The sequence below is a fragment of the Cyanistes caeruleus genome, chromosome 3 (assembly GCF_971803275.1).
Source record: "Cyanistes caeruleus chromosome 3, bCyaCae1.hap1.1, whole genome shotgun sequence".
Classification (NCBI taxonomy): domain Eukaryota; kingdom Metazoa; phylum Chordata; class Aves; order Passeriformes; family Paridae; genus Cyanistes; species Cyanistes caeruleus.
Genome location: NC_141703.1, coordinates 55,028,572 through 55,100,660, shown reverse-complemented (window position 1 = coordinate 55,100,660; position 72,089 = coordinate 55,028,572).

Genomic DNA, 72,089 nt, shown 5'->3' with positions numbered 1-72,089 from the left:
CCAGCAGGATTAGGGCAGTACTAACTCCCTTGTAATCCACACTGGTGAGGCTGCACTTTGAATCCTGTGTTCGGGTTTGGGGCCCTCACTACAAGGAGAGCATTGAGGGGATAGAACTTGTCCAGAGAAGGGGAATACTGGTGAGGGGTCTGAACCACAAGTCTTATGAGCAACAGCTGAGGGGGCTGGGCTTGTTAACTCTGGAGGAAAGGAGACTCAGGGGAAAACTAATAATTCTCTACAAGTCCCTGAAAGGAAGGTGTAACCAGGTGGGGTTGGACTCGTCTCCCGTGTAACAACTGACAAGACAAGGAAACGACCTCAAGATGCTCCAAGGGAGGTTTAGATTGAATATTAGGACAAATTTATTTACAGAAAATTTTGTCTACCTTTGGAATAGGCTGTCCAGAGACACCGCATCCTCACTTCCTAGGTATGTTGATGTGGGACTTAGGCACATCATTCAGTTGTGGACTTGGCAGTGGTAGCAGTTAGCAATTGGACTTGTTCATCTTAAAGGTCTTTTCCAACCTTAAAAATTCTGTGATTCTGTACAGTTATATGGATGTTATGTAGCCTGGTAGGAATTTTACATGTCACCATTAAGACTAAAAAGAAATTCATGAACTACAAGATTTCCAAAATATGTTCAGATTCACTTAGAACTTGTATGTAAAGCCTCTTAGCAGACTTTACATTTGTGGTGAAGTAAAATTGTAAAAAAAAGATGAAAAACAAAATAGAAATTTTAAGTTTTAATTAAAATGGCTAACCCTTTTTTTTTTGTGAAAATATACACTTGTTCAGCTATAGCATATGCAAGATGTCCACATAAAAATATATTCATTCTCATATCCATATATGTATGCTGAAAGCCAGGCATGTGATAAATGGTTTAGTATAAATTAGAATATGAAAGTATCAGTGGTGTCTAATTTTCCCAGGGTATTGCTGGATGTCTTTTTAAGCATGTTGCATAGCACGATAATGTATGTTTCAGCTTTCCTGGATTATTTGCTGTGAGACATGGTTATAGTGAGAAACAACCAGGCATTCTACAGGAACAAATCCTAGCAAAACTGAAGTAGTCAGACCCTCCAGAGAAATAATTAGCAGGGATTATAGACCAATCTGGCAAGTTGCAGGTGGAAAGAGAAATTTAAACTTCTGGAACACTTGAGTAGAGAATGGACTGTTTCCAAAAAGCCTACAAATGAATCTCCTTTATGAAAATTCAATATGTCTTAAGTCTTTAGATATATTTAAAAATATTTTTAAAACAGAAAATTTAGTTATTGTTAAGCAATTCAGAAGCAAGGTAAATAAACACAGTACCCTTTTTACTCTTACATAGAAGGACATGTGTATACAATATTGATGTTATCATTCTTCACACTGAAAAAACAATTTACCAAAAATATACCATAGAACTTGTCATTTCCTTGAATGTATGATTTTTTAAATTATATTGAATTATAGAGTCCTGTGAAGGGATTTTTTTCCCCCATTTTTTGTTCAGCCTGAAAAAAAAGAAAAGCCAGTGTTAGATTCCAGGTAATTTTACCCATGTTGTAAATCATTAACATCTGAATGTTTATGAGTGTTAGAGGTTTTAGGTCATACTATATCCTAAACTAATCTAAATATTTTCTTTGAGTGTGAGAAAAATGAAAACTATCAAGAGAATCAGTCATATATATATATAGTGCTAATATAGAGTGCTAATTGCTCATAAAGTAGCACAAACATCATGAGCAATACAAATGGTCTTTAAGTGCCACAGGCTAGCTCCATTAGATTAATGAGCCAACAGCTCCAACTTTGATGCCTTTTCTAATTATGCATGATTCGCCATTTCTTTCAAAGGAAAGACATCTAATTAATTAGGTACAAAATGTCATCTATAGGTCATTGACAGCAAGGGAGATCACCACTCACTCGGTTTAGTCTTCAGGCAAAATTATTACTCCTCTGGGATTACCACCAAATGTCATTATTGAATCAAGGAGTTCCTGCAGTAGGAAGATTATAGAAAAGAAATGAAAAAAACCCCCCACAAATCCTTTCCTTTTCACCCTGACTCATACACAGAATTATCTATTCAACCTTAAGTAGGTAAATACAATACTCCTGAGAAGCCACAAATTAAAGACTCCCTTTTAATCACATAAAATAAAAGGATATTACAAAGTCAAAAGTGTTCCACAAAGCTCTTAAACAGTGATGCTCACTGCTGAATTACCCTGGTAAAATACTTAGCTGAAAGTTCCTAATTTTACTCAAACTTTCAGCTCCCAAACTGCCATCTTGAAGTTAGAGTTCCCACTAATTTTACAAAATGTGACACTGCAGCATCCCCTGAAATGTTTGTAAATTGTTGGCTTGATTTAGGGCATAAACCAATTCCCACTGATTTCAAGGCCACAGTTTGGAAAAAATGCGGGATTGTTTAATGATTCCATCATTATACAGCTGCAAGTCTGTTAGATTACCTTTAACTTGTGGAAAAATAACCTAATAAGAGATTTAAAGTTTATGACTCTTGATGCCAAAAACTAAAACTGGTTTGTTCCAGTGGTTCTGTTTACAAATGAGAAGAAATGCTATCACTTGTAACTTGCAAGGAGATAAAAAACATTGTCAGATGCTCTCTCAGTTTGATTTATTCTCCTTTTTCCAAATGTAAAAGCTTAGATTTTTGATAGAGCAGTCCTAGTTAGACAATCTATAGGCCTTTAAAAGAAATGCCATGGTCGAGCTGACTGGAATACAAAATTTACATTCAACACTAGAGTGTGAGGTATTAAGAAGCTCCTTCATTTTAGACTGGGATAGAAAGTTAAAAGTATTTATTTATTATTTTTCTGAAGGAAATAGTTTATCTTGCTGGGGATTTCATTTGGATTAAGTCTCAATTTTTTGGTTTGTGCTCATCACTCAATTATATGATATTTAATACATATTGGAACAATACAATTGTAATGAAACTTTGATACTATCCTCCTGGAAATTAAGATAAAATGTTACAGCAAAATGTTTTAATTTCCTGAGGTGATCATTTTATGACAGAGACAGGTTAATTAGAATGACAGGAAAGAATTCTATTTTTTCTTATCACCCCAAAGATATGATCTACAGTTACTAGGTCAATAAAGGAAAATCCACTGTTTTTTTGGGGTTTTTTTTCACCCTTGTTTTTTGTTCGGTTCACATTTTACCACATGGAGCACAAAGGGACAGAGGACAACCTTATGGATAGTCTTCTAGCTTCTAAACACAACGTGACAGGTTACTGTCAAGGAGATTTCCAGTAAATTTTACTCCTGAGTTTATGGCCCTTTGGGTTTCTGTTTACCCTGAAGTTCACTTCTGTTCTTCTTCATAGAAAGCTGATACAGAGACCCACATAAGAACAAGTGTCTTGCCAAAACAACCAAAATATGCAACCATGTATGGATATAGAAAAAACCTTTTTTGTGGGACTATGAACTGCTCCAGGCAAAGCAACAACAGCAAAGCAACCTCAGTGAAAGATGTGGAATTCAGGCCTTCCAATAGTTAGAAATTGAAAAGTAATGTGCTGGTTTCTCTTTGGTCTTGAGCAGTAAGACAGTTTCTCTTTGTAGTAGAAGGAAAACTGGGGGAAAATTCAGAATGACTGTCATCTAAAGCCCGCCTAGAAAAAATGTAATCTAGACATAAGAGACTGATTTCTTTATATGTAGATCAGAAATGTCACAATTCTCAGGTAGTTCCTGCTGTGTCCAGAGCAATTAATAGATACCATTTGTATTTTTCCATGAGTTGGGTGGCGAATCTATCCATCTCAGAGATACGTCCAAGATGTTATTTCTGAATAACAGAGCAAACTTAGAACATTAGTAACAACTCTGTAAAAGCGTGGCTGGAGATGCAGATATGGTCATGTAGGACAGTGCTTTGTACACAGAAAATTAGGAGACATTTTGTAAATTGTTTAATGTACTCAACAGCAATGGATTCATACTTGCTGCAGGGTACACAGGGCAGATGTGCATCAAGAATAGTCAGGATATTGGTTTTGGACTGTCACCCATTCTGTCTAATGAAACCTAATGAAAGTGAAGATGTTTGCAACAGACACTCCTGTCATTGTATGGACAAATAAGAGCTTTCTTTCCTCAAAAAGGAGTAACCCTGTGCAGAGATTCCTGTATGCTTTTAACGAGCACTTTGTTGGTGCTTTTACAACAAGACCAGTCCCTCATGATACTCTACTGTCTATAAGACTCTTTTCCTTGTTACCTATAGCCAGAAATTCTTTGAATGTGGTCCAGATTTCCTCTTTAATATTCAAACAGAGATATAAATGCAGTAAGTGACATATGAATATGAAGAAAATACTTCCTTACTTTGAAAGTGTCAGAGTACTGGAACAGGCTGTTCAGAAAGGTTGTGGCGTTTCCTTTCCTGGAGATATTCAAAACGTGCCTGGACGCAATCCTGTGGAACGTACTCTGGGTGAGGCTGCTTTAGCAGGGGGCTGGACTAGAAGATCTCCAGAGGTCACTTCCAATGCTAAACATTCTGTGATTCTGAGGATCTTTGATTCAGTGATTTTGTGATCATGGAGCCCTCTCCATATATTATCTGTGTGCCACGGAGTCACTTTCTAGTCCAGACACTGACCAGATTAATACATATATGTATGTAAATGTGAATATCTCTACATAAGAGTAAAATGGGTTTATGGGCATAAAAACTTTGTTATCTCAAAGTAGAATTTCAAAAACCCCTCCTTACTTAGTATCAGCTTGTAGAAAATATCAGTTCTGATGTTGATGTCTCAGATTTCTCAAATATTTGTAATGAAATCTTTCAAATTTGCGCCTCATTACTTGTTCAGATGGGAAAGTATATGTGAAAGTAGATAAGTAAACTGATATAAACAGGCAGCAACACCATTATTATTATAGTACTTTTATTAATGTATATAGTTGTAAATAATTTGCCTGTGTTTTCTTATACTGCACATTTTTTTATTGCAGATAATCAAGATGTTCAGAGCTCTCAGTTTCTCTTTAATAGGTACTTCATGCAGTTAATTTGTTTTCTTCATTCCTTTGTGGTGATTTGAGTGTTTTACACCTAGGAATATATATTTGAAGTTCTGTTCTTTAACTAGAACTTTATGATATTCAGAAATTACTTTTATCTGCAGAGAAAAAAGATGGAAGTGAGAGAAAAAAAGTTACATGACAAGCTGGGAACTACAGGCTGGAATTCTCTGCTGCATAAGGCAAAGATGATATGATCAGCTAGAGAGTTTCCGTGATCCTAATGAGGAACTAAAAATCCAGTCTGCCAACCTGTACACTGAGTTCAGCAGAATATCAAAGGCTTGCAAATCATTTTAGCATCTGGACTTTTAAAATTTAATCAGAGTATTGCAAGTGTTGGTAAATGCGGGCCTGATCTTTCAGACCTTTAGATCAATGAGAGTTTTGCTATTGAGTTAATTGGAAGCAGAACTGAGTCCTTTATATTCAAGGTGTCGTAGAAAACCACATGTTGAAAACAAAATCCTCCTTACCTGATCAATCACCAATTAATGCATTGTTTTGGAGTGGCAACCTTGTCTCAATGCAAATATTAAGATAGCCAAAACCTCCCGCATCCATTTGTCTCCATAAAGGAACAAAGAAATAAAGAGGAACATGCCTGTGCTGATATGGGGCTCGTTGGGATTTGTGCTGAAAAGAGCATTGATAATACAGAGATGTTTTCATTTTTGCTGAGCAGAGTTTGCTCAGTGTCAAGGCATCTCACCACACCCACCAGGGAGGAGACTTGGACTGCACAAGAAGCTGGGGGGCAACACAGCCAGGCCAGCTGGCCTTGACTGCCCAAATGGATATTCCATGCCCATGATATCATGCTCATCCTATAATGCTAGAGGAAAAAGGAGGGAGACATTGAGAATGATAGTGTTTGTCTTTCCAAGCCACAGTTACACGTGATGGAGCCCTGCATTCCTGGAGATAGCTGAACATCCGTCTCCCCATGGGAAGTGATGAATGTATTCCTTGTTTTTCTGTTTTATGTGCATGGCTTTTATTTTACCTATTAAGCTGTCTTTATCTCAACCCACCATTTTTCTCACTTTAACACTTCCCATTCTCCCCGCTATCCTACAAGGGGTGATTGAACGTGTTGTGTGGTGCTTAGTTATCCGCTGGGGTTAAACCACAACAATATCTGAAAGAGATTTAGGAATTACCACAGGTAGAGATCACAGAAGAAATAAGTAAATGGAAATTAAAATAAACTATGTATCTTGTCCATCTTTTCTTATAATCCTGTTTTTAGCATGTTCACATAATTTTCAGCATGATATAATATTTATGCTCTGGTGGGCCACGCACTATAATAGATTCCAGCAACATCCTTAGCTGAGGCTCCTAGTGAAACCTTGATTCTTCTACAGTCTTTATATAGGTAGGATTATGGGTGGAAAATGATGCAGTCTGTACCACTTTTTTGCAGTATTACACATCAATAAAGGAGATGTAGGTGTATGTTGATCCTCAAGAGACAACCCATCAGTTAAGAAAGCAGGTTCAGTAGGAGTTTCAGGGGACTTGCTTGCCATGGTGCACATTCATGAAACACATGCATTTACGAAACACATACATTTACACACACGTCTGCCTCTTTCTAAATTAAAAAAATAAAACAACCCAAAAAAACCCTACAAAAACAACAACATAAAAAACAAAAAAACACACAAAAAACCCAAAACAAAAAACTTGAATTTTAACTGCATTGAACCGTCTCTTCTGAGATACTCTCTGTATGTGTGATTTGAGATGATTAGGGAGCAGTTGTCTTCACTGTGCTCGAACTTAGGTGTGAGACTATTGCTCTGTTATTTCATAAATTGTCTGTAACCTGGGTCATCTGAGAAGATGTAGAATATAATTTCTTCATAGTAAAGGGAGCAGTTGCACTCAGAGATGTCATTTACAGGGCAGTTTGTGCATTCAGAAAATATAGTTAGAGCTTACATCACAAACCACCCTTTGACTGCCTCCATTAACTGTGACTCCACAGTAGGAAACAGGGACAATAAGAAGTAGGGTTGATTAGATCTTCATAAGATCTAATCAATAAGCCAAACTCAGGATACAACCACCTTAGCTCCCAAAATTTTGTTGCAGCTTTAAGGAGGGACAGTTTCTCTACTTCCTTGCAAGACAATTGCTGTTTTTCTGTAATCTAAAGTCCTGGTTGTGGACAGGAGCTGAGATACTGCTGACATTCCCTTCAAATGGAGGATTTTTATAGAAGCCAAATCAATTGAAACCCAAGTGAATCAGCTGTAAAAATTGCTTCATATTTTGTAATCTTTCAAACGAATGCACTGACAAATATCTGGGTTTAAAAGAAAGGAGTCAGAAATGATCTTGCATTTGTTTAGAATTGTACACAATGTGTTAGTGAAAGCAATCAATACCTAATTACGAGCCTATCTCTGAGACCGCAGTCCTCTCTATTCTAATGTTTTCCACAGAGATAAACCACTTGCTGCATGACCTGACACATTTGTTTTGACAGCTTTGCTTCAAACTCGACAGTGAATGTCATAGTCTAAGAATAGCCTCCATCCTCAAAAAGTCCCCACAATTCCCCAGGTTTTATTATGTCACCTGCAAAAGTTTTCACAATGAACTCTGTTTTGTTTGGTTCCTCTTTTGTCCTTGAACAGCAATTCCAAAGACACATTTACACTAAAAGTTGTTCATAACCAGTCAAGGGTTTCCAAGGCCTTTGCAGAATTGAATTCTACCTGAGAACAGCTAGTTGTGGGATGCAGATTAATTCCATCCAGCTTTTGTAAATAAATCAAGACTCAAGACAACAGTCTTGTTGAATTTTCTGTCCCAAATGCATCCAGAGACAGCAATCTCTAAACTCAGGACTGGATTTTAGTTTCCATTTCAGAAGTCAAATCACAGCAGCAGGAGCTGCTAAGGGCTGAACTGTAATTAGCTCAAGCAAGTCAGCAAAATGCAGTCAGAGATTAATCTGTGACAAGGAATCAAGGTATAAGCATAAATTAATCTGTGCATACAAAGCTGTCATATAGGTGGACAAAGAGCAGTCAGGCTATTACAGTTTTCAGTCCAGCTTGCATGTCTATTTTCCAAGAAGCAACCTGAACACAGGAAAAATTGTAATGAGAGACCTAGGCTAATAGTAAAACCCTCCCAAATTTCATGCATGCTTCACTACTTTTTTCACTTTTCATGTAAAAACAATATAAAATGAAGCATCAATGCTAGACTTCTCAAGATCAATAATTTTTATCATATTCAGAAGACTGCATGTAACAGAAAAATGTGCCATAACAACTCTCCCACAGTCCCTGGCCACCAGAGGGAACTAAAAATTATCCTTAGCTGAAACCATGAATAGCAGTGTTACAGTTGTGCAAACTAAGCATGTAATTATCTGATAAATTGCATGGGCAAATACCTAATTTGTAACCTATGAGTTAATATTTAAATATCAATCTTTCAACTCTTCTACTTTCCTTGCTTAAATCATCACTGTCTGTGAACTCTCTACCTTGAAGAAAAAAATTACATTAAGATTTTGGAGTCACAGTACTTAGAAGGATACTGATGTCTAAATGTGTAGGTAACTAGATTTACATCCAACTTTAAACATTATCAGTATTTTATAAAAATAAAAAAACTTATGTAAGTGCAGCACTGCAATTGGCTCTATGTGTTCCATGTCCATAGCTGAATGACTGAGTTGCTAAAAGTGCAAGTCTAAAAGCCCTGAATGACTAAATGGCGAGTGAGAAACTGTAAAAATATGTTTGATAAAGGACTTGATAGTCCCTAGAAAACATGGACATATGTAATTGCCAGTATATTGGGTAAAAAACAAAGCAAAAGAGAGGAAAATAACTAAGCATGAGACATAAACAGCAGATAATAAGACATTTTCATTAATCAGAAGACCCTGAAATAATAATAATAATAATAATAATAATAATAATAATAATAATAATAATAATAATAATAATAATTAGAAAATAATAATAATTAGAAAATAATAGTACATGAAAACAAGGTGTTGACACGGACCTTGGATGTAGTTAAGATCTGATCTTGAGTTCAAGAGACTTGAGGATATGAATGTGACTGTGGATCAAAACAGAAAGGGTATGCATTCGCCTGCTAGTTAACTTCAGCCTGTATCAGCTGGAGAGGACAAACATATTTGTGCTGTGCAGCCCAAGTTTTTGTAGGTTTTATTACTGCTGTTGGTGCTTATGTGGGTACCAGTAAGGATAATGTTCACTGCTTTTTTTGATTTTTTCCATATATTGGTTGTGTGTGTGTGTGTGTCTGCATGTGTGTTTCTACCTCCTGCTGTAGAATGTATGTTCAACCTTGCTACTGTCTGGACCTACAAAAAGGAACATAAGCAAAGACTGGAGAGTACAAAACTCTTAAGTATTGAAGTCTGCTAGATTCAGGTTCCCTCAACAGATACATATAAAAAGTATACGATGACAGTAAGAAGGTGATCTTACCCATGGTAAACTTATTGCTCCCCAAATATTGAACACGAAATGGATGCTGGTTATTGCTGATTTACTGTCCTTCAACAGCCTCCTGCAGGAGCGTCTGGACAAGGAGGAAGTCTCTACTGTTCTTGGAGTCACTACTTTCTCAGGGCAACGATTTTGCTTTAATTTTTACAAGTTTTCCTTTCATTTATTTACTAAAAGAAGTAACATAAACCACATTATTCTGGATGTTCTTACTGGAAAGGCTGGATTTACTTATTCAGCCATTAATATATGCATTCAATATTCTTGCTTTCCTATCTTGCACACATCCCCACCGAAAAAAGACAAAACACATGCCTTTGACACATTTTAGTTAAAGACAAACTTTCTCGAAGTAACTTTTCTCCTTCACAGACTAACTCAAAAGATTGTAAACGAGTGATTTATTTTATCAATAATTGCAGCCCATGTTTACATGAATCATGGGAGAGATCCAATTGTTAAAGCCCTTCAGCATCATTCCAGACTTTGATCTTTACTCCCTTATTTACATGCACTCATTAGTAATTATTGTGCAATTTGTTATATACAAAAAACCCCCACCCACTGTCTTGTGGGATGCTTTACGTTTTTCTAGCCCTCCTGAAAGGCTGTACCATTGAAAGTGAAGCTCCTTGACCCTCCCACTGGAATGTCTTTGAGGCACTAAATATCTTGTAAGATACATTTATAACTGAGCAATCTTATCTACACAGAAGAAAAAATGAAATTTAAGTATTCTGTTTTTCATGTCTAATATACTTTTTTTTTCACTTTATTCTGGTACACAATTTATTTGTTACTATATTTACTTCACTTAATCATTTCTAACAGCAATTATAAAACCACTCTCTTCCTAGCATCTTATCATCTGATCTTTTTCTTCCGTAAAAGATTTTTTATTCTTTATTCTTAAATTCTTTCAGTATTGGCAGATCAAATGAGAGGTTTTTCCTCTTACAGATACCTAGAGTATTTACCTCTTCATTTTAACACAATATTCTATAAACACTCTTATGAAATCTCTTTAACTTTTGTTTGCTGGAAACAAAATACTTCAGGATAGCTTGCTATGTAATTGAATAGAAATCTCCTGCCACTGGCCTCTTGAATGTGAAGTTTCTGCTATTGTTCATTTTCCATTGAATCTCTTTGTCACCAAGTCTTTACATTATCATTTTTAGAATGAACTTTCCTTCAAAAGTTGGATGAGGAAAACATGCGAATTTTTTTATGCATTAATTATTTTTTCTGCTAACTCTAACATGCAAGAGTTGCATGTCATTCTACGTGATTAATTCTACAAGATTTTTAACAGGAAAAGCTATCACTGTGCATTTTCACAGTTGTTATGAGTTAACCCTGGCCAAAAGGCAATGTGGAATATCCTTTATCCAGTTTACATCAAATTCCCAAGTACTGTCCCTCCCAACTACCTCAGCCCTGGCCTACTCACTATGGGGGAAAGAGCAGGAAAAAAGAGAAAGCCTTGATGCTGTACAAGCATTGTTGAACCATATTCAAAATGCTGGTGTGTTGGCAGCACTGTTAGCACAACAAATCTAAAACACAGGACCATATAGGCTGCAATGGAGAAAGTTAACCCCACCTTGGCCAGACTCAGCGCAGTGATCTGCAGAAGACTACACAGTTGCAAAATTCTCAGAATCTGCATGAGCTGTGTGGCAAATAATTATGCTTGTGAGACACAAACTGGTAGACACCCTATGTGTTCAGAAGGCCTCTAAATAATCTCTGCAGTATATGAGAAGGAAATGTACTTGAAGAATCTTCTAAATGCTAAAAGAACTATGTTTTTGAAAAAGTTCCAATGGTAGCCCTTAGCATTTCTTCTCTGTTTATGTTCTACCCTTGCAAATGAGGGTGGGAATGAGAAATCTGTGTCGTTCTCCATCACTGGGAAAGACCCCAAACTCTGAAATGTATTGGCAGGGACTGATAAACTCTCCTGTGACCACTTCACAAGGTTTAGGGGATGGAAATGCCTGTCTTTGGTGGACTGGATGAGTTCACTGTGCCCCTTAGGTGTGTAACCAAGATTTTATTCTTGCTCTCAACCTAGAAACTAAGTTTATGCTTGACTGAGCAAAGCAAACAAAATTAAAAAGAACAGTTGAGTACTTTCTATTACCCCCTTGCCTCTCATGCAGAATAAAGAAGCAAACTATTACTCGCAGGATTAACATTGCTGAAACCACTATAAATTAAACACAAGTTGCTGTAACTTGTTTGATGAAAGGGGTATGGTTTTTCTTTAGACAATATTACATAGGTACATCAAAACACCTGTACATTGGGTAACCTACCCTGAGAAGAAGGATCAGCTGCATTAGAAGCATAGATTAACAGTCTCACTTGCAGTATCTTGCTGATATAATATTGTTTGTGATCCCAAAATTTACAATAAACATGTGAAAGGCAATTCTGGTCACCAATTTAAAATATGCATTTACTGTGTTTTTTAAACAAACAACTCAAGGAAAAAAACAAAAAAAAGAAAAAAGATAAAAATTGATAGATGCTGGGTTTTAAGAGAAGTTTGGAATCAAGAGATAAAAAGGGTGACCACCCTGTCCTGGCACTAGATTTTGTTCTCACAGTTAGCTTTCAGACTGATATTATTTCAATGACTTTTTGATGCATCGGTCTCTGTAGAGATGTCTTTCAGTGACAAGAGGGAAGGCAACTTCTTTTAGGATGCTGTCTGTGATGTGTAGCTCTGTGTGCCCATGCCATGCTGGCCTCAGTAGCCTTCTGTTGCTTACTACATCACATTGCTTGTAGACCTCTCACTCCTTTGTGTGGTGGCGCGGCAGGAGTTGCCAATACCACTGCCTTCCTAAGAGTGTTGTCTCCACGAGAAGGGATAGCTCTGCACACCAAGCACTCACGCACCGCGACAGTATCTAAGGGTTGGCAAATAAATACAAGAGGGGTTCTTTGTACAGTATTCCTGTGGAGTTTATTGACCTCACACAGAAGGAAGTCGGAGACAAAGAACCAAGAACAAAAGAAGATCCAGGATTACATACTGAACAGTGGAAGGTGGAGCATCAGATCTGTGGGCCAATGAGTTGAGGGAATAGGGGCAGTATGGAGGCAGGGCTAAGGGATAACAGCCAACCGGGATCTAGGGGGGACCAATAGAGAAGTCAGGAGCAGGAAACATCCTAGAACTGGGGTGGAGAAAAGGGATGACATAAACAGAGTGCATTAACATTTAACCACAAAGAACTGTGGGAAAACATTCTTCTAATCCTTTAAAGAGGCATCACTTCCCGAGGCATCTGGGCTACAGCATCCCCTACCAACTCTTGGGATGCAACACCTTTGGGACATTTTTCCTTCTAATCCTGAATTATGCCACTTGGTCATTTCCGTACAGTCTAAGTTGTTCCTTGAGCAGGAGTAATTTCCCTCTCTTAGAAAATGTTTCATACTTTGCTTTGATAAATATGGTACAGTATAAATTGTAGGCATGAGTCTGAGAAAATCAGTACTATCCCCATGCTGAACCTTCATAAACCTGCACCACAGCCAGAGGAACATATATTATTGCTGCTCCTAGTTGAGTTCATATTGAAGCACACAAGGTGTTCTCACTTAATTTGATCTCATGAGAGGGCCATAACCTCTAGTAGAGACATGGCAGTGAGTATCTGAAGAATGTAATTTCTTTAAACTCATCAGATTCAAAAGAGGGAGATTAAGATGTCTTGGGTAATGACAGTGTTTAGCATGTTGCACCAAAGACCCTTCTCAATATCTTTGAAATAAATGATGTAATAAATAGCTGAACTTCGACTCCATGAATAGACTCTGCTTTAAGCAGGGAGTGAAGTGTTAAGCCACCATGTTCCCTGATTTTTTTCAGTATTTTCTTGAATGCATTCTTTCACTCTTTTTTTCTTCAGCTGCTCTGGTAGAAACTCTATTACAGCAAGGTCAACAAACAGTTGCATTTATATCTATCTGTGAGTGGAGTGCAGGTGTAGAGATGAGCTCAGGAGGGCATTGCAGGAGCAGTAGTGCCTCTGCCCTAAGATGAAGCCTGCCATTGCTGTAACTTTGTGCTAGCTGATTCATGGAGCAGTAATAAAGGTTATGGCAGTCAGTAAATAACCTGTCAAATTCCTACTGCTTCCCTTACCCAATTCAAAGGATTCATCAATCTCTGTACACACTTGTGCTGCACATCTGGGTTGCTTATTGATGATCTGGATCATGTTCATCAGTTCCTTGCTCATTTAATGCTTCTATAATCACCTCAAGCCTGTGTAAACCCTTTCAGAACTACTGAGGTGTGAAATATCTTCCCTTTTGGTGTTCAAGGTGCCACTCTGTATTCTGACTATGCACTTAACAGCAGTATAGACTGGTATAAACCCATCTTCCTTTTCCTCAGGAAGCATCTTTATTAAAAAGCAGTAAGTATCCCCACCTTAAAAGACACACCGAGACACAGACCCACACACAAAGTAAAAGTATCCTGTCCCCACATACACACTTCATAATTAGACTTTTTAAATGCTATTTTTATGGAAAATATAGATTTTTTTTTTATAACACAATAGATGTTTTAAATATTTTTAATTTTTTTTAAGAATAGGGATAAAATTATTACCTTTCATATGTTCAATTTTTTTATGGATTGCAAGCAAGGACACAGCAGCAGTGCTGATTGAGTTTTTAGGCCTGCTCACAGAATATTTCCTTCAAAAGACTAACGTCCAGGAGAATTAAAACATTTTTTTGTGACAATTTAGTATAATGGCATATGGGTTATAAAATAAAAAACACACAATTTTTTCCTTTTTTTTTTATTTTTGTAAAAGGAAAAGCTATACCACACTAAGAAATGTCATAAAACAGCCAAGAGAAAAACATGAGAATGTACTTCCTGGAGAGCACCCTCACAAGAACAGCATTCATGCCATCAGCTGTTTCTCTCTGGCTTCCCTGGGATATAGTCAACCTCCAGCAGAGACTCCTATAAATCTGGGAAGGCAGAAGAGCCAGGCATTCCATGAAGTCCATTAAAAACTTCAGTGTGATCAATCTGTTTTGTGTGGAATGTAGCTGGTACAAACCCCGTAAGATCTATATCTAAGTAAACTGACAGTCTGTACTTCATGTGTTTTTCTCCTCTATGTTCATTGCAGGAAAATTAGCTTCCTGTAAGGAAGCTGTTGGTGAAAAAGACTTAGTAATCTTCCTTTGAGTGTTGCTTTCTAGTTAACAAGAAAAAAAGTAATTGCAACTGCTTTGACATTAGATGCCTGTGGTTTTTTCATTCTGCTTACAAAGCAAATACCAGAGCTTTGTGATCTAGACTTAGATATTTTTAAAAAAATTAATTTTTAAAAATAGGATATGACTTCTCAATATTCTGTTGAAACTCAGTCAGATATTGAATGCAGTAGCTATGTCTTTATTATTAAATCTGAACTTGGAATAAAAATCTATATAAATGCAGCCTTCAGCTTTTGCAGAGATTTTTGTGGCTTTTGGTGTTTTTTAAAATTCAGAATCTTACTGAAATATGAACACTCTTCATGAAGCTATGAATGATACATATTTATCCACTGGAATTACATCAGAACTACATTTTTGGCCTGTGTTTAATTTGAAGAATACATTTTCAGAACTGAATCTGGATATTAGCATACAGATGGAATTGAACAGTATGTCAATACAGTCTGACAAAGCAGATAGATTGCTGGTTGCTTTATTTTAGATTAGTTCTAAATTTTCTCATGGAGAATATAAAAATGTAAAAGAGCATTTCAATTTCCCATTTCATTTAAACTGAGAAGAAAGCAATAATTCGAGGAAAACTAATAAAAGACTGATGTCAGAGTATGATTGACATGTGGCTAAAATGTGTTTCAGTTGTAAAGACAGTCCAGTGCTAATAAAACAACATTGACTGACTTGTAACCTTCAGGCCTCCCTTGCTCACATATAATTGATTTTAAAGCAGCATCCAAATAAGAAAAGATGCTGTTCTGTGTCTGCATGGATTTTTCCTGAGTTCTTCTGTCTTTGTTAGGAAACATTTGGAATTAAATTACAACATATCCTGGGGTGAATATAACCAGTTATTTATTTCTTTGCTGTTTTATGAAGGAAAAAAAAAAAAAGAAAATTTTTGAGCTCCACTGTGAAGGCAAAATGCTTTGTTTGTGTACACTTTCTAATAGGTGAAAATGCATGAAAGAGAGTGAGATAATCTGATGATCTAATTGAAATGCCTTCCAAAATTTTTCAGTGCTGGAGATAGAAGGATCGTTGTTATTAGGTTAAGGTATACTAATTATTCTATTTGCTTATATGCATTAACATCATTAACATAATTTTCTGAGTCAGAGAATGTGGGAACAAATCCCATAAAATTTACACTTTTAAATTTGTTTTGATGGCTAGGAGCTGTCTCATAACAACTTCAGCCTTATATCATCAATAAAGAGAAGCATTCTTCTTATTCTAAACTAAACATCACACAGACACTCACTCACTCTCCTCTGGTGGGATGAGATAGAGAATCAGAAGAGTAAAGGGTAGAAAACTTGTGGGTGGAGATAAAGGCAGTTTGGTAGGGAAAGCAAAAGCTGTGTACACAAGAAAAGCAAAAGAAGGATTTCATTCACCACCTCACATGGGCAGGCAGGTGTTCAGCCATCTCCAGGAGAGCAAGGCTCCATTGCATGTAGTGGTGATTTGGGGAGAAAACACCAACACTTTGAATGTCCATCCCTTTCTCTTTGTTCCCCCACTTTGACACCCTGAGCATGATGTCATATGGTCTGGGATATCCCTTTGGTCAGCTACTCCATCTGTGTCCCCTCCCAACTTGTTCTGCACTCCCAGCTTCCTTGATGGTGGGGTGGACTGAGATGTTTCAGAAAATCCTTCACACTGTTAAGGAGCAAGCTTCAGGAAAAACAAAAACATCCCTGTGTTATCAATATTGTGTCCAGCATAAAGGCAAAACATGGCCACATACTAGCTATTATGAAGAAAATTATGTTTAACCCAGCCAAAACCAGTACAAAAGACCAAAGGAATGACTCTATAGAATTGTGTTTTCTGTTTAATGCAAACCAGGTGATTAGTTCAGAGGCAAATGATTGTACCACAGATGTCTGAAGAAGCTATCATAAATGAAGCAAATCTGTCACTATAAACCAGTATCTCAGCCTGTACATGGCACTGCAGTATCTCAAAAAGGAAATTTTTTGCTTGTTGGAATCTTTAAAACCTAACATTACTGAAACAAATAGTAAAACTCTCATTTCTTCCTTTGTACTTCAATTTAAACCTCAGTGTGTGACATAACTAGTTTAATTACAGAAATGGCAACCAAAAGATGTATCGGCTTTGTTTCTATTCTACGTCTTTCCCACCATTATGGATGTATCTGCACTATAGAGCAACGTAGCTCTTCAGAAGACTCAAACTCCCAGTCTGATGCACAAATTTTACCTCAACCTTGGGATTCAAACTCAATAGAAACAATGTTTTCTCAAAGCAAATCCTGATACCAGGTCTGCATCTGCTTAATCACATTTCCTCAGTTCTGCATCAAAAGACATTATGAATGGGCTTTCTCTCTCTCAATTCTTTTTTTCCAGGCTACATAAGCTGCATTTCCTCAGCCTTTCCTCACAGGCCCCATGCTCCACCTCAGACCATTGTGGTGAATTTCTTCAGCTCAAACATCTTCCTGATTTTAAGGAGAAAAGCAGACACAAAAGCAGACAAAATATTCTATACACAATCTCAAAAGGTGTAAGTAAAGAAGAAAAAGAAAAAAAAATTCAGGTGGCTATGCTCTCCTTCAAACAGCTCAGGAGGCTTTTGGCCTTGCCCAATATCAGGTTGCAGGCCTCCATGCCCTTTCTGCAGAGCCTCTTCCCAGCCACTCAGTCTCCAGCTCACTGCTGCAAGGGATTCCTCTTTTCTAGGTGGAGGACTTTTTATTTGTCCTTGATGAAGTTCATGAAGTGCCTGACAACCCACTCCTGCTGCCTATCAAATTTCTGAATGATGCCTGTGATACTTTGACTGCATTGAATGTGCTTTCTAGGGCAGTATCATTTGCAAACTTCACACAGGTACATATCTGTAATGTGATTTTGCATTTCTGTTCAAATGAATTTCATATTTTTCCATTATTTGTACTCAATTTTCTGCCTACAAGTCTTGTGCTAACCTGATAACCAGTGGTATTGCAGCAGCCATTGGAAGGCACTGAGTTTCCTTACCTGCCTGGAGTCAGTCAGCTGGGATAAAGAGACTCTGAGAGGAACTATGATTTTCCTTTGCAGTCTACTGCTGTGAGCAGGTAATATGATAGGAAGACCTAGCAACACTTATAGCAGATATTTATAGACCCAGTCTACAGCTGAATAAGTTCTGAATTATTAGAAACTATTTAATAAATTCATTAAGAAGTTTGGAGGATAAGCAGGTAGAGGCACAGATATACCCCTTTTTATTTAATATCTTTCTCTCTATAACATTATTATAATTGAATGCATCCTCAGGTCTCTAAAAATTCTGGTTTTAATCTCTCTTTCACAGCCGTGATGGAGGATTAAGGGAAAATTAATTGTTTGGAGAGGTAAATGTGGTAGATGAAACAAAATTATTAGTGGGCACTTGCTGACTACTATGCAGTTAAGGTAATACTTATCAGGGACTCATTGGCAGGAGAGAAACTGATATTTGAAATGTGAGAATATTGAGAAAGTGATGATATTTTTTCAAGAAAATTTCAGTATCCCAAATTCTAAAATCACAGATTTCTCAATGATGGTTCATGCTCTATAGTCTAACTTCAGAAAAGATTAGAAAATATCAAGGATAGAATCAAGACAATCATAATTTTACTCCTTTATAAAAAACTCACCTGGAAATAGGTAGCTCCTATCCCTTTCCTCTTAATCATGAAAAGATATGATAGTACCTTTCATAATATTGTATACATAATTGTGTTGTTTCATGATTAGAATTATGCTGTATCCAGCCCCTGTGCAAGTACAGAAAGCTAGGGCTGGCTAATTGCACCCAGCTTGCAGTGTATGTTTAGAGATAATCTTGCCTGTAGGGTTGTCATAGCATTTCTTTCCCCTTCCCCTTCCCTTTCCCCTTCCCCTTCCCCTTCCCCTTCCCCTTCCCCTTCCCCTTCCCCTTCCCCTTCCCCTTCCCCTTCCCCTTCCCCTTCCCCTTCCCCTTCCCCTTCCCCTTCCCCTTCCCCTTCCCCTTCCCTCCGCTGCCCTCCCTTTCCCTTTAATTTTTTTTCATTTCTCTTTTTCTCTCTTTCTCCCTCTCTTTCTTTTTTTCTTTTTTTTTTTTTAAAGCCTCCCTGTGGTTGTTGCTTCCTCAGCATTTAGAGACACAAAAGCCTCCTTCTCCCTTTCCACTTCCTGCCACCAGAGGGGCTGCTACATGTTGTTAAGTCACAGAAATACCAAACACTTCAGAGACATGATTAATGGCAATAGCTACTTTGCTTGATGGATTTTGATCCCCCAGCAGAAATCTGGCATCAATCATAGGGCTGAATTCCTCTCTGCTGCTAGATGATTTAGTATGCCATGTCCTGTGTTCTACAACTTCCATTTGGAGCTGAACAATTTCTCTGTCACTTTGGAAGTGTGGCAATAATTTCCACTCTGCTTTAGATTCCAAAGTGTTGGCAAGTGACTGCTTTTAGGACACACTACAAAGGGGTTCATTAGAACTATGAGAATAGAGAAGACACTACATTAATTATCCTTCAGCCAGTAATACATACTCTTCCCCCCAGCCCCATTATAGACAAAAACAGAATTGCTGTAAAATTTCAGGTATATGTGTGTTCTGTTTAGCATTTACTTGCAATTTGTGAACAAAATCTTGTGTCATGGTGCAGAATTTTTGAACTTTACTGCTGAACTTCTACAGACAATATTTCCACATTAAAATCAAGGTGTAAAAACTGCACATGTACTAAAACACTTAAATACTTGAAATCTCAAGAATAGAGAGATCCAAAAATTTTACCATTATATTAATACAAATTCTGAGGATGCTAAGTAGGTTTCCATCTCATATTGATATTAAACTAGTAAATTTAATTAACCACTTAATAGAATGTTGTAATAAACTGTAAGAAAGTTAATAAATAGAACTCAAACCAAGTGGAAAAAAGTTGTGACAAAAAACAGAAGCTAGGATTTGCCACAGGCTCCAGATAAGTATCTTGCAAACTTAAGTTTTCACAGAATTAATTGTTAAAATGCCTCTGTGAAACAATGATGCAAAATCTTCAAATGGCTTTGATCAGTCTCAAAGAGCACATCTATGAGAAGTCATGTCAGGAACTATGGGACTGACTTCAACAATTTACAGAAACACTTTCCTGTCTGTAATTCTCAGAATGCACAAAAAATAAGCTATCCTGACCATGTAACAGTTCCAAATCCAAATCAATTTCAAAATTGTGACTCTTGCAAAAAATATGTTAGTATCCCTTTCTGTCAGGAGAAATGTCTTACACTTCAGACCCTGAACCAAGCTAGGATTACTGAGGTAGCTAGTGTATTCTTGTTCATGTAATCTATTAAGTTAGTACCAGTCTAAATCAAGATCCCACGTATAACCATTTATATAAGAGAAGTTATTAAACATTTAGAAAAAAACCCAAAATCAAGAAAATTCTCTACATTACATGTTTTACTTACATCCCCCTTCTCTCTGCCCAATACACACACACATTACCTGATTTCCCAAGCATGAGCATGCCTATCTACATCTCCTAGCATGTGTAACTACGCAGCTCTCTGACTCACCAACACCTGTGAATCCACAGATCACTGCACTGTAGTTTGCTATCATTATAAAAAGACTCATACTCTCTACTCTATGGAAGCCTGGTGGAAGCTTTCAGGCCAGTGCAAAGTTCCCTGTGAGAGCTACAGCACTAGTTAATAAAATCTTGTGCTGTGAAGGTGATTAGGAGCTCTCTTCACCCTCCACTTGATGCCAGTCCTTTGTGTCAAACCTATCCACTGTCTCATTGTCTCTGTTAGCACTGTGACTGTAGGAGAGACCTGTCTCACACTGATTGCTTGTAAGGTAAAGTTGGTAGTAGTTGCCACAGGACAAACTTTCAGTGTGTAAACTCCTCTTTGGGCCAGAGTCAGTAGTCTTTTACTGTTGTATCTTCAGGGAGTAATTTTGAGTAATTATCAAATATGATAATTTTTAAAAAATAAAACCTTTTCCCCAACTTAACCACCAAACATTTCCTCTTTGGTAGGCATTATTAGTCTATTAGACATATTATTCTATTTCTTCTATCTTATCAATATGAAATGACTTTTGGTGTGATTCTGTGTCATGCTTTGAACAGATGCACCTATGACATCATCCCCACTAGGTACTGAAACACCTTCAGCAGTAGGGAACTCAGATTGCCAAAGCAAGGCCTTTAGGTCCCCCATATGATCTCCAAGAAAGTGCTGGGTGCCTCTGAGAAAGAGTTAAGGAAACTTTTGGGATGTAAACAATCTCCTGCCTTACAGCAGATATGCTTGAACTGTGGGAAAGCTTATCGAAGCTCATGGATTTAAGGTTGTTCCACGCTTATTGGATCTAGTGTTTGCAGTTCCTCAGATGGATTTTCTCCAGACAGAAAATCACTCCTGTAAAGAAGTTCTTGAGTGACAGTGCACAATAATTTAATTCTGGGATCATAATTTGTGGTCCATAAACTGCTGCAGGCATGTGATGATTCCTAAATAGTCCAAAACAAAATTATTAAGAAAAGCAATATTATTGTCGGTGGCTAAAACTCCTAGTGCAAAAGTCTGCACTTGCATGGAAATGTTTTCAGGATCTGTAAACTGCAAAAGTTAGAACAAATATTTCTTCATTGATTGGGACATTAACTCAGGAAATGGAAGACTTGGGTTCTGCACTAACTTCAGAACATTGCACCTACAATTCTTATATCCTGGGCATCAGCTGTGGTTAATTACTTATGGAATAAAGCAGGAAAGCTGATTCTCTTCTATTCCTATTCAAAATGTGCCATTCTGTAGTCAGGAATGAAAATGTCAAGAAACCAGAAGAATAACTAGAACAAATGACGTGACTCTGTCATACAGAGTTTGGGATGAAGAAATCTCAAAATTGTAGAGTGGTTTTACATCAGTAAGACACTGAATAAAAGATGGGAACAATTGATATAGCACAAAATAAGTTGCATCAAGGCCTTTAAACAGCATTATGCATTTCAAAATATCACAGAATTTCTAAAGCATTTCCAGCTGTATAAAAAGAAGGAAACAAAGCATTACATGTTATATAATAAATTATTTTGGATTAATAAATATGGTATAATGCTTCAATATCCTATAATCCTTCCAAGCTTGCAAGAATCAGTTAGAAAATGTGAACTTCTGTTAGCACCATTTTATACAACTTTGTAAGGAATCTTGAGACAAGACACTCAAGAGAAATGAATAAAAAATTGTATTTATGGGCTTGTGGAATGATCCTCCACAACTGGCAGATTGCTTTTTTACTATAGAAAGAATCTCTATATCTCTGTTGCAGTGATTTATCTAGTGGTTGTGTGTTTGCTGGCTCACTAAAGTACCACCTATAATACAATACCTTCTACTAAAACAGTGTTATTTCCCAGAACATATTTTCGTAACATAGTGTTTGCAAATATGTCATTTAAAACAAAAAACAAGTTTCCAGATTATTAATAATTTCAATTCATTGACTTTTTAAAAGTAATATATAGGAATGAAAAGGAATAAATCTGATGATCCTTCACTGAATTTTTACTATTTTGCTAGTATATCCTCCCAGACAAATGCTTTCTTTTTGGAGAGGTTCCTTTGTACACTTTATTACCAGAATTTTAGTAACTGTCACTTCAAGCAGGAGCACTCTCCTTCCAAAATCACTGCATGAAAATTTGTTAAAGAAGCATCTGCTTTCTGAAATCAGTGCCTAAACTATTTATTTGCTTTCTGGCAACAAAGGGAAAATAAAGATGAAAGGAGTTAAGGTAAGATGTGGGTAAAGAGCAAATTGAATAGCAGGTATTGTACAAAAACACAGACTCACAAGCAACAAAATCAGAACAGTCATCATTAGAGCAAAGTCTTCTGTCTGCATGGAGCATCAGCAGCCTGTGCAATCTGTTTCACACTGTTCTACCAGCAGGGCTCAATCCTGTCTCAGAAGAACCATCATCAACTCAGATGGAATAAAGCTATTTCTGTACAGTCCCTGGTCTGTCCAATGAGATTAGTAAGGAGGGTGTCAGTGAGTACTTGTTGGAATGGTAGCAATAGGGACACCTGCTTGGAGCTGAATTGATGCCTAATGCACATCTTCATCTTGAGTGTGTTCTGGAACTCATCCAGTGACCTAAAACTGAAATACTCTAAAAAAAAAGAAGAGTCTGTATCAGAGAGTTAAAAACTATTGGCAGCCAAGGAAAGTAAGTCAACATGACGGAAAGAGAAAAACCAAACTAATAAGGCACATTCTATTATAAAAAAGTTTCCTAGTATGTTATGTAGCCATCCATAGCTCACATGCATAATAGATATGGGTCCATTATGATTATAAATCATAATTAATGCTTTCCAAATTGATAGTATATATAAATGCATATATATATATATAAACAGGTCAATACACAAAGGCAAAAAAATTATATACTAATTTATTATTATAGCAAATTTTACTTCTTTGCTCTTTGTTTCAAATCTTGGGGATCATTTTAGGCATATCTACTTGAACAAGAGCAGGAAAATCTGATTTATGTTTTGCTGTACATAAACTCATATAAATAAAACAGTGTGTTCTACATCTGAGCTTGTAAACTCTGAAAAGTAAGAAGCTATTAAGTTCCAGCATTATACCTCACTGATATGATTGTGATTCTGAGACTAGAATTTTCTTATTTTTAACACCCTCAGAATGAAATCCAGAACAACTCAGACCTATATGGAGCTTACTGGCAAACTTTCTGATGAGTTTTTCATTGTTATCAAAACATTGTTCAATTTCAGTATGATTTGTAGTTTTTGACTCCCCCTAGTCCTGAAAATAAAAAAAAAAAAACACCTTTCTCAATCATCTCACATACACAACTGAGAGTATTATCAATGCAAAATCTGGATATTATCTGAGGTCCAGAGTTAATCAACTGCTGTGTTTTCTGTCATTCAACATATTTTAAAAAATCTCTTCTACTGTTTTTTATTGTACTCCTTAGCCTTCTTTACAACAGTAAGTATTGTCTAGCCATTTCATTACATTTTGTCCAGCTTTGTTTTCAGAAATCAAATTAAAATAGTATAATGGAATATTAAACTTTAAGAGGGCTTCTAGGTCATGGATCCCTTCTTCTTGTCTTCACATTTAATAACTTGGAATAATTCACTTCATAAATTGGCCCGTATCTTTCCTAGCATTACCTATGCGTTTTTCTCTATTTTGGGGGTTTCTTTTGTTTAGGAGCCTGTGTTTCCTTCTTGGCTTGGTTTTGTGTCTATTACTCCCGTTAAACACTTTCTCCAGGATTCATTCCTTAACTCACACAGATAGGTTCTCTGTCAAGGCTCCATTGATTACACACTGTTATTCTATACCCATCTATTCTTGTGCCAATATTGTCTGTTAGCTAAATAATTCTTTTGTGTCCCTTGGTTTTGCCACTGGTTTATTTGTAGGCAACAATTATATTCCTCTCATCCTTAGTTTTTCCAGACAAAACAAGTGATGTTAATTTTGTGGTTTTTATTCTTCAAGAAGTCCCAGTAGTCCTCCTCCTTCTTAAAATAACTAGATAAGGTGAAGGAAGATACAGTGATTGTCCCATATTTACTAGATAGCCTGAAGGATGCATAAGCATGTTGGTAGAACATTTTTGTTAAGGAGAAATAATGATCTGGACTTTGAATGACTGGGTTATCCAATTATACTTATTTGCTGATGGACCAAATAATATGATATATATAGTTGCAGAATGTAGGAGGTGGTCAGTATGTAGGAGGTTGGTATTGTAACATGGTAAATCATGACAGTGCTGTGCTCCTTTCATAGTTTTAATTTTCTGCAATGGATATTCACTATATATGAAACTTTTAATAGTTACCAGGGACTTAACTATTTTGTGAATTTAACCACTGTGTATGTTTATTTCATGCATTGTAATTAAATATAATCCTTCTAGAAAGTCGTAAGAGCTGTGTAGTGGCTCTGACAACCGAAAAAATACTATGTAATTTGTATTATTTCTCAGACCATACTTCTATGCTGACAGGTAACTATTATGAGGAAGAAAATGATATATTACATGAAGTTTTCCTGAGAGTCTTTGTATATATGTCTTTTAAAAGGGACAGTTTCAATTCAGTAGTGTGTTAAAAGACTGTATGCCATTTTTCATGTAGTATTTTTATGTAATCTGAGTTATAATTTCTTTCTTAGTTATTAATCTAATAACCACCTCATTAACTTTTAGGAAAGCCTCACTCTAACTTAAGGTTAATTATTAAGCACTTTTGGCATCATTGCTACACTAACTACATATGTGCTGATTTTTTGCTATTCATAAGATCACTTGTAAGTGAAAATAAATTAATGAATACAAAAGTTTTGAATATCAGAAGGTATTAAATGTATGATTTTTTTTTTAATAATCAGAAGAGAAAGAAGAGATGAAACTATGCCAAAGAGGATTTATTTACCTCTACCTACACAGCCTCAATGTAACCTTCCCTAATCCCCTCAGCCTCCTCTCTCTGGCAAAGTACAGAACAGACACTGTAAGGAGGCAGTCATCCCCTAGTGCATTCATCTGACACATTGAATGACTCATGCACTTTCTGCAGCTTGCAAAATGATAGTTTGTAAAATCAGATCTATATATTTAAGGTCTAAACTATGGGAAGATCACCCCATCTAAGTTGTGTTTATCCTCACTATACCACATAAATTATATGTCGATTCATGCACGATTCATGCACACGACTATATAATTATACTTGATATACTTTTTTACATCTGCAGCTCGTCAAATATTACAGAAAATTATGTTTTATTAGTAAATTCTACCACTATAAACTGGAAATTTATTTTTTAATTAATTATATTGATATTATATTTAGAATCCTTCCTTCCTTCCTTCCTGCCTTCCTTCCTGCCTTCCTTCCTGCCTTCCTGCCTTCCTGCCTTCCTGCCTTCCTTCCTGCCTTCTTGCCTTCCTGCCTGCCTGCCTGCCTCCCTCCCTCCCTCCCTCCCTCCCTCCCTTTTAAAAAATGTTTAATTGTATTGACTCACTTTATTTTTCCTATTTTGACTTTTAATATGTATAGAAATACCTTTTCATACATTTTTTTATGTAATACAGAAACCCTCCCATAGCATAAGAAACTTTTAAAAAGGTCAGCATAAATGAAATAAACAAAATCAAGAATTTTTTATGTCTATATTAAGATGTAGGGTTTCTTTTGTTGCATTTTTTTTTTCTTTAAATCTAATGGATACAGAGCTTATTTGTATGTGAAATTTAAAGTTTTGGTCTCTGAGACATAATTATTTCTGTGACTACTCAAGCTAATGGGACTTACAAAGCATTCCTTTTTATGGACATTTTAGCAATTCTGCTTGGCTCTTAAAAGTTAATAAAATCATGTGAATGTTCAGTACATATACATTGTGACGAAGTCAGCAAAAGCAGGGCAGGCATGTGTAGCTATGCCTCTTTTTCAAATTTGAACCATCTATCAAGTTTGCTTATGATTGATTTTCTCTAAAACTTTCTGCATTGCAGTGCTGTGGCAGCATTCTGTTTTTACAGCATTTTTTTTTTTTTTTTGTGCCCCAGACTCAGAGGGCAATTCAGCAGCTGGTGAAAATTGTCATTCCTCCTCCTGATGGACAGGATGATGAGAATAGACATTGAGGATTTGTCCTTCAGTCTTTGCCTCGGTATCTGAAGCTCAAATTTGCCATTCTAAAAAAGCAAAACATAATAATTCATGTTTTTCCATTTCTCCACTTATACACTGAAACTTAACTGAGGGTACTTTTAGATATCTAACTATTTTCTTTTTTGAGTCTCAAGCTCCTAATAAAACATCGTATTTCCAGGATGCATAAAGCTTGTTGTAATATTTTCTAGATGATTTGGAATAGTCAGTCAAAAATACACTGGATTAAATTGGTTTTACATTAATTAGGCAAAAAGGTTCTTGATGTTTTGTGATTTGTTTGTTTTTTTCTTCTATATGTAACATAAATTCTATCAATAATGCTACAAAATCCACAGTATTATGTAGCTACTATCACAAAGAAAACTGAGTATATGTTCATAGCTGGCGTGCACTTGAAGCACTCGGAGTAAATCACTTGATGTTTGTGAGGTTTTGTGCTGCAAATCTCTCTCTCTCTATATGTATATAACTGCTTGTTTTGCATAAACAATATTTCAATCTCTTATTCCATTTAAAGTTGCAAGTAGTAAAATCCTCCCTTAGATGCTGTAAAGTATATGGGCCATCAGCATGAGACTGTCAGATCTAATACAGGACCTAGGGGACCCTCTGAAACCAGCCAGAATTTGGGCAGAAGGTTCTGGAAGAAAATTTAACTTCAGATACTTGTGTCTTTGAGGTATTTGTACATGTCTGCTGGGCAGAGAATTTTCAGGATATGGGGAAAGACTTTAATGAGTTTAAATGTTCCATTACAATTGGTAGTGAAAGCCCAGTGTAGAAAATTAAGGTAGATCAAATTTTACATGCAGTTTTTTGGTGTAATTTATGATATTTCAATTAAAGCTGGTTAAGTGATATGTATGGAACTGTGCAAACTGCAGGTCAATATACGTTATAATACATTAATCGAGCAATGTTTTTCGTTTTGGGAATATAGCTGGGGGAAAATCCTGCTTCTGCTGAATGTAACAAACTTGGTTTTGACTTCAGTATCTTCAGGACCATAATCTTTCTGCTTTTCTTTCATAGAAAGATGCATGCATTCCTAGAGATACTCACACAACAAAACCCCCACAAAATCAAGCTTTATATCTAGGCACACACACAGACAAAAACATTAAAGATCAATAAGAAAGTAAGAATTCATATTCATAACTACCTTGAACTTTGCAGTTTGTTTCATTCTGCAACTAGACTGCTTGCTATTCCTTCGTGAGCAGAAGCAACCATTTCCATTTCTTCCATCAAGTTTTTCCCACTGTCAATTTGAAATATTTCCTCCTTTCCTAGATGTAGACAGGGCATATATTTGGTTGTCTATATAATCAACAATTTAAAATAGTTTACAGATGTACATCACATGAGAAGAGAGATACCAAAAGCCAATTGAAAGTTTTTAACAAAAAACCCTGAATGTTTTGGCATTCTGGAGATAATTAATTTCTTAAGTATTAGTGACAAAAACCTGAAATACTAGCAGCAAATGAATTACCTCCTACTAGTGTCTTGTGATATTCTTTTATTATAAACAATTTCAATTTGAGGAGGTTATGCAAGGAGAATATCAAACAAGTAGTATCTAATGGTTTTCAGAGCCACAGGAATTTTAATAAAAAGCAAATTCTTGTATATATTACTTGACAGTGCAGACCAATATTTACAAAATGCCTGTTTCCATTTAGAACAAAATGATGACATATTCTTTGTAATTAGTCAAGTTTCAGTGTAAATATATGCAGCTTCATCCAGTTTCTGAGTCTGCAGGAGGCTCTGATTAGAATCTTGTATGGTTAACTAGCAGAAAATAAATGGAAAGTCCAGAAATGGATATGAATCCAAAATCAATTAATGCCTGAGGTACATGTAATAACACAGGCAATGACAAATCAAAATATTATGGTCCAGGAGTAATGAAAAACCCAGAAGTGACAGAGCTGTTCTCAGTCTGCCAAGAGGTGTCCTTGCTGAGGTAGGATGGAGCAGATCCCTGCCAGGAGCTGTGAGCTCCCACACTGCAGAGAGTGGGGTGACACTGAAGGTTGCAGCATGGGGGTAACTGCACATCAGGGGGGGTTATACATCCTCAGGGATGATTTCTTGGCAGCATATGTATTATTCAATATCTTGTTGCTAACAAATTAGTAAATCACTTTGATTGATATTTAAACTGTCTAGTTTTTCCCCTGGAAGAGTGTTACACTTTGTTACTTTACAGTGATAGACAGGAATAGATGATGACACTGATTCTGTGTTACTGCTATGGTAAATCCTATGTTCTGTAAACTGCCAAAAATGTGTCTTAACCTAATCAAATGATAAGGTTTTTGGTAATCTATGTGAATGGATTTGCAATAGCAATTACATTGATGCTGAAACTCACCTCAGTGTAGTGTTTGCAAGGTCTCTGGCACTGGCCTACAGCCCAGCAAATGCTGCTGAGATGTGATGTCACTGCTGAGAGTTCAAACAGAAAAACTGGGACTAAGGCCCTTGGGACAGAGAATGCAAACTACTGCATTCTCCAGACATGTGAAAGACAAGAAGATGTCAAGACAAGTCAGGAGCAATCAATTCATATTACTGAGGTGACACCCTGCCTGATTGCCTTTTACAGTGATCTATCAAGGCCATACAGATGATGGTAGGACAGTGGATGTGATATATCTTAAATCCTGAAATATTTTCACAATATGCTTTGCCACAGCATTTTCTCTTGAAAACCAAGGAGTTGTAAGTTTTATCAGTGTACTGTCAGATGGGATGAAAATCGTCTGGACTGGCAGGTCCAAGGGGTAAAAAACTCCATGGTTTGATATCCAGTTGGTGTCTGATAACAAGAAGAGTAGCACAGAATCAAGGCCTGTGCTGATATTCAGTATATGGCAGTTGAGATAACAACATGCACAGCAAGCCCATGGATGATAACAGATATGAGTGTTGTCACACAGAGAAGAATACACTGATCTGCACTTTCCTTACAAGAGAAATCTGATGACAAATACTGGAAGTCCTGGAGCTATCAGGAAGGGCATGTGGGAATTTTGAGAACACAATGCCTACCAGAATGGTTTTGGAAGAGTCCTAATGACTTTTAAAGTTGAGGGGCTCTCTTGTCCCACCCTTTGAGAATACCTGCTGGACTAAAATTTCACCAGAAGTAATCTGACAGGGTTTCTTTCGGTTTTGTTTTGTTAATGAGCTAATACTTATTTGGAGTGGAAGGCCAGGGGACCAAAACCCAGAAACTAATTAAGACACTAACAATAATAATAGCAATAATGTCTCAATTTCCCTTCTTTCTCCTGGAATTGCAGTTGAATCAATCCTGAATTCAAACATACAAGAGTGAAGAGCACAACTGGGGATGGCAGTGGGCATAAGTATTTCCCCCTTCTCCTTAGCTTTCTCGCTTCTGTTTTTCCTTGACCTAGGTCATATGACAACAGTCACACTAGAACCCTACAGGGCTCAAAAAGGTTTTCCCCCCTGCTCTTTTACAGCTACACAGAGGAAGATTGCCCAGGATGGGCCCTGTTCTCACACAGTTCTAGCTATAACTTTGTAAAGGCTACTGGCAATTCCCCTCTATGAAGAGCAAACATTCATAATGGTATAACAGTTTGTTTTCCACATGCAATATAAAAAATGTGCCCATTTTATGTCCTTTGTAGCATCTTATTATAATATGCAAATGTAATTTTTTCTCTCTGGCTTCTCAGTGAAATGTATGGAAGTACACAGTAAGCAACACAGCTGTAGTAAAACAAAACACCAATTTAACCAACTGGCTCACCAAGCAGTGCAAAAATTATTCTAATCCATTCTGTGAAGTTATTTTCCCATAGGAACAAATACTCTTCAGAAGTTACACTATATTTTCTGACAGTGAATTCCAGAAACTCACTCCAATTACTGCAAATACTTTTGTTGACCTACTTGGCAAGCCACTAGAGATCAAACTACACTTACAGCAAACAAGCCATAAAAAAAAGGTTATTCTTCTCTTATCCTTCTTCTCAAGCTCCAATTCCTCTGCTGGCTAAATTGATGTTTACTTGGGTTGCATTAGGTTTACCTGGAGCAAATCCCTTTGTTCCACTGTTTGACAGTCCTCAATCATACTAGGCTGTTCTGTCTTTTGCTCTTCCAAAGTTACTAGAAACATAAACACTTTGCAAGGACATCATCTTTCAGAGCAGACTAAAGCAAGGCACTCACAAGTGCCATAAACTTTACAGTTCCATTTGGCTGTCTTTTGTTGTTGTTTAGACAATATTTTGTGTTATTTTAGCGGGAGTCTAAAAGTGACAGGATAGAAATAAATTTCTAATGTTTCAATCAGTATTATCTGTTTACTCATCTGGAATAATATCTGTTTGTATAAGAATATAGTCTTTATATTTTACTAGAAGTTGGTGTTTTGTTGTGTTTTCTTGGATTTTTTATTTTTTTCCTGGAGAGTTGCAGTTTAAAACCATTTTTCTTTTGGAAAAAAGTATTCATAAAGTACTAAGTATTTTTGAGCACATATTTCACATATTAAATTTTGTAATTTAATATTACAAAATATTAAATAGAAGAAAAACCTTACTTTTGTGTCAAAAGCATTCCTTAAATTCCATTTTAGATTAAGCTTTTTATTTTTAGACTTCATTTTTTTGAAGCAAGTTAAAGATCATAGATGAGATATGTATCATAGTGGTTCAAGATCTGCTGAAAATTTGATCTTAATTCCTCATACAGTAGGGATTACTATTTTTTTTTTTAATTGGAAGGTTGACCTAGAATGAAGAAAAATGAAAAAACCCCAAATGTTGGACATTAAACAAGAAAACATATAAACAAATTGATAAAAGTTACAATATATCCATGTGCTTGGAAAGCTTAAAGGAAATCAGAAATTAAAAACAATAACTTCAGTTTAAAAAAAAAAAGTCTCCACCTGGAATATAATTACAAGTATCAAAACATTTTTATTATTGTAAGTGCTGTTATGATTTTTACATTCCAGTGATAAATTTTGCATTTGAAAATTCAGGGCTAGCAATTCAGATATGGTAAATATGCTAGAAGTTTGGGAGATTAAAGTAGAAGAAGGAAGGATCTATTGTGACATTTCTGAGAAAACGTTTTATAAGACAAATGATTCAATGTTAATATCTCCTATTTTCTGTCTTCTCAGTAAAACAATAAACCATGGCAAATCTGAACATCTAGGACAACGACCTCAGTTCCCATTTGTAAAAAATGATCAAAAATTTAATGCTGCTTATCTTTTGTAGGATTCAGATTTACCTCACATAACTTTGTGTACCTAAAATATAAAAAATGGGGTGTGAATTTAATTATATCTTATCTTCAATTTTACAATTATGAGGCATCTAATCTTAAAAGGACATTTTTTCCTACAATGTCCAAACAATCACTAAATATCACCTTTATAAAGCCATCTGCATCTTTGGAGGAGACCCCATAACAAAGGCTGGAATCTGAGTTAGACCAGAGAGGAGTTATTTGCTGGCCTGTACCTGGGTCCTTTTCTTCCTTTTGCATGTCTGCACTTGAAGAAGAAGAGGAAGAACTTTACCCTTACTAGACAGGCTTGTTAGAAATTCTGTAGTACTTAAAATGACTGTAAAGGCATAAATCATTGAAATTAACTCTATTCAATATGAAATGTGCCATAAATGTTAATGTCTACTTAAGTGGTCTCTTTCTACAAAAAGAGAAGAACCACTTCCAAATAGGAACTCATTCTGTCCTAAGATAACTGAAACGGTACAATCCAGCAATTTGTGATGGGATTAATCTTCTGGATTGCCTAGAAGTAAAGGCCCTCCTAGGACTAACTTAAATTAGGCATGTAATGTTGGCTCATGTATACTGCAATACAAAACTATGATAAAATTGCTTTCACTTTTGATATTCTAATGCAAGTCTGTAGAGTGGTATAGGATTAAGAGTAGTTAGTTGTCTGCAGTATTATATGTGTTTTGTTTTTGCTATGCTCTTATCCTCAGGTGATGAGGATGGGGGGGGTCATTGTTTCTAAGGGTAATCTCAAAGTAGGAGCCAACAGAAAAATACACTTTGTATTTACATAAGATATATGTAAGATTTAAAAAATATTTAGCATTGGGAAAAGGTTTATCAGGGAGCAGAGACTGAGTTTCCTGGGGTACTAATATGAGCTGAAATGCTGTACTTGAAAGAAAGGTGAATTAGTATTCAAGATCTTTATTTCCCTCTTTCTTTCAGCAATATGTTTTATTTTTTCAGTGGGAATGGTTGGTAAATATCTTTATAGTAATGTTTATAAACATAATTTGAAAATTAAAAAAATAAAATCTGTTTTATTGCATTCACTGAAAATAATTTGTGGAATACAAATGTACAAACACTGGTATTAAAACATTTGCTTCTCTATTAAGTGCAATCATAGCAATTTTGTAAATCCCTTGGCATATATGATACCAGCCGTTTTGTTGCAACAGAGAAACATACACAATTAACTTGCAACTATTTAGAACATACCTTAAAAGAAAGAAATTACTAAAATGGAGATTATTTTTGCTTTATATAGTATTTCCAAATTAGCTATATATAACTTAAATTCCTTCCTTTGAAATTATAAAGGTATTTCTTCATTCTCAACGGGATAAACTTGTAGGCAATTGAAAACTTCTTTGTCAGATGAATTTAAACCTTCAAAGAAGAATATATTGATTTGGAAAATGAGATAAATATTTTTCTTGTCATAAATAAAAGGGGAAATATTTAAATATATGCATATGATCAATTGCTCACTGAAGCCTTTGCACATGTATAACTTGCCAAAATGGCTGCCTGTCTCTTTTTCAGAGGATTTAGAAAAATATTTTTCTCTTGCAAAAATCATTTTACTTCCTCTTATTCCTGGGAGATATTGAATCATAATATATTCCTTTTGTGAAAATAATTGTGGCTGAATTTGGGATGCAAGAAACACAGTTTGGAAACCTCAGCTGATCTGTAACTTTCTGTTAGTGGTTTGTCTTCTGCAAGTATTAGCTGCTCTTATTGGAAAACATGCATACAGGTGTGGATTTAATAATCAGATTTAATATGATATTTTTCACTTCCTTTTCACCCTTGAATCATACATATTATATATCATTGAGTCCAAAATTGAGAAAAGAAATCTAATATGCTGAAACAGGTATACACGTTATAAAATTAAAAAAAATATGAGAAAACTATTATATACTTAGTGATAGCATAACAAAGGGGAGACACCCTTGTTCCCAGGGGATACAGAGTTTTTCATGCTCTGAAATAATAAAGCCATGTAGTGGAAATAACAAGACTCACACATGCTAGGTAGGGGTTGTATAGCCTGGAGGCCCCCCGTGGCCAAAGATTTGGCAGCATTGTCTGAATACCACAGTGATTTGTGAAATGCCCAACTTAATTCTCTCTGCTCAAGCATCTGTTTATTAAGGCAAAACTTTCTTTATACAGAAAGCAGCGTTAGCAATTTTTTTTTCTTTTCTTCACCTTATGTTTAATAATTTTAAGGTATGGTATAGAAGAGACAGTAATTTCCTTTTCTTGTCCATCACCCTCTTCTCCTCTTCATACTGTCATTACTGACAAATACAATGGTAAGTTAATGTAACTCTATTGTTTTGATCAGTATTGATTGTTACAAAAAAGAAGCACTGAGTCTCTTGGAAGAAACTAGATTGATAAATATACATTCAAATTCACAGAATTTAAAACCACAGAAAATTCAATGGAAGCAAAAGACAAAACATAAATGACTAATTGTGGTTCTCTCTTATATTGGAAAAGAGGATAAATGGATGAAAGCAGGAAAGCTTATGCCATTTTTTCTTTCAATTATTGCAATTTTGAATTAAAATGTCTTAAGTAGTTGAAGTGAAATTTTAGCAAAACTGATCATGCTGCATGTCTGAATCAAACAACTGCAGTATATGCAATGTGTGCTTCCCAAGAAGCCTGGGATTTTTTTCCTTAACCTCTAGAAAAATGAAAATAGGGAGAAAACTCAGAAATTCCAATTTGCCAAGAGAAATTTAATAGAACTGCTTAGAACATTTTCTCAATTATGTTCTCTATTATAATATTTTGACTTAGCAAATATTGTACATAAGTATATAAGCTTGCATTTTGTTTTTAAATATTTATGTCCGTGTTAAAACTTTTATTGGAAGTTATGTGAACTGATACTTCATTTTTAAAAATTCTGAAGCATTTAATATATATATATATATATATATATATATATATATATATATATCTGTGCTCTGCTGATTATAAAGATGAACTACATGTCCTTGAATCTCCAGGATTTCTCTATGGAAAACATTGCTATGTTGATAAGTTAACCACTTCTGTTCTGGTTGTAAAATATATCTAGTTGTAAAATATATCTAGTCAGACAAGTTTTAAAGATATTCTTTCACTAAAAAAATATTCTTTTATCTCATTGTTTCATCTTTGAAAGCATTCTGTAAACTACAATGTAAAGAGAGAGTAAACTTTTTATTTATTCCTTTTACAAAGAAAATCATGGCTATTTTAGTTTCCAAACTTTGAAGTTAATATTTAGATCTAATTTTTCACAGGTAGATAATTAATTACCACAGATTAAATGTGTTAGTGGGGAATGAATGGAAAATTATATCTGTGTAACATTTGGTATGCAAAATTCTGTAGAGACTACTTTTAAATATTACATAAATATTTTCAAATCAGGCACATCCAAATGACTTCAATTTATGATATTCTTTTAAACCTAACAGCTGCATCATTTCTGGAATGAGTCTCTCCGGACTCATCAGTCTGAATAAAAATTCAGATGACCATTAATTATCTTGAATAGAAACCTGGCAGTTCCCTTTTTCACTGGACAAGTCTTGTGGTGAGACAGAACAGCTATACTTGATTAATGACAAACTACAAGACACACATAATATATCATCGTAACTAAGATATGCTTCTTAGCGATCTATATTAAGTAAATTTTAAAAAATTACTAGTGCTTGCACTGAATCCCTTTTTATATGCTCCATCTGGAAGACTTTAAGACATTCCTTGATGAAGTCTGGAGGAGATACTTGGGTTTCTAATGGGGCTGTGCTTGAAACTTACATGCAGGTCCCAGAAACGCTGTCTTGTTGTCATCACAATGCTGAAAGAAACTTTCAGATCAGACTTAAACATTTCCTACCTGAACAGAAGCTTCTGTACTTGTAGCCTACTGAGAAGACACACAGTTCAGCATTTATTTGTGTTGTGGTAATTTATTAAAAAAAAAAAAAAAAGAAAGAACAATGTCTAGTTTTTTTCTGTTTTTCACCTGCATTCTTGTACCTTCCACCATATGCCATTCCTCATATATATTGTGAGCTTAACACCTGAGAGGCATTTCAATTAAAAAAAAAATTAAAAGCTATGTTTCTGCTTCCCACCACTGAAAATATTTCGGTAGTGTTTTCACAGTCTTAATAGGCAATGTTCTAGAGGTTAAGGAACTTTAAGGTGTACAGGACAAATAAGAAAACTGTGTTTAAATTTTTTAATATCAAGAACTCAACTTACTTTTCACTATAGTCTCCTTAATAGCCACTTTAGCTTATACTTTTTCTCTTTTGTACAATGTCATGCAAGTGCATTTCACCCAAAAAAATTTGCAAAAAATAAAAAAAAATATTGTTGAGATTGAGAACAAATAAAAATCACTAGAAGCTGACACTATTACAATAGTTATTATATTATTATAGTATTATAGTTACAGTAGTTAGTAGTTATTGTACTATTACAATAACTTTGTAAAAGATATCACACAAAGCTATCAAAAGTTATCCATTATTATAGACATCGCTGTCCAGCACAAAACTTTACTGAGGAAAACGATCCAAACCAGTATGAACAAAAGGCAGTCACTGATTTATGGCCTTGGGGGCAAGGTCCCACTTTAATTTGGTAATATAAGCATAAGTCATGTGTTTGCAAATTAGAAATTATAGGTATTGAAGGTGATTTAAACTAGGTTTTTGCTGTTGGAATGCCTAACTCTCTCCTCAAGTCAAAATAAGCCCAATGTCATGCAGCTTTTGTTAAGAGAGGGATCTCATGCCTTGTCATGGAAAGCAAATTTTGTTTCATCTTAGTAAATGTTCCTTTCTGAGGTCTGCCTGTAGTGTATCCTTCTCTGCTTTGCAATGAGATAACTGTCTCTGTGCTACATGTCCTGTGAACATGGCATAGCAAATGAATTGCTTAAACCACAGTATTCATTATTTTTCAAAAAGCTGGGTTTTTAAAGCTGAATCTCAGAATCACTAGCAGACAGCATAAAATAATTATAAAAAAAAATTATGATATTTCTCTATAACATCTACTAAATAATATTCTTTCCACAATAATAAAAATAAAACAAAAAAGAGGGAGATGCAAATCTTTGTCCTCAGAATAATCCTCTAAAGCTAGAGGATTTTATATAGTTTTTATATAGTTTTTCTTGTTTTTTGGGGTTTTTTGTTTTTTTGTTTTGTTTTGTTTTGTTTTTTTTTTTAATTTTTCTGAAATAACAGCCTTTTTTCTGAAAATTGAGTTCAGGGTTGTCTTAAGATCAAGATGTTAAAAAATAAAGAAGAAAGTGGTTAACTTTTTGTAGATGCTAACCTAAAAACATCCCCAGAGAACATTGAAAAATATGTCTATTACTTGCATGGTAAAACATGCTACTCCCTTAAAAAAGTTATTAAAAGCTTTTAAAAGCTTGAAAATCTGTGAACTATTGTGGATGCCATACACCCCTTGATTTTTCTAATATAAACAGTCAAACTCAAAATACTTGTTTATTTGTCTGGAAAATTTTACTATGAGCTTTTTTTTTTTTTTTGAAAGCATGATTAAACATTTAGTTACCTGTTTTATACTAATCCCACAGAATAGGAAGATAATGAGGAGTAAGGCTACAGCTGGTGAAACTTTCTTAAGCAAGTTCAAGTTTATCTGAGAAATTTGAAATAATATGCCATTCCCATTAATATCTTCATAGATTTTGGCTTCAACAGGCCACTGTAGTTTAGAAAGTTGAATGGGGAAACTTCTTGGTGTATATATTCAAAGACATATATGTTAAAATAAATGGCTTTAAAATTGATATTCTTAGCCAAAAAAGTCAGCCCATGTTTGTGTTTGTTACAAGATATATTCTACTAAGACAAAACAGGAAAATTACCATAATTTTATTATAAGGAAACATTGACATCTACAGTAAATTGTTCATTGAGAGCTATCCTTACCACTGGAAATTTATAACTACAGAATGTTAATGTTCCTCTTTTTTCAACAGAAGAAGCACTTGGCAAAACACTGTAAATTGACTAAATCTCAAAAGTAGAATTTTTTTATCTACATATCTACATAGAGGAGTTTCTTTGCTCTTTTTTTTCTTTTAGATATGATGCCACTAATCACATCTTTGTTCTCAATCAACATAGATTTTACCAAGTATCAAAATTTCATATTTACAGTTTGTATCAGAACTCCTCAAAAATTTGTGGTGCTTTTTTGTTGACATAAGAGGCAAAATCATGTCTAAAATGTGTAAGATTAATTTTATTTATTCATTTAAGAAAATGACATGACCATCACAGAAAAATAAATTCTGGACCATCATTTTTTAGAAGGCAGTTTTGTATGTCAGCTTTGATTATTTTGGTAGAATAGTTCATCAGGGGTTCTGCTTTTAATGAGTATTCTATTGTCATTCTCTTTATCTTACTAAGGTTCTTGCTATTTTAAGTGTTCTCAAAACTCATGCATTTCAGTGGCACAGAAGAAGCAGCTATGTGGCTGTGATTCCCAAGCAGCCTCTTTTAAGAACAGTCAGTTTCATTCTTTTTTTTTTTTTTTTTTTTTTTTTCCTTATAGTCAAGCTGAGATTAACTTTTATTTTTAAAGTGTGTGGCCTCTTGGTGTAATGTCTTCTTTTCAGAACCTGTTCATAAAATAGCTGTCTCTCAGCCAATATTTGCATTTCAACAGCAAATTATCATCTTTGTGTGTGAGTTCCCATATTTATAGAAAAAAAAGAAAAGATAAGAAAAGCTCTTATATTTTCTCAGATGGCTTTAAGAGGTGTTAACAATATGCAGCTACGTTGAAGTGTGAAATCCCAATTCAAGGCCCCAAAGGCTTTACAAAAGTAATTGTAACATATAGCATCAAAAGGTCAGGGTATATTTCATGAAAGTCCATCGATGACAGCTGTCATTACAACTTCACTGCCAAGAAAACTGTAGTTATGAAGACACTCGTGGGGAATAGAAGGCATTTAACTACCAAAGGTTTATTGCTGATGCTATTTTTACATGTAAGTTCTGCTTACAAAAAAGGCCAGTGAGCGAGATAATTTATGAGAATGTCTGTTAATGACTGACAGCTCCTGTTCTTATTTCAGCTTAAAATTAGACAATTTAATTATTCAAGCACTAGAGGTGATTCATTACAAGGCAGGCAATAGTAGAAGCTATAAGATATTTTTTCTGGCATAAAGCTGATAAGCTGATCATTTACCTCAGCAACTTCAAAAATATTGTTATATATTAGCAGAGATTTTGAAAGAAATTCTGTACAGATCGATACAGCTTGGTGTTTCAGTAATCCTATGCCTGACTGGTCAGCATCCAACCCTCACTAAAATTCTGTTCCTCGCTTGCTTAAAATAACAATAACAACCACTATTCTTGTTGCTATTGCTATTAAAATTACAGTAATTACACTTTCACTTTCATGGTTCTTAAATACTTAAAAAGAGAGAAAGAAGCAAAAGGGATGCAATCACCAAGGCAAACCTACCTTAAATGGAAGTTTTAGTAATGCTGGAATTTTTCCACTTCACTGGTTTGAGGGTGCTCACCAACATTTCTTTCTAAATCCTCTATTGCCTTAATTCCATGGGTTCTAATGCAAAAAATGATCTTTCTGTTATTCAGTAGTAAGAGTCTTTTCTCTGCAATGATCAGCTATTAGTCTTGTTATATTTTTACTGTTGTTGTTATTATAATTTCAAATGTTAGCATGTTTCAGTTTGGTCACAAATAAACATGAATATTGAATTTCTTTTTATGTCAATTTTCCTGAGCTCATAATCTCAGGAAGAGTCTGAGTCACCTTCAGGAGTGTTTCTCCTGAAGGTATCACACATAGTCTTCCTAGTTCATGTTTCTCATAATAATTTTTAAAAACCTACAGTATATGTTTATTCTTTCTTTAACTTTTCCTGTAACAGTGATCCTTTCTCTGATTTGTAGTCTGTATTTTTTGTATAGCAAGTACCAAATAATTCTAACAGCTTTGTCAGGATACAATATTTAGAGTAATGAGCATAAACTTATCCTGGTCCAATTTAGTACATCCTCATAATTAAATTTCTTTGGGATCTGGCTAGATATCCTTCATTTGAGGCTTATATCTTTTCTATCACGTATCTTTTCCATAATATAGCTAGTAAAATATAGCTTTCTGTAATAAAATGGTCAGCTTCTTTTCCTTTTCTTTTTTTATCCTTTTGTAAAGCATTTGTCACTTTCTTAAATGATGGTTTTATTAAAAAAAAAAATAATAAAAAAAATAAATCCAGATAATTTTTTTTTCCTTTTTAAATCCCTATATAATATTTTGTCATTTTTGTATGATGGTTCACTTTGAATAAAACTATATTTTTGATTTAATTTTGCTCCAACATCTAATTAGTCAGGATAGGAGCGTCTCTGTGAAATTTCTGAAATCTTGCAGATCAAGTTTCCTCTGTTCATAGACAAAGGGAGAAAAAAATATTTAGGGAATTAATAAGAACACACATGTACTTCTTTAGTGTGCAATGAGTCTCTCCCTCCAAAGTGCATATTTTTCTCTTTTCATTGAGGGAGCTAAGACTGATCTACAACTACTGGGTAGTTATATTTGGCCTGGTGAAATGCACCCTTATCTTTCACAGAGGCTAACATCAAAAACTCTAATTTTTTTAAAAATTATCTTAATATTTTTATATCCACATAATCTAGAAAGAAAAACTTTTCCATGAGATTTTACTGTATGTAAAATTTTACTATATGTTTACTCTCCTCTATTACTTTTGGTTTCTTAAAAAAAGCCAAAAGATAATGCCCCTCTGAAACCCAGGCAAAAATGCACTCAAAGAAAATGTCAGTAACTTTTATCTTAATGTCTTTCTCACGTTTTTCTGAAAATCCACACATTTGAAATATTAGTAATTTCAGGTCATGGATATGAAACATATTTGCAGAACATACCTACATGGCTATTATTTTAGGTTATATACACCTTTCTCTTTAAATAGTTTAGTATTGCAGAAAATGATAAAACAAAGAACAAAGACAGCATAAAATCTTTCCAAAAAATCCCATCGTGTCTGATTCTTTTTCGTACAGTTTTAACCTGGTAGTTAAAGCATAAAATGCATCTTCCTCATCTACTCAACAGAATTTCTTTCAGTATTGGATGACATTTTATAAATTTAAAGTGCACATGTAATCCAGGAATGTTACCTGAGCTTTTTGTTGTTGGTTTTGATATCCTAGTCATTTTACATGCTGAAAATTTTAGTGCAGGTATCAGTCAACAGGTTGACCTCCCAGAACTGCGAAACTATTTCTTCTCATGAGAAAACCCAAAATTAGTTTAAATACATTCAATGGACATAATTTCACAGAGTATATACCAGACTACAGGCAAATCCAGGGGTCCACATTTAGGAAGTCATGCTTCCTTTTCCTGAAGAAGGAAAATCTGCCTTCCAGCTTTCACAGAATCATAAAGGTTGGAAAAGATTCTGAAGACCACCGAGTCCACCTTCAACAGAATATCACCATACCCACTAACCATATCACAAAATGCCACGTCTGCTTGTGTAGGATATGTGCTGATATGGGCCTGTGTTTAGGGCTTGTGCTGAGCACAGGCTTGACAAAGAGAGATTTTGGTTATTGCTGAGCAGGGCTTATACAGAGCCAATGCTTCTCCTGCTTTTCATACTGCCATGTTGATAAGGAAGCTGGGGGTGTTTGGGAGGTTGGAAGGGGACACAGGACAGGTGACCCCAGTTGAGCAATGGGACATTCCAGACCAGATGACATCATACTCAGTTTATAAAGTGGGGGGAAAAGAAGGAAGAGGAGGTTATTTGGAGTGGCATTGTTTGTCTTCCCAAGTAACTATAACATGTTTTGGGGCCCTCCTTTCCTGGAGATGACTGAACCCCTGCCTGTGCATGGGAAGCAGTGAATTAATTCCTTGTTTTGCTTTGCTTGTGTGTGTGATTTTTGCTTACCCTATTAAACTGTCTTTATCTCAACCCATGTCTTTTCTACCTTTTACCCTTCCTGTTCTCTCCCGTATCCCACAGATGGGGGAACAGGCAGTGTGCAGATACAAGATACTTGGTTCCTGGTTGTTTTCTGAGCACTTCTATCAGGAAGCTCCACCACTTCCCTAGACAGCCTGTTCCAATGCTTAACTAATCGTGCATATATAGTTATTTCTACCTTTTTTTGATGGTAAATATATTTAAAACTCAAAATATGAATAATCCCCTCTCTCCAAGCAATGATTATGAATTCTATTCCATTCTGGTGTTTACCAAGTAGCAAATTTTCTCAGTCTGCTTTGTAAATTGTAATGACTTTGATTAATAGCCTCTTTCTAATCACTAGTTTGTTTTCAGCTTACCTTGGATCACATGAAGCTGCCTTTTTCTATAGATCTTTTTAAAAAATCAATTACAGTTTGGTTATTTCTTACTATATTATTTTTATCCCTGTGGACTAATTGCCTGAAGAAGTTCCTCTGGTCACTTTCCAACATGCTTTGATATTAATATTGTTTGTTTGTGCATGTCCCAAGTTCTCTATACTGTATCAACAGCTTGTGTTTCAGCTTTTCATTAAAATCTTTATGTGATTCATATTTTCTCTACAGCTCAATTAGTATTAATACACTTTTCAGTTTCCTCTTTATCTCATCCAGATGGTGTAACATGCAGTTAACAATTGAAACTCCAGACTAATTTACTTGTTTTACAGCATAGTTCATTTTCCCACAGATCCAATGTCTTTCAGAGCTTTCAAATTAGACAATGATCAAGTTTTCCCAAAGTTACCAGGTCCTTAATATTTACTATTTTAAGGTACTTACAGACTTTCTGGGTAAATTTCTAGGCATTTTATTTCTATTTCTAAGAGCATATATCACATTTTCACCAACACGATCAGTGTTTGCAATGGGGTTTCTTTTTGTTTGTTTGGATTTTTTGACATGTGCATACCAAATAGCTCTTTCAGGGTCACAGTATGCATAAAACTGTCAATCACATGATAGTGTCATAAGGGCACAATCTATTCCGCTTTAAAGAGGCACATAAGCCTCTAAGACAAAACCATATTTTGCATTCTGTAGAGTGGGGTGGAGGGAGTAATTTGGTAAAGACTTCAGCCTTTTTTTGTAGAAATACTCATCAAGAGTATTTTTATCTAAGTACCTCTAGAAGAAATTATTTTCAATGAAAAATTCCTTTAAGTAGGGTCAAACAGATACTTGAACTGGGACATAGTTTATGGGTCTGACAGCTCATTCTAACATTCCTCATTTATCTAGACAGTTCAACCTCATATCCATTTAATGTCACCACCCTTTCTAGATGTTCAAATCTTAGAGATTTGTTGAAGAATGGATTCTGAAGTATAGATCATATCTATATAATAATAGTATATTATTTAAAAGGTCATGGCCTTTGAAGAGACAGTCTCAGTGATTGTTTGGTTATGACTAAGATCTTCCTTTTATTATAATCTTTCACTTGTAGCAACAGCCAAGACTTGTAATTCACAATGCCTATTAAATGTTGCAAACAATGCATAGCTCCCAGTGTAAAGTAAGTTCGCCAAAGTGTCATAAAGAACTAAAGCAGATTTAAGAATATATAAAATGTATTAAATATGTATAAAGAAGTCTTTATGAAAAAAAGTACTTGCTTATGATCAGGTTTGTTATTTCCTTTGAAATCTATCATTAGACACTACCCATTATATTTAAAAATTCACAGTTCCCCAGTAAAATTCCCACTGACTGGAAAAGGGGAGATATTACCTTCCTTTTCAAAACAGTAAAAAGGAAGGGCAGGTCAGTCAGCCTCTGACTTCCAGTCAGTCTCAAATAGGTGTCAAACAAGGTCATGAAGAAAACCCTCCTGGAAGTTATGCTAAGGCAAATTAGATATTTTTATTTTAGCTTTGTGTGTGCATGCATTTTTTATTTTAAGTGTGATGTAGATTTAAACTCTAAATTTAGTTAAAAGTAAGGAACAACAATGGAAATCACAATTTCCATTTCATATACAAAGGCACAGAAAGACATGTATGGAAACATGCACAGACACAAATATACTTAGAAATTAGAGTCTTTGCATGTCCTGTGGAATAAAATAAAAACCAGATTGTATATCATAGCCTGGATATCATAATGCTCACTAAAGATGTTAAAATGCTGGTGCTTTGTTTTCTTTGCTGTTTTTTTTTTTCTTTTGTTGTTTTGTTATTTTCTGTATTTTTTTTTCCAAAACTGGTAAAGTTGCATTTGCTTCAAGATTTCATACAAAAATTTCTAATTTCCCCTACTTTGAAATATTGCAAGTGTAAAAAATGTTACCATATGTACCTTCTTGTATATTTTTTTACAAGTTGCTGCAGATGTGCCTTCATTGTATTTTATAGAACCAAACACAATGCAGCCTTGGGTAAAAGATAATGACTTTTTGTGTCACCTAAAGAAATTTAAAACTATGATCCCACTTTTCCCTGAGGCATTTTAAGACTTTTTAATAAAAGTGGATTGCAGTTTTTCATTTTGTTATTAAAGCAGCTGCAGATGAAACATCTAACTTTCTTGTGTTGCCTTTGGGAATTGTGTCTGTAATACATTTCCAAAAGTTAGGTTTAATGTATTGAGCTATCTAAATTGTTTTGTAAATATCACACCAGATATTGTGTGACAAGGAGACAGAAAAAACCACAGATATACATATTTTTCATTGAAAAATACTTTAGTGTCTTGACATTTATTTCTTCTATGGGAACAATACTGAACAAATCCTTAGTCAATATTTACTCTATTCCTCATTATGGTAGTTATTTATGTTTGTGGGTCAATAACTGGATGTCAGTCAACTTAGCTCTTATACATCTTCACTGTAGTAAAAATTGACAGTTCTTTAAACAAAATTGATGAGGCAAATAAATTATAGGCTTTTTAATTAAGAAAGAAAAAACTTGATTGCCTCAGTAGTTGTTTTAAATATTGGGAGACTCATATTCCCCTTTTAGGAGCATTTAGGTGAACACTGAGGGTCTGGAACTCTCACACCAGACAGTAGTGTTTGATTTGATCATTTTTCATTTGTATAAAAAGTTCCTTTAGGGCAGGGACCAAGTCAAAACCTTCTGAATTGAGGGGGATTCTTCACCTTAGCATGGGGAGTAGCTGTACTTCTTCAAGGAGAAAAATCTATAAGACATAAACAAAATATGAAAAAGTGAAAAGTAAGGGAAAAAGTGAGTCATAGCACTGAGCCAGCAAGCTGGCTACTTATGTAGAGACCAAACATCTTCACTGAGTAACAAGAAGCAGAAATTCATAATTCAGAGATGGCATAAACAGAAGCTTTGTAGGACACAGGAAGGTCATGCAGAGTTTGTCACTACTCAGATGTCATCTGAGCTGTTTGAGTTTCAGAATAAAAAAGAGAAACTATATTGCAAAGACATAGTGGGTATGGCTAGAATCTTCAGGTTTTCATTACCTGAAAAGTTGAATATCCTAATTTACAAGCTAATGAACTTTGACTCCTTGAGTTTTAGGCATATTGATCTTTACTGAGGAAAATACTATAAGGTAGAACCATCGCAAAGCTTTGCCTGCCTAGATTTCCTCCAACAGACATTGTTCTTGATGCTCTGTCTGAGACCAGAGCTTGTGATCAGCCAAGATGTTACTATTAAGTGCACTATTGTACTATGTACTATTAAGTGCGTAAAAATAATTTCTTCCAATTCTTCCACAGAATCTTCTGCAGAGGCCTTTGGAAAACTGTTAGGGGAGAAAAAGTGCTGGTTTCCAGTTTAACTTTTCAGGAGGTATAAACATAGCCCATTAATGACTGACAGCAGCCCTTGGTGTTCAACAGTATGAGGAACTTTGAATCTGTGTATACCCAGTAAATCAAAATTAGGTTTTCATCCACTTTTTTGAACAAATTTTCTATAACTAATCAAATTTTATTGTGGAAACAAGAAACATTGTGATAGTAAAGACTATCACAATATGTACAGAAATATTTTTTCTTACAGAAAGAATTCTATGATAAGACTTTGACTGAGAGCTAAAATCAAGGAAGAACTATTATACATTTTGTTCTTTGGTTGATAATTTTTGTTAGCCTAGCAAGCCTAAAAATTGGCAAAAATATAAGTAAAATCAATAGCATAATGCTGATGTTTGCGTTAAGTACCACAAGTTAAAAAAAAGTTATTTTCAAGAGAAACTTGGAAGTAAAGTTTAAATACATGAGCAATTGATTTGATGATTTTTTCCCCTACTAAAATTCACATTTTCATGTTGATTTTGAATGGGAAGACCTGGCAAGGCTAGTAGCTTCTTTTTTCCCCAGTATACTTAGTTATTAATATATCATCATTTTAAACAAATAAAATTTTTTAACCAAATACTATTTTCTAATGGTTGGGAGTTACACAAGTAAGCTTCTAATTGCACAACCATGGTCTTGCAAGATATTTCAATTAAAAGATTTTGGAGTAAGAGAGTGTTTCAGTTTTCACTTCAAATCCATACTCCATGCACAAACACTGATGAACCCTGCTGTCCTACTGCCAAGGTCCTATCCTAAGCCTACTTAGCGTAACCCATACCTCCACCTTAGAGTTGATCAACACATCTTTTCTCATAACACTTTCATCCACTCTGTAAACTTTTAAAATCTTGGATTTCACTGATATTTGAAACGGTGGTGAATTATTTCTGTGTATGTACATGGTTTTGAATGTGGTATTATTAGTTTCTTAAAATGAAGCTGGTTTTGATGGCGAAAGCTTTGAAAGCTAAGATGATTTCATTTTCTTGCCCAATATACGCATACGTATCTGAAGCACTACACATATCACAATAAATGGAGCAATAAAGAAAGATTGGGAAAAACGTTAATCTTACTATGTTTTGTCTCGTCTCCTGATGCTGGCACCAAAATACAAAAGAGTCTTTTTCTTTTTGGAGGTCTTCTAGATGACTTTGGTCAAGTCGGTTTTCTTCTTTGGCTCCTGTTCCCCCAGCCAATGCAGATAATGATCCTGACCTCTTTTCTAAAATGCTTTGACATCTGTGGGTGAAAAGTTCCTCCTAAAAGCAGGGTAGCTTTCTTATTATATCCATTATATAGTTACACTATTCAAGGTTAATAGACCTATATAGCTGAACAAAAATGAGATCATATGACCATCAGTACAATGCGGTAATTGCACTCAAAAGTGAATTGAATGTTTAGTCCAAATGAAGCCATATTTAGTATGGCTTCATGTATTGTTATTGAAAGTTTGATACATTGAATCTTGAACTTTCTTTGATTACAATTCTGCAGTGAGACTTCCTCAAACTTTTTAATTCATTGGCTGCTGCCCCCAAGGGATTAATACGGATTGGGTAAGAATAGAATGACAACAACGGCATATAATGAAATTCTATCCAGGATGTCCAATATCTTTATATCAACTCTATTATTGTGTTGGATTCTTTGACTGATTTGTCCCAGAATTATGGTAAAAAGGGAGGGCAAAAAGGGGCACCGTTGCCTTTTTCTGCAAGAGAAAGTAAAGACTTCTGAGTGGTATCCATTATTCTTTACTGTAGGCTCCACTACAATGTCTTTAGTTAAGAAAGTTTTCGACCATTATGTGAAACTCCCAAAACTTTCGTCAAATAGCTTCTTTTCAGCCAATGAAAATATCCTTCGGCATACAATGCTAATAAATATAAATCCCCTCTTACTATTTCTATTTTGTAAAGATCTGTAAGCTGAAATCTGTGTGTTTCTCCAACCACTTGCATGGCACCTTACAGGTATATACTCATTGCTCCTTCATTCTTCCAGTTGCTGCCATTTCTCTCTTTCCAGTATATACTGTCTGTTGTCTTACTTTAGATAATTTCTTTGGTATTAGACAAGATCCAGGAAAGTTCTTAAATAAACTCTTAAAGATAGGTCAGAAGCTGTCTTGTTCCAAGCTGATGTCCTAAACCAGGGTTTAAGGACAATTTTTAGTCCTTGGGGTTGAATTTCCAAGCAACCGCTTCTGTTCAGCTTGAACATATAGTACAGTCACAACACTGTAGGAAACAGGTAAGATAACCGAACTAATGTTCTTGGTCTAAGTTCTCAATGAATCTTCTTCAAGTCCTTGTCTATAATTTTCAACTACATCAGAAATGTTTTCTTCTTAGGTATTTTTTACCAAAAGAAAATATTTCACTGAGGTCTGTTTTTAAGTCACAGTTTTATTAATTAATTAATTAATTAAATTATTTATTTCTTTTTATTTTTTGGATGTGGGGCTTTTTATTTTACATTTCCATCTTCTGGACCATAAGCATGAGATAAAAGTGAGATGCTGTTCAAACTTATAAACAGTTAGAAACAAGGTGAATCGATAATGAACACTGGTATTATACTTTAAAAGCTTTACAACAATTGCAAGGATGTGTTTTGGTCTGTTACCTCAATGCCAGGCTCTCTGATTCTTAGAGTTAATTCTTAGAGTTAATTTTCTTCACAGATGCTGGTATGGGGCTGTGTTTAGGATTTGTGCTGAACACAGGGTTGGGAATTTAGAGATGTTTTTATTAATGTTGAGTGGGTCTTATACAGAGCCAAGGCCTCTTCTGCTTCTCATACTGCTCCAACAGCAGTGGGGCTTAAGGTGTATGGGAAGCTGGGAGGAGACACAGCCGGGACAAGTGATTCACACTGACTAAAGGGATATTCCAGACCACCTAGCATCATACTCAGTATATAAAGTGGAAGGACGAAAGAGGAAGTGTGGCATGTTTGGAGTGATGGTGTTAATCTTCCCAAGTAACTATAACATGTGATGGGGCCCTACTTTCCTGGAGATGGCCTAACACCTGCCTGTCCATGTGAAGCAGTGAATTAATTCCTTGCTTTGCTTTGCTTGCGTGCATGGCTTTTGCTTACCCTATTAAACTGTCTTTATCTCAGTCCACAGGTTTTCCAGCTTTTGCTCTTTCAATTCTCTCTCCAATCTCATTGGTGGGGTAGTGAGTGGAGGGCTACATGGAGCTTGACTGCTGGCTGGGGTTAATTCATGACAAAGGCAAAGTTGGGTTATAGTGAATAAATATGTTTTACAATGGATTTTTTATGCTTTATTATAATGAAAATTAACATGCTTTTCCATGATGTTAGTGCTAATAGGTAAGAGCAAAATTAAACGGCTGCATAATTGTTGGCTTTGCAAATGAATCACCTTAACAGTGTAATACTTTCAGTTTATTATGCTGCTAGAGATTACATGGTGTATTTTAAATATAACCGCTTTTTGAGTAAAATAGGCTTTGCTCATTTAATATGCATAAAGGCATAATAACGCTTGATAGATTAGGAACCCAAGCCATCAACTCTTACTCAGAAGAGTTTTTCTGAGGTAGTCTTTGGATTTAGACAAATTACTTATTTCAGCAGTCTGTACCAGAATTCAGGCCTTATAAAATACTATGGGAAAAAAATACAAACAAATAAAAAACCAAACCTCATCTTAATACCATTTCAATATCTACAATATGATTCTTTAGTCCCTTTTTCCTCTTTCAGGTTTTCTTCCCAAGATACATTTTCAATAAGTGGAGGTGAAGAGTTTTGCATTACTATGAACTACAGAACTGGACTATAGGTGGGTAGTCCAAAAAGTAGAGGCAAAATGCTCCTGATAAATATTTAGGTAAATGCCTTCACTGCCATCTGAGAATTCACCAGTTATTATTTTGCTCACAGTTTCACCGTAACAGCAAATTACAAACAGCCTGATCCCACATTGCAAAATGTAGGTTATTTGGAAGAAAAGATTAAAAAGAAACAAAAAAAATCTATATTTTTCCAGGTCAAGCAGTAGAGAAACGTATTGATAGGGACACTTTGACTTTCTGACTTGTGAAATATACTCATGTGGGATTTATGAAAAACTAGCCCTGCACTCTTTTACTGTTCTTCAAGAGTATAATTTGACAATTATCAAACAAATTGTATTGAATTATGTGCCTCTGCTTTAAAGATTTCAGATTCTGGGTTAAACTGCTATACACTGATTATCAAAGATTGTTCTTTCATTTTCCCTCCATTATCTTAATTACTAGTCTTGTATTAGAATTTTTCACTTTTTAAAGGCTTGATCAACTGTCAAATAATTTGATTTCAATCTACAATATTGCACAGATACTGTGAAATAAATGAAAGCAGAACTGTCAGTATTGTTATCAGAACAGTTGGAAAAAAATACATTACAATCACAAAATCAATTTCCTACCAGTGTTATCAATCTATTCATCTCTCTATCAGTTAGTGGTTTTAATTTATATGTTGCTTTGAAAAATAAGTTTTTAGTTCTTACCAAGAACTGACTTGTATGTGAGGAATTGCTATAGCCTTAATCATCAAGAAAATCACAAGTAATTTCACCAGCTATCATCCCTGTGTTCAGCCATGATATGAAGTTGGAAGAGGTGTTGGAATCACATACAGACAACCAGACAATGCTGGAAACTTTGCTTTGCAGATTCACTTTAGGAGGTGTAATTGTGGCCTCAAGGAATTGTCCAAAATTGTCCAAAAAAAGCTACCCAAAAAAGTAACAATAATAGTAGTATGACTGGAGAAGTAGTAGCTCTTTTTTGTGTCTCCTGGGAGAGTTCCCACTGAAAGGAACTTTTCACTACTCTTTCAATAAATATACTCTGTGATTCCTTTACCTTTGAATTTCACAGTTTTATTGGCAGGGAAATAAGTAGGGCAGTGCCATTTCCTCAAAGGCATAATTATTACTCAGACCTTTGTTGGCACCAAACTGGAAAAATATTTCTGAACTCCTTTACTCAATTTATGTCTGCAGCTCTCTATAAGCAATTCTCCTCTCATAATATTTGTACCTTCTTTTGGTAAACCATGCACATGAGGGCCGTCAGGGTGCCACTGCAAGAAGAAAAATTAGGAGTTTCTCAAATGGTGAGAGTTCTCTGTAGTGGTTTATGTTCATTAATTTGAGTGTTCCTGGCCAACACATTAAATAATGTAATGGGTTTAACGCTGGCTAAAATTGCTGGTGCTCCTACTAGAATTATTTACTCATTTTCTGCTGTGAGATATGAATTAGGAGAAAGGCAGAGTAGGCTCAAAGGTATCTTAAAAGGTATAAAGAAAACTTTATTAACAGAACTAAAAGAATAATGAGAATCAGAATAAAACCTTCAGAACACTTCTCCTCCCCTCTCTGTAACTTCTTTACTTTCCTAACTGACATTGTAGACACAAAATCTGGGTTTTTCAATCAGTTACCACCTCTACAATAGTCTTTCATCAGTTCTTGTAGGGAAAGAAGTTTCTCCCTCCATGCCATGGAGACGTCTCCACAAGAAACCATTCTCTTGTGGCTTTTAAATTTCCATGAATAGCAGCAACCCAGAAAATCTGCAATCTTGAAGTTACTCCCATTTTCGCAGCCTTCCCCATGGGCCATGTTAGCTTATAGGGTACTGTTTTAAGGATGAGCTGTTCAAAAGCAAAGGTGATCTCTGTGATCATCTTCAGCTCTGGGAACAGAGATCTTCTTCTCTCCCTGGGGGCAAAGGGTCTTCATTACTCTCATCTCTTTCTCTGTTCAAGCTTTTCATGGGATCACAGCTACTTCATCATTTGCTTGACTTTATCAATGGATGCATCTGCTCACATCTACAGTTTGAACACTCCATCCTCCCATACTTTTTCATGAATTAAAGGGGATATTCCAGTGTATCATAGTCCATCTCCATGGCCTTACCAAAAGAATTTTCAGCCCAAGATTAAAGCATCTGTTAATTCTCCTTCCATCTGAGACTCGACACCTTTTTTACTGACCTTGGTGTCTTCATGTTGTCTTCTACATGTCTTCACTCTGTCCTTTTCTCTCTCTCAAGAGAGGATCAATGTTTTGCAAGTTTCATCTTTGCAGTGAAAGGTTTAACATCTCGCCCATGCCTCCAGATGGTCATGATGGTTTCTGCCGGGCAGCGGCCGAAACAGTCACAGTCATGGATTTCAGGCCATGTTGGAGGCTGTGCCAAGATCTCGGGGGGCCCGGCCAGAACGGTGGTAGCCACTTTGGCCACATGGCTGGTCTCTGGCCCCCCTCACTGGGCTGTGCATGCCACAGTGGAGTGGGGCCAGCCCGACTGGCACCCAGTTACCTCTTAAAGGCCGGAAGCAAGAGAGAGATTTCCCTGGCTTGTCTGTTTTTAAAATGTGACTTTCATAGAGGTGGACCTACCTTCTAAATGGGTTAATAGGTTGTGAATCCTCAGAGCTAACCAGCTGCTGGTTTTTTCCCAGGAACAGAAGAAACTCCTAGCAGATTCTCTCAGAAACATGATTTCCGTGGCTGGCTTCTTCCTTCCTCACCAAATATCAGTTTATGCAAACTAACACAGTCTCAAAATTTTTTGCTATCCAACATGGGACCCTTCAAAGGTGCCTGATATTCAGAAGAGTTAGGAACATTCTCTTTGAAGACTTAGTGACTCTAAGAATTTTTGATTTAAAGTGTAAATTCAGAAGCTACCTTTCCTAATAAATGAAGCCCATGTGTTTGTTTCTCAATATGCATTGCAGACCAACAATATGCATCAACCTGTTCAATCTTTTTGGAAAGAAAACCACATGAACTCTACATAACAGAGGTATTTCTATTGCTTCTGCTCCATATGGTTCATTTCCCCTGTATGTGGCACCTCAAATCCTGTCTTCAGTTTTGAGACACTCACTACAAGAAGTAGTCTTGGATGGATGGAAGGATGTCTAGAGAAGGGAAAAATGGGTGGTGAAGGGTCTGGAGCACAAGGCTAATGAGGAGTGGCTAAGGGAGCTGGGGTTGTTTAGCCTGGAGAAAAGGAGGCTTAGGACTTGGATTGCTCTCCAGGACTCCCTTAAAGGAGCTTGTAGCCAGCTGGGGAGGTCAGTCTACTCTCTCAGGTAATGTGGCAGAAAGAGAGGAAATCATCTCAGGGTGTACCAGGGAAGGTTTAGATATTAAAAAAAAAAAAAAAAATATCACAGAAAGGTTTGTCAAGCATTGGAACAGGCTACTCAGGGAAGTGGTTGAGCCATCATCCCTGTAAATGTTCAAAAAATGCATGGATAAGGCATTTGACAACATGGTTTAGTGGCGACCACAGTGTTGGTGCTTCATTGATGGCTAGAACTGATGATCTTAGAGGTCTTTTTCAATATTAATAATTGTATGATTCTAAGATACTAATTGCAAAGAGATATTTGTATTTTAATTGTAAGCTCTACAACCAAACGGGTAAGACATTAAAATGAGGAAAATCAGAAAAGAATTACATTGTTGAGGAATAGATGCTGTAATCTCAAATCATTTTTTTGCAATGCTTTTCTATTTTACATCATGATCTTTGTCTCTTAGATAAAAATATCTTTAATTTAATGATTTTTTTTTGTTTAATTTTCTCTCTGTCACCTTTTCATTTAAGCTGTCTTTTGAGCAATCATTCCATTATTCTACTTTAAAAATTAATGACCTTATGGAAAACCCTGATCTACTTGTGGCTCAGTTTCATAGTAGCATTTACATAGTGGCTCAGCATGATAAACAACAGATCTTCAGCAAAATTGTAGTTTCAGTTCTGTGAAATTTCACAGGAGGATAGTTGCTGTAAGAACTACTTTTTGTATGGTAATATAATGCTTAGTTATAACACTAATAACAGGATACAAAATCTCCTTTAATCATTTCTTTACCACACACAGAGGTAGGATAATGTTTCTGAATGAAACACCCATTAGTTTCTGAGAGTGAGATTCACTTCACCTGCATAATGACTGCAAATTGCAATGATAGCCTCTCAAAAAACACTTTCAATGCTCTTAGGACTGCTACTATATTTGACTGAAAGCTGCTCTGTTCTTGACCTGTCTTTCAAGCAAGCTAAATGCTGTGTGTTAAACCCAACTGGAGCACGGATTCTGCATTAACAGGACCTCTCCTTTGATGGAAGTGCTGAGAATGTAGACTTATGTGAATACTTAGGGTAGATTGACCTTGACTGGCTGCCAGGAATCCAACAAGGTGCTCTCTCATTCCCTCTCCTCATCAAGACAGGGGAAGAAAACAGCAATGAAAAGCTCATGGGTCAAGATAGGAAGAGCACTCATCAGTTATCATCACAAGAAACACAATCATCTTGGGGAAAATTGATTTAATTTGTTGCTAATTAATCACAGAGTATAAAAGCAAGAAATAAAAAGAAACAAGACACCTTCCTCACCCTCCCTCTTCTGAGACTAAACTTTGCTCCTGAATCGCCCTCCTTCTCCCCATGAGTAGGCAGATGGGCAGTGGGGGTTGTGTTCAGTGGATAATGCTTTACCTCTGCCACTGATTCCTTTTCATTCTTTTTCCTTCTTCCAGTGGGGGATCCCACCCACACAACACTCCTTAACTGGCTGCTCCACCATGTGTTATTCCCATGGACTGCCATCCTTCAGGAGCAGACGGCTCCAGCATGGGCTTCCTGCAGAGTCAACAGGTCCTGTCAAAATTCTTGCTCCTGCATGGGCTCCTCTTCATGGGCCACCAGGAGCCTTCTGCTTCATGGGCTCTCTATAGATTCCAGCACTGTGGGGTACTTCATGAACTGCAGGGGAACAGCTTGTCTCACCATAATATTCTTCACAGGGTGCAAGAAAATGTCTATGCCAGTTCCTACAGCACGTACTCTCTCTCTCTCCTTCTTTATTTACCGTGGTGTCTGCAGAGCTGTTTCTCTCCCTTTGAAAGGGAATGTTTCTCATTCCTTTCTTAATGCTGCTGTGCAGACTTTATTTTTTAACTTTAAATAGATTTTTGCCTTCACAGATGTTCTACCAATGTCACTGATGAACAAAGACTTGGCCATTTGAAAGTTTGTATTGGAGCTGGCTGAAATTGTCTCTGTGAGAAAGAGGGGAGGCTTCAGGCAGCTTCTCACACAAATCATACCTGCAGTCCCCCCACTACCAAAGCCTTGTCATGTAAGTAAATACAACACACCATAAAAAGGCAGATTACACGTTACAATTAGTTTGTATGTAGAGCCCTTATTGTCCTATTGAAGATCAGCCTTTTAAAAAGACACACTTCTATTTTATATGCACATGTTCACAAAAGGGATAATTAACCGAGTCACAAAAACATTCTTTTTCCAAAACATGGTGGTCTTGATGAGTTTTCTAGATATTAGGGAATGAGTCTCATATATTCTCTGGATTCTGGTTGGGATGCCTAAAGACTCAGTACTTTTGGCATCTTCACATGGAAATAAACTCATACTACAGCTTTTGCCAAAGTTAGCATTTAATATTCCAGGATCTCAGTTTGTACAGTAAGTCAGGCCAGGGAAAAGCCACTTGCTGCAGTTGGAGCTGTGACAGCAGTGTCTGGAAGCATTAACTCTAGCTGCAGCAAGACACTCTGGGATCTTCAGCCACAGAGTGAAATCAGTGCACATCTTAGTATGCATCTCAGGATATAAAACAGTTCAGAAACAACATTTGTAGAGATTTCCTCAGAACTTCATTGCACTGAAATTATCAATAAGTTGTTGGATTTTATCTACTTTGAGACTACACTTTGATTTTTCACATATTGGAAACCCCTTGCTCTGGACAGCAGTCTACTTAAATATGTGTTATAGAAAAGATTAGAGAAATTCAATTTTTCCCCAACTCCTTTTATTTTAAGGCATTTGACTTATGCTCTGGTGTATAAATGCTTGTTATTAATTTTGGAGTCTGTTTTGTAATCTCTAATATTGGCTGTTATAGTCTATTGATATGATTACTTTCGGGAATGTCAGCAGAAGTAAACAATATCAAGAAACAAGCACTGAATGATCTCAAGTCTAATTAATTGCCATGTTGTCAAAATTAGCAACAGACTGGCCTAGAGATAATGATGACTAGATATATTGAGAACCTCATCCTCAGACTAGCAAATCTCAGCACCTTCCATGGGGAATATTAGAGCAATTAACAGCAATTTTGCCTGACCACTGGGTGTCACTATTAATTCACATTTAGCTTTGAACATTAGTAGATTTTGTTTGCCTGTTTCTTTGTTTTGATAATAATAGAGAGGGTTTTTTTTTTCTTTAAGAAAGCTGTTAAGGCCAAGTAAGTCACATTAGAAAGAGACTACATTTGCAGTGAAAATCTTCATCAGGATATTTGAACATCACATCTGCATGATGGCTCACAGGGTAGTCAGCAGTGCCATAACACACCAGTCAGTTCTACATATACCATTTACAATTTGACATCTAAAGTCAGTGCCCCATATGGTTCAAGAGTGTAGTCAATGTTTACTCTTACATTTATTGTAAATTATATGTTCTCATGAGAAAAGGCTTTTTTTTCTGTTTTTGTTCTGTATACTTTAGTATGTAAACAAACATAAATTAATCTTGAGACTGACCATTAAGAAATGCAGAAAAGAGAAAGTAAATTTGTGTACCATACACAAAGCATTCTTCTTTAAAATTCAGGAATGCGAATTGTGACAATGCTCTCAATTCAAAGAACCAGAAGGAAAAAGAGAAGGATACAAAGACACGTCTTGCTCCTTTGACTTTGTTCTCACTACAATTAAAAAGAGATTAATAGTGTTATTATTAGCATTCAAAAGGAAGCAACACCAGACATAATCTTCTTCCTTTGTCCTCTTCTGAAGGAAGAGATTTAGCTCAAATGTCTGGATATGACTAAGGCCAATGTTAAGGCCAACTCTATAGGCATTATCTCTGTATAAATAATTCCTTGTAATCAAATGATTCTGAGAAAAAGCATAAGTTGCTTCCCTTTTTGGATTGCAAAGACAGTGTCCTGCAAATGCATTTTACAATATGGTATTAAGATTCTGCATGATTTTTTGTGGTGGATTGGCAATAATAATAGTTGATCTATTTAGAAAACTAATTAAGATAAAGAAGAAATATTTTGATTTGTTCAAGACATATGAATGTAAAGATTCCTATTTCCATTTTTGTGAGTTGCAAATATCATCTTAATGGTGAAAAAACTATTGTATTCTGGGAACTGTTGGCAAAATGCTGGGTTTTTGCTCTCAAATCCATCAAAGCAAGCTCCTACCATGTGTGCTCTTTCACAATGGAAGTAGAGCATGAAGAAGTTGTTTTCCAGGGGTATTATTTTTTTATTATTATTACTATTATTATTATTATTATTATTATTATTATTATTACTACCAAGAGATCTATCTTGAAAAAATGTGGATGCTACATTATGACGCTATTATTCCTTTTAATTTTTTTTATTTAACAATGACAGGTTTGTGATATATAAGAAATTATTTTGAATTTAGCTATCAGACAATAAATTTAAAACACAGCAAATGATCCACCTAAAGGAGAAGTTTACAGCGCAAAAATTCTGTCCAATTTGTATTGAATTATAGACTTTTTAACAAACAGCATTATTTTAGGATTTTCTGCACTAAAAGCCCTCAGTCCACTTATCACAGCAGATACTCTCACACAAAAGTATGTCAAGTGTGTGATGCTTTTATATTTTTTGGAATAAAACATCTTCTGCATTCTGTGAAAAGCATTCTGTGCTAACCCAAAAATAGTTCTAAAATATTTCTTATGTAATATCTTCAAGAAACAACAAACTAGGACTAAGTTCTTCAGCCTGTCTGTGCACATACTTGTACAAGTCAGCTAAGTATTACCTGCTAGGTAATCTTTCCCTGTTACACCTGTACCTCTGAAAGCAATATGTTTACAAAACAAAATATTGAACAAAATGTTTTTTGCAATAAGAAATGTCTTTAACTTGTCGCTAGCATCCACTATCTTATTGAAGCAAAGGAAACAAACATTAATAATATTCATTTGATGCCTTGGAGTGGCTACCACTCTAGGAGAGGCTAGACATGATTAAGAGAATAAAAGTAGGTATTTACTAAAGGCCTTCGATGGGTACACCTTGGGCAGTGAAAAGCCTCCAAGAGGGTCATCCACCCAAGATGGACGATGGTCACAAAGTTTTTCAGACAGGCACAAGTTTGGTCAATTTACATATCAGGGGTTAATCCTCCAATTACAGCTCCAGGTTATGAAGTCATACACCCCCAGTTTGTTCCCTCGCCAATTCACTTTTGTTACACTCTTCAGGGCCTGAGGAAGTAGGGTGTCTTTGGATCTCAGGCCAAGAGGGATTGTTTTATCTGACCAAAATGTGAAGACAGTTAACTAACACTTTATGGAGTTCGGAGTTATTCACTAATGTAGTACTGGATCTGAAAAAGATAAAAGCTAAAATCCTAAGGCATCACACTCACAAGAGAAATTCCTGTGCATATGTGCTTAATAGTTTAAATAAATATAAGGAAAACACTTATTACAAGTACTAGCAGCACAATGTTAAAGCAGGCTTAAGGGTTCTTGCCTTATCAGCTGAAATTTTGCGAAATTCAAATGATTGGAATCCACCTCAGATGTACAGATTAAAAACAATTGATGTGAAGCAATATTTCTAATACCAATACAGTTAGTGAAACCAGCAAATCAACTGATCCTGTAAACTACGTATTAACTTAGTTCTGAAAGAGTTTGTGTGATATCAGTGTTTTTTCATAAGCATGCAGTTGATTGTATTGATTTGATTGATTGCAAAGTGATCATGTTTTTTCAGATTTTCACTTTAAAAATATTTGCACAACTTTGAATTCATAATTTAATAGTGAGGATCACATTTATTTGTAGAATAATTTCTATTTCTCTTGATATGACTGTTCAATTTATAAACTCTTCAAGGCTGAGAATATTTCTTACGTATATATAAGATATATATTAGTGGCTGAACACAGAATGGTATTTGACTTTAACAGAAACTAATACATATATGTGAAACATAAGGAGTATGTAATGACTGTGTACATATGGTATTAAGCTACTACATGCCTTCATCTCTTGGCACAGACATGCATAAACATACACACATGCAAAGTATCTTTCCTCTCTTCCTTTGTGTTTGGTTTACTTTAGCAATCTTCATATTTCCTTTGCTTAAGGATGTAACATAAACATAAAAATACAAATCATACCAGAACACCGATTTTGATGCATTGAAGCATACAAAGTCATAATGAGATGGACTCCTCATACCTTACTAAGAAAAAGCTCTTCCTAATGCCCCAGGAGCCCTTTAGGCCGTTGAGATGTCGATGCACACTATATTATCAGATTTATGTCATTCTGATAAGGTGGTCCATTTGAGCCTTTGAGCTAAAGCTAAGACATTAGGAGGAAGAAAGCAGCAATTTAAAGTTCCTAGTGTAAGGATTATTAGCAACTGGCAGGTATCCAGTGTCATTACCAGGACACTGCTGTAGGGCAAATGCAACAACTGCCTGTTATTTGCAGTGCTGCAAACATGGATCTGTCTTGGCTCTAAGCAATTTTATTAGTTATTTTATTTATCTATTTATATTTATTTTATTATATCCATTTTATTTTATTTTATTGGTATTTTATTTATCTAACCAGTTTTATTTTTAGCTTACTTCTGCTTCCTAATATCATGAGTTTTTCAGAGCTGTTCTTGAAATTAGACTTCTTCAACTTTCAGTTGTTTAGTCCAAATTCCAGGTGAACTGCTTTCAGAACTCATGAAATACACTTTTTGTATTTGTATTTGTTGCAGCAATTGGACCTGTTGTTGTTTTGGATGAAGCTTTTGTTTTGTTTCTCCATATATTTAGTCTCTCAATGTCCTGTTTTCTTCTGCATTCTTAACAGTATCTGATGACCCAATATCTACACTATCAACTTACAAATAATTAGCAAGGAGACTGGCTTTGATTTACCATGTTCTTAAAGCCACATGCAAATGTGCATGCTTGAATCTGGATCTACCGAGAGCATCACAACCCCTATGTGGTATTGATTTTCATTTTGTAGATGGGGAAGAAAAATAAAGAAGTGTTCTCAGAACTAGTTCATATAATGGGAATAACCTACCTGTGGGGTATACACTGAGACCTGTCAGTAAGGAATGCTCTCACATCTTCATCACTCAAGAGAAAAAGTACTACATCTAGAAACTGCAGGCAAACTGTCAACTGCTAAATGCTGTCAAAGGTTACAGGAAACAGAGGCTGTAACCTTGAGGAGAGTTTACAATCTCTTAAGAGCTTAAAATAGTGGAAAGACCACAATTTTAGAATGGCTCCTCATGAAACAAAGCAAACTTCAGTAACTGTTGAGCCAACTAATGTAACTGATTTTATGTATATTTATTTTTAAGAATTTCTTGATAAAATCATAAAAAATACTATTAAATTTAATAGTGCCAGAGAATCCTCCTGGGTACAGAATGAAAGTCTGTCCCACTGCTAAACTTAACAATGACCCTTTGATATGTTTGTTGCCCAAGTTAAAATTTAGTGTTCCAGGCAATTCTTGAACAAGGTTTAGGAGTTAATAGAGGCCATGGAGAACTTGCAAAAGGTAGTTTGCCCATCCTCTTTTGGAAAATCAGGGAACAAAGATACCAACAACTGTAGTAGTTGGCCTCACTTCCAGAAAAATACGCTGGAATTTTCTGGTGTCAACATAGCCACTGAACCTGTGAAAAATATGCTGGTAGCTGTCAGGACACAAAATTATTCATAAGGAAAAAAATGAGGTGTTATCAAATTAAAAGTTAGCTTTGTGGAACTGTAGTGAAGGATTGGTTAATGAGAGATGAAGTCTGTGTTTATTTGAGGACTGAAAGCCTATATGAGGGGATGTCATATCCCTGCTTTGACCAGGAATGTGCTATTAAGTTTTTGAGCTGCACCTTCAGGGCATCAAAGAGGCCTGAGATCTTCCCTAGAGTCACCCTGATTTTCCTGCTACTATTACCCTCCTCTTAGCCAAGAATTTGTGGTAATTCTTGACACTCACAACAGTTAATTTTTAACTCTTTGACTAAGTCATAAGAAAACTATTTCTAAGTAAGGAGAGAAATCAATGTTGTAATAATGAAAGTGACTGAATTATGGTATAGATTTCCATTCAAATTGATAAGGTAACAGAAACAGTTTTCCAAAACTGGATGGAGATCATACCATTCTAGTTTACTCTTGACAGTGCTTGACTGTGTTTGCTGCATCAATACCTGTTTTCTACAATCTACACTGAACTTCTTTTTTTGTGCTTTTCCTGATGCAGAGTATTTAAGAGACAAAGGAAACAGATAATGGCAGACAGGCATAAGGATGACATTTCTTCTAGTTCCATTGGTGAGGAGTGCTAAACGTTGCAAGGGAGGGAGAAGAAACTTTAACATGCTGCCCAAACTCTAAATCCAGGAGTTCAGAGGCTGTGCCAGATCTCAGCATCCATGGCATATGGTCTACAAAGCTATTCTAGGGTAAGGCTGTGCATTTCATTCTGTGTGCAAATGCATGAGTATATATTGGTATGTATATGTGTATATATTAACACACATACAAATGTATACATACGTGTATATGTGTATTCATATGTTGTAGACAAACTGGTAAATATACATGAGTTAATAATTTTCTCATCAAATCCTTATAGCTTGCTAAACAGCTTCTGTTATGTGGAGTACTGCAAAAATCAGTGTGTCTAGGGTACCTCTTTTGATAGAGAAATTAATTAAACTTGGTAACAATATGAAAGGCATATAAGCACAATAAGCATTGTGACCCAGAGATTTTTATAAAAAATGTTTGAGTTTCATTCTGTAGATATTTTTCGTCTCTACAACTTTGGACTAACCCTATTTGAAAAAAAAAAAAGCTGCTACGAATAATGGAAGTAAACCAAGTGTAACTTAAACAAGCTTTACAACTCACTGAGGAAAAAATAATTCGAGAGCAACGTTTTGAAAAAGTTAATATTTTTATCATCTATTAAATTATATGGCTTTTTTCCATGATTATATTATGTCCATGAAATATCCCTAAGTTTTTTGAGGGTTTTTTGGATTGTTTTGTTCTTGTTACTTTTGTTTTGGTTTTTGTTTTGTTTTGTGTTTTTTTTGTTTGTTTGCTTGTTTTTTTTCAGTTGAAACACTTCTAAAACTCTCTTTTCAAATCTTCCATGTTCCCCTCTGGAGTAACAGTCAGGAACTCATGGCTCAGAATCAAGAGCAAAGTGTAGACAAATGAGTGATACCAGGGCTTCAACCACAGTTTTCATGAAACAGATTGTCTAACAGACTGGAATAATAATCTTCAGAGTCACTATGCTGGCTTGCAGGTTGCTGTTTTAAGTGGCTTTGATTATTATGGTGATTTGGCAGCAGTTCTGAAGTTGGAATTTGGGCTTCAGCACCCAGATATACTGCCTGAACTTAATTTAATTCTCCTGGACGGAGAGAAGCAACAGAAGAAATTCCTCTGGTAAAAGCTGAAGTTAAGGGAACACGACTAGTTTAGTTTCAGAATTTGTTTCACAGAAAAAACTTACACCCCTAATCAACTCTCCAAGAGCAAATAACAAATCAGCTGGTTAATTTATACATAATAAAGTGTATTTATACATAATAAATTTATACATAATAAATAAATAAATAATAATTAATTTGTACATAATAAAGCAACATGGATTGTTATTTATGAATCAAAGGGTGCTAATTTCTAAAAAAACTCAGTATTAGAGTATTGTGAAATAGGAAGCTGATTAATGGAGAAATTAGTATCAGTGAGGCATGCAAGCACTAGGTGGTAAACATGGTTTTACAGAGAAACAGAGCAGAGGACATAAGGCAACATAAGAAAAAAAAAAATATTCACTGTCTCTAACACTTCAGGTTCTCACCTCTGCAAGAAAGACAGTTATTATCAGAATTTTCCCATTACATTAAATTAGTCCATGAAGATGAATAATGTTTATGTTACTGTCTTTAAAAATGTGTAAGGATGTTTATGGGCCATTTGGGCACCATGAAGGTCAGGAGGACTTGAAAACATCCATTTGAGTGCTAAGTGATTTTACACTGAAACAAAACAGAATGATGTTGATCTGATTGGTTCCCAATTCATTTTTCACAGGAAGTGTTGACATGGATATAATACCTTTGGCACAATCAGTCAAAACAGACCATAACCTGATTTTCAGATACACAGAAATAGTTTACCATGTAATTGCTAAAAGGAAAGGTACTGAAGATATAGTTCACTGGCACAATAATAATGGCTAAAAAAGCCCACCAGAAAATGATAAACAATAATAAAGGAATCCATCGCTGTTTTGTGACTTTTAAAAATAATCTGCTGTTGTAATTGGAGATTTGAAGGACAAAATATTTTTTTTCCTTCTGTTACCCTGAAGTAAAGGGAAAGGCTTTGTTAATGCAAACAGGTGGCCTACACATCCTAGTTATTATGCATAATCTATTATACAAAGAGCAATAATCATTCTGTAAATTGAATATCACAAAAATAGAAAAGTTACAGTTAGAATCAAATAAAAATATCCTCTTTTGCCAATTGCCTTTGGTGGGAAGTACCTACTTAACTGCACACTACCAATATAAATATCAAACAAAAACCATGATGACACATCAGATTGGCTGGCAATTAAGCACAAAGACCTTGCCATTGTATGTAAATGATATTAATATGAGTTGCATGAAGTGCCCACTGGCTAAATGTGATATATGATCTGCTCAGATTGAAATGGCTTTGCTGAACAATTCACTAGCTCTGAACCTGATAAGAGTTTGCCTTTATTGTGGGTATGAACATAAGTATATGTATTTTTTCTTAATCAAAATGTTAGTGTGATAATGAAGAAAAATGCAAATTCATAGTACTGAAATTACGGAGTTCTTCATCAGGGTGCTATCTTTAAATATGCACCCTGTATCTCTGTATAAAGGAACCACGGATCTAGCTAGATGGCAATTTTATTACAAATTACAAGAAGAATAAGAAAATGGTTGTACTGACAGTGATTAATAGACATAACCCATCACCTCAGAAAATGAAGCAATGTGTAATCATCTGCTCTGGAAAAAAATCATAACTTCTCTTAAAAAATAGAATTCTGCATTTTTTTCCTAACACTTTTCCAAAATAAATGGAAAGTGGATGTGAACAAGAAAAGTAACATGTTTGGATCTGTATTAACTGATATGAATGAGAGAAAACCTTACAGGGTTAGCCTAAGGTATGTAAAACTTTCAAATACATTGTGAAGTTGGATTTCAAATATACAGCAAAATGCATACATTTTCAGGTAAAAGAAAAAGTCAGATTAGATATAAGGGCTGAATATCCTTTCTTATACGCAGTACAAAATGAATAGTAATTCCATTGCAGATAGTGGAACTGTATAAAAAAAAAGAAAAACCAAAAAAACAGTACAAATAGGATCAGAATCATGCCTATAGCACCTAAAAGCATAAACCAGCCGATAAGCTTGTTTAACATATGACAGGGCTAGAGGCAATTTGGAGTCTGTCAGCACTGCTCCCGCTGGAATATGCAAAATAGCTAGATGTTACTGCTCAAAGAACATTTTCTACAGCTTAGCATATGGTTTAAACTTTCCAAAAAGAATATGCTGCATAACATACTGGATTTTCTGTTTTAACTTGCATGATTTAGCACGTGTTCATTGATATGAACATGTCTCTAACTAACTTAAACACCTAAATCCTCTCTTCTTTGTGATCAGTGGGTTACCTTCTGTTCATATCAGCAACAGGATTGGACCATGCCTTGCTTTCTGCAAGCAACATTGTTAGAAATAGAAAAGGTATTATCAAGGCTAAGAACATGCTTGATTCTGGATGTTTGTTTTTCCTGAAAAAAAAAAATATAGCTAATTCTTTGCTGGGAAAATATGTTGAGTGTATTTTTGTCAGTGTTGTTAATGTAAAACCCTGTCCTTTCTTCTTTGGTCAAATCTAAATAACAGATTGATTATTTCATGAGAAGTTACTTGAACATTTTTAGATTGCAATTTTATTTCAGTTGGTTATATTTTATCTGTTTCTCTTACACCCTTTTCTCTCAAACTATTAAAAGTTTTGTGTATATACACCCATTCTTTCAAATAAATTTAGAACAAAAACAAAAACAAACCAATCCAAACCTACCAAACAAACAAAAAAACACCTCATCATTAAGTTATCATTTGAAATAAATTATATTTAAGTAACCTGATTTTCTTTATATTATATTTATTATCCATAAAGGGTCACAGGTGTATTTGCAGGTGCAGAAAAATACTCTCAAACTGAATCTTTAGTCATTACATTCTTCATGACTATTTTCACAGATAAGGTGAAAGATATTTTCTGAATTGAAAGCATCCTTCATGCTAGCTCATATAGTTAAAACTGTCTTGAATTGTTGATTTAGAGAAAGAAACAGAATGTAAAGGTAAGGAGTCTCTTGTCATGTTTCTGAAAGTGTTTATTAAAAAAAAAAAAGCTAAACAAAGAATTTCTGTAAATTAGAGTGATTAATATATTTATATCTATGTATTTTCATTTCCCTCCAAATTCTGCCAAAAAAGCATTTCCTGGGATGGCATCTCTACTGCTAAAACATCTTGTGTACATCCTTTTAATTACACTTCTCAAAGACAGTCTTAATAGTTGCCATTAAATCCTTACACAGTTGGTGACTTAGAGTACTCTGAGTGACAGATGGTATTCACCATGTTTTTTTGTAGTTTTTTTTTTTTTTAGACGAGAACTGCAGAAAAGAAATTCTAGTGGGAAAAATCCAGAAAAAGAAAATCCTACCTGTTTTGCATCTGCATTGAAATCATCTTAAGGGCCAGCACTACATTTGTATTAAATTAACAGGGGACACAAACAAGCAGAACTGTAAAAATACTTCTGTTAACAATAGCACTGAATATTCTTCTAAAATTACTTTCCTTTAAATCAGTACAATTTCCATTTCTGAATGCCTTATTCACTGACTAATACTCTCAGTTATTACAAACTTCACTGGGAGGTAAAAAATGTTTCTCTTGTAGTTACTTGAGGCATCACCTATACTTTTTAGCTATCTTACTCTGATAGGCGTGTTTCTTCACACTAATGAAACTCTTCCCTTAAAAATCTCTCTACAGGACAGAATTTTTAACCAGTACCTTCTACACAGTTTTGAAACCTATTTTTTCAAGGCAATCAGAATGACTATGAAAGCTTGAGCCTACACAGTTTCTGTTAAGTAATTTCCCCGTGCTCTAAAGCTAGGAAACAGGAAACTCTATTTAAAAGGATGTTTTTAAAAATAAAAGATCAATATTAGCTGTGCTCTAGCTAAAGAATAAAAAATTGCACAAATCTTGTCACCATGCCCAGCTTTGTTCTCTTTAAGCTGTGGGAAATTAGTGTTTAACAATGACACAATCTATACTGCATGACAATCAGTTGTCCCCGTGTGGTGTAAATGTTAGACTGCCAAGATGATGCCTGCAGAAAACAAACAATCAAAAGTACTTTACAGCAAAAAATAATGTAGAAGACATCAAAGGAATTTCTCCAGAAAGACTTATAATATTTGCATCAGTAATTCTTAATTTCAGAATCGAGAGTGGACATCTCCGTCTCAGAATACTGCTTCTGTTTGCTAACATAATTTCTAGACCTATACAGTATTCTTCCCTGGTAGTTTGGTTTATTTAGTTTTGTTTTGCAAGAGAAAAATATACTTTTCACAAAATAAATTATTTAAATGAAGCAATCATCATAAACTAAAGAGAAAACCCAAAACTTCACTTTTCATTCTAGCATAAGCATCATCACTGTTGTATCTCAATTACTGTCTAGAGATAACAGTCAAAACTGCCTGCAGGTCTACAAGCTCATTTGTGAGTGTAACTCAATTTGTGGTATTTCCAAGTTGGTGAATTGCACCTTGAGAAGTTGCTTTGATATTATGCACTCTGGGATTTTCTACTCATACAGATGGTTGTGGTTACCATAATGAAAGCCACTGAGAAATATCTTTTGAATGTTTCTATCACTACTGCCAGGGAAGAAATTATGGCAGTGGTATAGCATGATAAACCTGAAAGATGGAGAAAAACTTCTCTTTTCTTGTAAAAATATACTTTTAAAAAGCATGTAAAACTAGGATGCAACAACAAAAAGTATTTCTAAATTCATTGAAGAGTGAGACATATATTCACTGCAATTAAGTAAGGGTAATGTTTGACAAAGTCACTCATTCAGATGTGTTACAATATTATTTTAATCTAAACCAGCTGTGATTTCTATCCAAAAAATCCCTAAGATTTTAGGGAATCATTGTAAGAATCTCAATCTGCATTTTGATAACTTTTTTAAGTACTACAGTAGGCCCCTTGAGTGCAAATATGTGCATAATATTCCAGCAATAAAAATACTGTATTCCAAAACATAATTAAGGAAACTTTTAAGTTCAAAAAGCTTCTTGCATTTTACTGACATATAATAATGACAGATATTCCAATAAAAGTAGGGCAATAGAAATTAACTAATAATAGTTTAGTAGTTTATGAAAAAAAAAAAAAAAAAGGTTTTTTTTTCACTCTAAAAGTCTTCCTGTCAAGTGATTTTTCATCTACATAAGCTTTATGGACAGAAAGTTGTAAAACTTGTTTAATCTTCTAAAACAAAAGTGTAGTTTACTATCATCTTTGAATAATATATATTTTATGCCTACAATAGTTTCTTTACCTGTAGCATACACCTTAGCTTTCAATTTAAAAAGCTCTTATTGCAATAACAGGCCTCAGAAAAGAATGGAATTAAAAAGAGGAATCCTGGATTGAGAAGAAATATAGATAGAAAAAGAATAATAAGATTTTTGAAATTTCACACTTTTCAATTATATTTTGGAAAAGAAAATTCAGGGATAAAAATTATGTTTTCCTGTTTTTTCATAACTGCATGAAGAACACATAAATCTGATGCAAAAAGAAGAGCAATAAAACCAAATGAAAGTTATCAAGTGTTACCATACTGCATTGCACTGAAATGTCATAAACCCTTTTATAAAGACAAATTTCCCCTCAAGTGCAGTAATACAGTCAGAGTGGAAAACAAAATGATCTTTGGTTTATATACTTCTTACCCTCAGAGGAAAAATACCAAAAGGAGTTCTGATGTTGTTCATAAAAGATAAAAACCTTCCAGAGGGGAAATTTCCTCTTTAGTGCTGGGGCAAGGTAGAATTGGAAAGCAATACGAGGAGTAATGGACAGAACAAAATGAAATCAGATTTTAGAAAAGAATACTTTGATGTGAGGATTTGCGATTTTTTTTCCAGTTACAGTATTATCATTTTATTTTCCAAGCCCTGACTTTTGCAGGATCCTGCTCTCTCTAGGGCAAGTGAAGTTTTTTTTGTGTTTTTGTTCCTGTGCTGATTCTGCAAGCTGGTATTGATTAGCTTACTAATGAAAAAGGCCTCAGGTGTAATCTGCAGAGGTTTATTTTGCTCTCTTTATCTCTTGGATAATGGTTATGACCCTGGAGTCATTCTAAATTCTGATACTTCTTTTGAAGATCATATCAATCACGTAATTAAAGTGCGTTGCAACCACCTTAGTAAGTCTGCTAGACTGAAAGCTGTGATCTTTGAGCACTTGCTGAAAATCAGTGCCATACTGTTTCCACCCTAATTTGACCTGTGGATATTTTTTTTAGCTGTTTTTTCCTGAGATCTTTCTTAGTTATTGCTTGTAGCAGTCTGTAGCTATTACAAATCAACGAACAAGATTACATTTTGTATTGAATTATGGTATTCATACACAGAAAGTTATTATAGTTTCCATTATGCATGCTAAAATACAATTTTGTTTCAAGATGACCTTAAAACTGCCATACTATTAATAAATATCCCAACAATTTTGGTAAGTGAAGCTCATGACAAGTAAAAAAGAGAAGTACCTGCTGAGAACAGTGATGTTTTATTAATCTTTTGAGAACAGATTCAGACAAGTAAGATATTTCATTGTGTTACCTGACCAACACTGACATTATGGGCCAAGACATTCAGTGATGTGACCAATTGGAGAAGCATGCCACTCCAAACAGGCAAAAAATAAGCTTAGATGAACACTCTAAGAAGTCTTAATTAATACTGATGCCCTCCCACAGACAGCTACATTGAATTATTTTCCATTGACAGTTTTCCATAGTAATACCTGTTTTAGTAGAGACATTTCTAAAAAATGTTATGGTACTTAGTGTCCTTATGCTGACCCGAGCATCAAAACACCAAGCATTACAGCCTTCCTTGCAGACATTTTATTGAAAAAAAAAAAAAATAAAGGCATGCTTTATTTAGTGTTAGTTTTGCCCTCTAGGCAATGTAACAGTAGTATTTGCTTGCCAAATATATTTATATAAAGTTTACTCAAAACACTAAGTTGGCAAAATCACTGTGGATGCAAAACAATTAGAATTTCATGATGGTATTAATGAGGGAAACAAAATGGAAAGGGAAAGATTGTTTGAGTAAGTAGTATTTTTCCTTCTCTCATTTATTTTCATTTCTCATATCTATTATCTCATGTTTTTCCATATGAGCTGATGACTGGAGAACTATTTCTCATACAGAAAACCTAAAAAATACCCAAAACACAGGTGTGATCATGAAACATGTACCCTGTCTGAGCAATACAGGATGTCGTTCCTATTGGGAACGGCGACGAAGAACGACACTGGACTCTCAAGGGAGTTTCAGCAGGAGAATTCCCTAGTTTATTGCTTCAGGCTTGTCTTATAGACAGATACGTGGAAAGTACAGAAAAGAAACTCTTGTTGGTTAGCAAAGTGCTACATCACCATCATTGGTCAGTGGGGCTCACCACCCCCCTGACTCCCTCCTGCAAGAGGAAACAAGAGGACAGACAAACAGCACCTGGCAGTTGTTTTCTGTCTCTGAGGATTGTTTTGAAATCCTCCTTTGAATTCCCAGGCTAGCTTCTCAGGCAGGACTGAGAGGCCATGGGCCTGCATTTTCTGCAGCTCCCTGCAGCCTGTTCCAAAGCTAGCATCCATATACAGGGCACACCTTATCAGCATATTAATGGTAGGAGTGTTTTAGTCAATACCTAGATGTTTGCAATCACAGAAGATGCTTTGGGATAGCAAAGATATCCACTATCTATTAGATGTAACGAAGGACATGTTTTCTTCTTTCTGAGATGAAGATGGAGATGAGTGGCAATATTCTTTGTCATCTCAGAACCCTCAAAGGCACCACTGTGTGGGCAACTGAATTATGCTCTCTCTTATCCCCCTGGGTAAAATCTTAGATTTTCTTAAAGCTGGACATTCAACATAAGTTTAGGCACTGCTAATTATCTTGCCAGTTCTCCATCTATTTTCAGGCCTAAATCTGAGTATTTCTGTGGGAGCTAGGTATTTGAGTACCTACTCTAGTCACTGGAGTAGTTGGCCAAGACAGCTAATGAAGGTGAGAAAGCATGTCAGCCCAGCACCTCAGAACAAGATTTGGCCTGAACACAGGTAATTACTACCATTTGAAATGTCTTAGAGTATCCAAGAACTCAAATATTGATGAACAGATATGACAGAATCTAAAGAATGGAAAGTTTATGAAATTGATTTATGGTCCCAGAGATGTACTAGCTATCTTACTGCTTATATTGAGTGCTATAGAATATTTTTTTGGGATTGTGTTTTTGTTTCAGCTATAAACTATTCTCATTATATCCCTTTGCACGTATAGAGAAATTAGTCTGATGAACTATTTAATCTGTATTTTAAGATATAAGGTATATGGAATTTATTATGTTAATATGGTTTCAATACACATTATAAATATAAAATTTAAAGTAATTTATATTTTTAGAGAATCTTAAATCAAAACTTTTACTTAGGCAATTTAACTGCTAATGCAATATGCCATCAGGCACTGTTCTGAGATCAAGATAGGCCTGGAATGTTGAAGTAAGTATAGCATACTTTTGACTCAGTCTGCAGTTATCTAACAATAGCTGAAAGCAAATGTTTAAACTATTACATTCGAAAGACTGAGAATATTATTTTGTATTTCTTGACTTTTACTCAGAATCACAGAGTACAACACTAAGAATCTAAATCTATGACAAAAATGTTGAAAGAAAATTCCACATTATTTTTATTCAAGCACTGGACAGAGTACACAATATACACAGTCAAATTGTCAAATTAAAAAATATGACTTTTTTGTTTTTTTGGAGGATATTTTTTAAAGTTTAATTTGTTCTATCTTACCTTAATTACCTAGAGTTTCCTTAGAGACAAAGACATACAAAAAAGACAAACTGAGGAAAAACAGAAGGGGTAAAACACAGACAGATTTATCTTCTAAACACAACCCAAAAGCTTTTTTCTTAGAACAGTGTTATGAAAGACCAAAAGGCAAAGAAGGCAGAGTGGCATCATGATTCTAATATGGCACCTTTGATTTAAAATCATCCTTTAGACTACTTACTGGATGATTTGTTAGACAACCCTCAAGAGAAGCTTCCATTATTTGCTATCGCATACAAGCTTTTTAGGAACATGTTTGAATTTAATTTCTTTAGTCACTTTGTGATTATAGTAGTGACATTGATAAACTATGTCCTTGGCAGACAACAGTGATGATCAAGGTGCTTTTTTTCTTGACAATTTATCATATTACAACCCTCTCTGGAAATGACAAGTTATTTTTTTTTGTTCCCTAAACTTCATAGTGTTTGTTGCAAACATTAACTTTTTTAATAAACAGTTGCTTTATACTATTGATTCCTATTTTTCAACAAACATTTATTATACCTGTACCGCTGGTTTTCAACTAAACCCTTACATGCTGCCCATTAATTTTACTTTAGTGTGTAGAAATATCCCCTAGTATATGGTATATAGAATTCATTAAGTTCATAGTCTGCACCCAAGAAAAGGACCCCACTCTACACAAATTTCTTCCACAGGCAGATGAGACCTCAAACTGTCATATTAGATGAGT